This window comes from Misgurnus anguillicaudatus, chromosome 24 (genome assembly GCF_027580225.2).
Source record: "Misgurnus anguillicaudatus chromosome 24, ASM2758022v2, whole genome shotgun sequence".
In the NCBI taxonomy this organism is placed as follows: Eukaryota; Metazoa; Chordata; class Actinopteri; order Cypriniformes; family Cobitidae; genus Misgurnus; species Misgurnus anguillicaudatus.
Genome location: NC_073360.2, coordinates 12,439,699 through 12,508,632, shown reverse-complemented (window position 1 = coordinate 12,508,632; position 68,934 = coordinate 12,439,699). Strand labels below are relative to the sequence as shown.

General features: G+C 37.7%; 3 protein-coding genes across 5 annotated transcripts; 1 reads left to right on the top strand and 2 right to left on the bottom strand.

Moving 5' to 3' along the window:
• Window positions 1–8,501: 8,501 nt before the first annotated feature.
• On the bottom strand, window positions 8,502–40,765 carry strn4 (striatin, calmodulin binding protein 4). 3 transcript variants are annotated; one of them, XR_012367850.1, is made up of 19 exons: window positions 40,290–40,765; window positions 24,227–24,330; window positions 22,387–22,463; window positions 21,931–22,009; window positions 21,661–21,846; window positions 21,238–21,412; window positions 20,963–21,119; window positions 19,992–20,093; window positions 19,756–19,874; window positions 18,690–18,865; window positions 18,474–18,521; window positions 18,120–18,241; window positions 15,558–15,725; window positions 15,337–15,477; window positions 13,674–13,772; window positions 13,113–13,199; window positions 12,811–12,976; window positions 9,646–10,857; window positions 8,502–9,609 (listed from the first exon to the last, which is right to left on the bottom strand). XR_012367850.1 is itself a non-coding variant. In XM_073863301.1 (18 exons), the coding sequence occupies exons 1-18, from the start codon at window positions 40,569–40,571 to the stop codon at window positions 10,854–10,856; spliced, it is 2,292 nt and encodes a 763-aa protein (XP_073719402.1). In that variant the 5' UTR covers window positions 40,572–40,765; the 3' UTR covers window positions 8,502–10,853. The 3 variants fall into 3 exon arrangements, 2 of the variants coding, with proteins under 2 accessions (XP_073719402.1, XP_055051987.2); XM_073863301.1 differs by having other exon boundaries at window positions 8,502–10,857; XM_055196012.2 differs by lacking the exons at window positions 8,502–9,609; window positions 9,646–10,857 and having other exon boundaries at window positions 12,762–12,976.
• Window positions 40,766–41,454: 689 nt separating this feature from the next.
• fkrp (fukutin related protein) lies at window positions 41,455–45,087 on the top strand. The gene is made up of 2 exons (XM_055196011.2): window positions 41,455–41,635; window positions 42,022–45,087. Exon 2 carries the CDS (start codon window positions 42,316–42,318, stop codon window positions 43,936–43,938), a length of 1,623 nt encoding a protein of 540 aa, XP_055051986.2. The 5' UTR covers window positions 41,455–41,635; window positions 42,022–42,315; the 3' UTR covers window positions 43,939–45,087.
• A 2,478-nt stretch (window positions 45,088–47,565) lies between these two features.
• slc1a5 (solute carrier family 1 member 5) lies at window positions 47,566–56,479 on the bottom strand. The gene is made up of 8 exons (XM_055196010.2): window positions 55,621–56,479; window positions 50,865–50,907; window positions 50,717–50,779; window positions 50,459–50,625; window positions 50,122–50,355; window positions 49,744–49,938; window positions 49,523–49,657; window positions 47,566–49,432 (listed from the first exon to the last, which is right to left on the bottom strand). Exons 1-8 carry the CDS (start codon window positions 56,148–56,150, stop codon window positions 49,243–49,245), a joined length of 1,557 nt encoding a protein of 518 aa, XP_055051985.2. The 5' UTR covers window positions 56,151–56,479; the 3' UTR covers window positions 47,566–49,242.
• Window positions 56,480–68,934: the final 12,455 nt, after the last annotated feature.

The following is a 68,934-nucleotide window of genomic DNA, read 5'->3' as shown; positions in this document are numbered from 1 at the left end:
CATTGTTTTCCTTTGAATGGATGGAAGGGAGTGTCAACTCACAAACAGCACAGTACAAGCTTGCAGTAAGGTAGTGAAACTTAAAACAAAAAGATAGATTCAATGAGTTTCTAAGTAAAGGGATCATCATTTTACTAAGCACATTGGGTGCCTTTAAAAACTTGTTACATAGGGCTTAAGAAACAAGTATTGTCAAAATGCCAATCATGTATCCTGCACTCTCAGAACAAAAGGTACAAAAAGGTACAAAAGTTGTCACTGGGGCAACAAAACACATTTGTATCTAAAAGGTTCAAAATTATACATAAAAGGTACACGTTGGAACCTTAGAGGTACATATCTGTACATATTAGGCCCTTTTAAAAGGTAGTGTCCCAGTGACAACTTTCACTTTTAGAACTGATGTGTTAAACACAACCCAATCAGAATATCCACATCTTCGATTTATTATATTAGAACAACACATTTCTAATATAACTTGTGTTTTGTTTTATTTTAACACAAAATCAACACAAAATAAAGATTAATCGGCATTAATCACATACAAAATAAAAGTTTGTGTTTGCGAATAACAAAAGATTTTAATTATATTTTCAAAGATTTCAAGATTACAATTTTTTTAGGGCTTTCAAAAGATTAATTGAGACTAATCGCATCCAAAATATATATATTTTTGCATAATTTATCATGAATTCTGTGAAATTAAACCAAAAAAATATATAAGGCAGCACTACTTTGTATAATTTAATGTTTTGTTTAATTAAAATGTGAAGTTTTAGAACTGTTTTTTTTGTCATAAATTTTCTTTGGGGGGGCGCGAAGGAATGCATCGTACACAAAGGGGGCCGGACGCTGAAAAAGTTTGAGAACCACTGGCATACAATATATATATATATATATATATATATATATATATATATATATATATATATATATATATATATATATATATATATATATATATATATATATATATATATATATATATATATATGTGTGTGTTTAATTTGTGTGTGTGTGCTGTGTGTATATATTATGTATATATAAATACACGCATACACCCTGTAAAAAATATTTTGCTGCCTTAAAATTTTTTGTTAAATCAACTCAGATTTACAAGTCGTGTCAACAGAGATGAGCTGTCACAACTTATAAAATATAGTTGAGAAAAGTCAACTTAATTTTATAAGTTATAACAACTTACCTGTAGTTATAACAACTCATCTCTAGTCAAGATAAATAATAGTAAGTTGGAATGACTTGTAAATCCGAGATGATTCAACCAAAAATTTTAAGTCAGCAAAGTATTTTTTCACAGTGCATGTATGAATTTAAGAAAAATGTTATATGGGTATATTTTTTATTTGTATTTATAATATAAAACATATCAAAATATATATAAATATACATGTAAATGTTTCTTTAATACAAACATTAATCTGTGTGTATTTATATATCTAAAATAATTACACACATACACACACATAAATTAAACACATACAAATATATATATATATTGTATGCGATTAATCGCAATTAATCTTTTGACAGCCCTAAAAAAAATGTAATCTTGAAATCTTTGAAAAAAAATTTGAAATCTTTTGTTAGAGTGTTTGTACTTGAACATGTTACTTAAAATATTTGTTGTACCAACTAGTCATAATTTAGTGTTACATAACATTTTACACTCTCACTTTGACACTTGTCCTGCAACCAAAATGTCTACTTCTATACTATATATACTAAAATATGCTGGATTGATTTTAACCCGTGCTGGGTAAATATTAGACAGAACACACAGCTGGGTTTTTAGTGTACAACCCAGCACTTTTTAGTGTAGTTGGTGAAAAGTGTAAAAAAAAAGTTTGTTCCGGATAAAAACAGTATTTAAGAACCCACGGGGTCAAATTTGGCCAATGTTAATTGCTGCTAGCCAAAGTCTTCTTGGGTTCTCCATTAATACCCGTACAGTTTTTTTGCTTCCCCGAGATTTCTCATGATGCATCAGATCTTACTTTTCAGATCAATACTTTTCTATCCCATAAGGCCCTATGCCTGTAAAAAAATCAAGGTTGCCCTTGATTTTTTATTTTATTTAATCAACTTGAATTTACAATTTATTTCTAATATAGATTATAAAAATAAAATTAAAGTAACTAATTTTATTTTATAATCTATAGCAACTCCTCACTAATCAATAAAGTTGAAATTTAATGTAAATAAAAAAATTAAGTGCAACAATGAATTGTAGTAGCTAAGGAGCCACCAAATAAAAAATAAAAAAATACACAAATACCAGAAAACTGTTCCAGGGTAGGGTTGCACCAGTCGTTCGTAAGTTCTTACTTAAACTTGGACGTAAAGTCCAAACTAAAGGCTTAACTACTAGCTAGTTTATAACTAACTCTGTCCTTTATTCAGTTGCACCATTTGTTCTTAAGGCAGAATGTAGCTAGGTCGTAAGCTCTCCGTAATGTATTGCGTTGGCGCATAGAATGACGTCTATTTTTCTTAACCCAATCACAGCCTAATAGGTAAACAGGAAATAGTCTGAACAGCACGTAATTTCAAACACATTCTTGACTGGCCTAAACTAAAAGTTAAAAAGACATTAAAGCAAACTTTATCAACCTCAAAACATTGCACTTTTAATTGAAAATATCTATCCCACCCATGGAGGAGAAAAAAAAACAGGAAAAAAATTTCAGTCATGAAGAAATTCTTATTTTAATTGATGGATACAAAGAAAACAAAACAGTTCTTGAAAACTCGTTGACGAACTTGTGACTCTTCATAATCAATTACGAGCTCGTCGATGCGATCTAATCTGTCTGTCATCTTATTCTGACCGTTATTCATGGACAGAGGCTTCCGTAAATATTTAGTTACAACGTATTGTGACGTTTAAACTAAGTTTAATGGTGCAACGCAAAAACATTTAGTAGTGCGTAAGTTGTAACTTAGTGCCCATTTACGTCGTAAAGTTGTTACTTACGCACAGTTGGGGCAACCGGTCCCCGGAAAAGAAATTGTGTTTAAAATGTAACAATATCTCAGTAAATAATGTTTGCGCTTGTGATTACATTAAAACCTACCAGTGGCGGCCGGTGACTTCTTTTTCGAGGGCGCACGATGAGAAGCTCGTCACAACATGTATGTAGTCCGTCATGTGTTTGACCCATCATGTCAAAATATGAGCCTCGTAAGGGTTTATGATGGGGTTCATGTTTAATCAGAGTTTTTAATGCGAGCATTTCGTGAACATGATCATAAATCATTTCGACGCGTGTGCCGCAGGCACGTATTTTGACAAGACGCATGATGCACATGGTAAACATGATGCAACAAACACATATTTTAAAATGACGAGCAACACACATGACACTCCCAACACTTATTTTGACTTTGCGGCCTTCGAAAGAGAAGTCACCGGCCGCCACTGGAACCTACATGATAGTAAAAACATGGTGGAAGTGGTATTTCTAAAATATATATCGCACCAACACGTTCAAGCAGTAGGAACTGTCACAGTTCACAATTTCGAATGCAGAGAAAAAGGATTATTTGAGATTTTCTGTAAATCTTTACAGGCCTTTAAAAACGTTATAGTGGTAAAAATATAGAAATAATGCTGGCTCACACGCTGTGGGTCCAGTATACTTGCAACTGCCCCGTTCTTTAAAAACAGCTTTGCAAAGCTTAAATGGTTTTGTCACCGCTTCACGAAACATGTTGAAATGCGATACAAAAACTGTTGGGTGCAGTTTGTACTCTGTGTTGACATTTTTTCTTTAAAAGGATAGTAAAAATGTTGTCATGATTTACTCACCCTTATGACAGGTTTGTCACAAACCTGTACACATTTCTTTGTTTTGCTGAACACAAAAGAAGTATTTGTAATCAAGCAGGAAACAGGAGCACCATTGACTTCAACACTGAAAAAAATGATTCATTGAATTTAATCAATTTTTTTAAGGTAAGTGGTTGCAATCAATTTATTTAAGCTACATTTAAACAAAAGTTTAATATTTTATTTTACGTTACTTATCTTTTTTGTTTAAATGTAGCTTAAATAAATTGATTGCAACCACTTACCTTAAAAAAATTGATTAAATTCAATGAATCATTTTTTTTCAGTGCATAATAAGAAAAAATACCATGGAAGTCAACGGTGTTCAAAAACAGTTTGGTAAGAAACGTTGTTAAAATATATTCATTTGTGTTTGGCAGAACAAAGGTTTGTAATAACTTCTCATCTTCATGTTTCAGTCAGGTTTTTAAACACCAAATAGGCAACAATGATGTCATCATGAGTTTATGTATTCATTCACATGACATCAAAAAGTTGCAGAATTGTGACAATTTTTGCTGCTTCTTTTTAATTTATGTTAGTTTTGGATAATGTAAGAGATTTCTTGTGGCAATGCGTAATTATTTTATGAGGCAGCTGATTCATATGAACTATGTATGATCTGCTTTTGCTCCAGTGATTCTGGATTTAGGGGTTGAACCCTTCTAATAATCCTACAAATTCAAACTAATTATCCACTTAATAAAAAGTAAAAAATTCCAGTAACACTTTACAATAAGGTTATTATGAAAAGTATTAGTAAACATTAGTAAATGTATTAACTAACATGAACAAACATTGAACAGTTCAGTTTTTCAGCAAGTATTGATTCTTGTTCGTGTCAATACAGATATTCATGTTATTCATGGTGCATTTACTAATGTATGTTAACAGTTACAATGCATGATTTAATAAACGTAGTGGTAAATGTCGAATTTAACATGAACAAAGATTAATAAATGCTGTAGAAGTATTGAAGAGTTTGGTTCCAAAAACTATTTATTTTTTGATTGTCCATTCCAATTAAATCAAACTCCAGATGGTTTGTTTTAATTTATTTTATAATAATAAACATGTTTTGAAAATAAAATAAAAACAGAGTTATCTCTCATCGGAACCAAACTCTTCTATTGTTCATTGTTAGTTAATGCATTTACTAATTGTTATCAAATACAACCTTATTGTAAAGTTTTACCAAAATTCCTACTAATTACTTGTTGCACTTAAATGTTTATGTTTATATATCTTTTTTTTAATTAACAAGTTATTTGAACTATCTTGACTAGTGAGGAGTTAGTTTATGTCTTTCTTTGTTCAGTCGAGAAGAAATGTAGTTTTTTAAGAAAAACTTTTCAGGATTGTTCTCACTTTAATAGACTTTAATGGACCCCAACAGCAGTTTCAATGCAGTTTGAAATTGCAGTTTCAATGGGCTCTTAACGATCCCAACCGACGCATAACAGTACATTCACATGGGCCGTAAGCGTTAACGCTTCCCATTCACTTTTAATGGGTGACGTCATGCATTGCCGAACTGCAGTGCCGTTGCTCGAGGAATAAGTTGACGTTTCAAGCGGCAATGTGTGCATCAGCTAATCAGATCGCCTTATGCAAATAACCTAGGCAGAGCCAGCAAATAACATTTATTGAAGACCGGAGCACATGTTGCGGCCACTGTGATTGGCCGTTGGCCACGCCTCAGACAAGCCTTCCGTCAGGCGATAACGCTTTCACCCCGTGTGAATGTACCGTAAGGGTCTTATCTAATGAAATGATTGTCATTTTCAACAAGAAAAATAAAAAATATGTACTTTTAAACCACAATTTCTCCACAAATTTTCCACTTGCCAGCACGACCTCACGTAATGCGTCATCACGTCAAAAGGTCACGCATGACGTATGCGAAACTACCACTCCAGTGTTTATAAGCAGGGAATTAACTTTTTTGACCACCAACCTTTCTAAAGTTACCAGCCAATCAGCATTTCCACTAGCCAAATTTTTTCTGGTGAAAATAAGAGAAATTATAAGAGCCACTGAATGCAACAAAGATTCGTTTTTTTCTTTCGCGTACATGGGACAATCCTGACAAAACATGACAACATTTTCGTGATTAAAGATAAGCTTTCTTCGTTTCTCTGTTGATAAGACATAAAGCTTGATTGGGGCACAGGCCCCCCATTTTTTGCTGACTTTTTTTGAAAGCCTGCTGTGTGCAAGAAGTATGCAAAAATTCTATACAATGTCCTTTACTTAACACACTATTCTACAGTGCAATAGGTACTGCGAAAGATAAACATGTATTTAAAATTATTTAAGTATGATCTTCATCATACCCAACATTATTAACATGTTTGGAGGCATTAATGGCATAAAATATGATTAAACAATTATATTTTAAGAAACCAGTCATTTTATTACTGTATACTAAATAATCTCAGTCACAGTTACTGCTAACTAGTTTATGTGTCCTAGAGTTGAATATTAGTAAACTAAATCTTAATTTCATATCTGAAAATACAGAACAGTAAACACATACATCTGTTGATTTCCTCAGCAACAATGCAATCCTATAGACTTGACAAAAGGTTTTCCTGAGATTTTTCCTCTAATGTTTGAGACCTGACAGGGTGAGGATGTAATTTGTCTTACCTCCCTAAAACTCATCATCTCTCCTTTCTGCCTCCCTTTCCCTGCTTTGCACAAAACATTTCAGATGTCCATCTACAGAAGCCAATAATGATCCAGTCAAAATAAGATTATCGTTATTATTTAGAAACTTATTTCTCGTCATGTTTTCATAATTACTCACTCGCTTGGCGTCACCTTTTGAATGCAGTGGTGCGCGGATGAATGCAAAGACGCGCGGGTTACATGCGTCCACGCGTCAGTGCGACTGCTTCTTCGCTTTTACAAGCGTAAATTGTATAATCTTTGTAAAGTTAACTGCTAGAATTTAAACTTGAGATTTTCACTGGGGCACGTGCCTCAGTAAAGAGGTCTGGCGACACCCCGGTCTTTAGTCTATCCTCCCTGCTCTGCCCGTTCGTTCTTCTTCTTCCTTGTGTTTTCTGGTGGACTCGCTCAGTTCGTTTCCATGGTTTCTCGCGCTGGGTTAGGGTTAACTGCGCGCAGCCAATTGCCGTATCATCACGTAGCATTACAGCACAGTGTTCATGATGGGAAATGTAGGAAGTACTGCCAGAGGGATAAATGCCAGAGAACAGCTTTCTGTATCATGCATGCAATGCCTCATGGCATGCGTCACCGGTCAAACTGGCTAGCAAGTTTTTATTAACACCCGCCAAAATTAATTTTAACCCGCATTTTGTGGGTTGGCGGGTGTTAATTTAGAACCCTGTTTATAAGTGTAGAGAAAGAGGAATGTGAGACGTTGTTGTATGTGGATTGATACTAGTTAATGTCTTTGTGTCAGTTTATTGTTTCAAATATGACGCTTGACCTTTCGATGTGTTTACGCAGTTACGTGGCTGCACTGGCTTTCACACGGCTGGTGTGAAAGTGCACATTTTCTTGCCAAAAATGGCAATCTTTTCGCTATAGATAGGCCTAAGACCCTAATGACTAGTTTGGGATCGTTTAGAGCCCTTTGAAGCTGAGTTGAAACTGCAATTTTAAACTGCATTGAACCTGAACTGTTGAGGTCCAATAAAGTCTATTAAATTGAAAAAAATCCTGAAATGTTTTCCTCATAAAACTTAAAGGAACAGTATGTAAGAAATGTATATCAATTAATCATAAAATGGCCCCGTTATGTCACTAGACATTAAGAAATCATTTTCATTTCAAATACTTATATCACTGACAACAGTGGTCCGGCCAGGATATTGTCATTTAAAAAGTGGAGTTGCAGCCCTCAACTGATGTTTATGTTGTCATGTTATGTATTGGCCACCAGTTGTGTGATTGCAGTACCAGTTTTAGCCACAATCCTACATACTGTTTCTTTAAATGCTTCTCAACTGGACAAAGAAAGACATCGAAATTTTGTATGACATGGGGGTTATATAGATTTTTTTAAGAAAGTGGAGTAATCCTTTAAGCCCATTCCACTTTCATTTTTTATTTATACTAATTCCTCACTAGACTTAACTTGTTTAAACTTAAGCATTTAAGTGCATGTGCAACAAGGAATTTTTACAGTGTCATGCCAAAAATACACAAAGTACAGTTTATTACTATTATGAAATCCCTTAAAATATGGGTTTCATTTTACTTATTCAGCATCAGCCCACCAATATCAGACATGAAGTAGAGATTAGGCCTGTTAACACATGCACTGAAAAAACAACTTGGTTTTGGAAGTCAGTTCAACATACTATTTTAAGTCTTGACAACTTGTAAAAACAAGTTGAAATTGGTAACTTAATTTTTAGATTAACATAACATAAAAATATATGTTTATATGATACTTTTTACAGCGTGCGTGACACTCGCAATCTATGCAAACCCAGCTCAAGTCATTTTTACGGTTTTCTACATAAAATCATCCTAAATATAATGTAAAGAACACCTGTGAAAATATAATATATTAAGGTCACGCCAAAAATGTAAATCAATGATTTTTCCACAGACTGGGTCAAATGGTGACACTTCTTCATCATACAGAAGGATTTACACAAAAACCGAATCTCTGTACAAAATCATGTTTTTATTCAGTTGTTTTTTGATTTCTTTTTTTTACATACAACACAAGACCTGCAAAGTAACCAAAAAAAAGAGAAAGAAAATTGAACAGAAATAATGAAAAAAATGTAATTCGATAGAAGCTAGAAAGCGGTTTAAAAATATGTATAATAAAACAAAATAAATAAAAGGCTGGTCTTTTCATCCCTTGTAGTTAGAGGATATTGTTCGAATACAGCTTAATATGATGTACAAAATATCACACAGTGATAAATTGCTATTAAAAAATTAAAACGCGTAACAAACAGGTCCGTTTACCTTGGCTGTGGACTGAAATTTCCTCATAAATTCATACGATTCTCTCTTTTTTATTTTTTTAGGCTTCTTCACAATCACAAGCAAGTCTTAAGCCTATAGCAAAAAAGTACTACTGTCTTCTTACACCATATTACTAGTTATCATAATAATAATAATAATGTCTAGTAAAGAAAAGCAAGTGAAAAAATTAGAAATTTGCATTGGCAAGATATGAACATTTTCCATTTCTTTCGTTCTTTACACAAATTTACGTCCTCTCTCGGTAAGGAATGCGTGTTGTTGTATTGCATCGAGAGCTGTGGTGTACAGAAGAGACAGCAGGACTCATCTAAACGTTCATGCAATCGGCATTCTTTGGGAAATAAAATGTAAAAATGCATCAATACATAGATGACTGAACCATTTGTTATCCCACACGTAAATAAAGCTAACCGTTAGTGTACGGGACGAAGTTTTGAGCAAAAGAGCAGCAAAGGATTGTGGGATATCACCGGTCTGTGACATTCATGGCCTAAGTTAAGGTTAGGCTCATTTTCTGCATTAGAGCGATGAAGGTGGTCGAGGTAAATCCACGCTACAGTGATCTTTATGGCACTCGACCCATCAGTGTTTCCATCACTTCTGACTTGCCTCCTGGCTATCAGTCCACGGAAAACCAGTTAAAGATAAAAATAAACACCGGAAAACGTGAACAGAAAATCCGATTTAACTCCCAACTCTTCTCACCTCGTTTAGAGCCACAAGATCCATCAAGCCGACATTTATAACTGATGTCTCGGGTTAAGATGCTTCGCCTTGATTCATGTTACTTTACAGATAGCGGGCTTCACTCGTCTTTATATCGCTTCTCCCTAACAGACAAAAAGCGAAGGTTCACATGATCTGAGTTCATGTCAAAAATACAAAAGATACTCATTTTATAACACAGCTGTACTGAGATACTGGAATTTGTAGTTTCTGCAATGTTCACCCGGCAATCGTCGCCTAAAAATACCCTGACGAAATGTTAAAGCCACCGCGGCACACCAGAAACATGCTGAAATTCCCAACACGGTGGCTGCGACTCTGAAATGCCAAACAACATGACATTATCGCTCGCGGCAGGCGTCGGCCGGAGCTTTGATACTTTACGACCCGCGTAGTGAACAGGTCCCTGATTCATAGGAAATCTTAGCACCAAGATATTAAAACGGCGTGCTATGCACAGCGCATTCTGTTTGGAAATCCTTTGCAGATCTTCCCGAAAAATTCATGGACACAAAACTTTATAATACACTAGTCGACAGTCGGATGACTATTATGGATATGCACAATGAAGAGCGATGATATCAAAGGCTTGTGCTGACGATGTCACGAACGCACGTCGGTACTCGGTTTGGTTTTAGTCGATGTGTTTGTCATACACATAAAACGATGATTTTGTGTATTTCGGAGGCTGAAGGCTCGTAGCTTTGAGACTTAAAGCTGTGTTGTACTCAAACTGACAAACAAAATAATAATCTCATCTCGAACGGCCTTTGGAATGAAATGCACGGGCGTTACCAGGCAACGTTTAGGTGAAGACGTTAATTCACATATTAGTATTAATGCAACTGCATTGTGAATTTGTCTAGGCTTGGGTTATGTCTTTCTTACCGAGAGCCTTCGAATCATTAAACCTAAACTAAGCATTAAATTAAAACCCAGGGTGTGTGTGTTTATGTCGTGTGTGTTTGTGTGTGCGTCCATCTGTCAACAGAATGGACGTCTCTGTCTACACACTGTGCAGATAGAGCAAGTAATTTAATTTAGTAGTGTCGTCTAAAACTGAATCAAGACCATTAGTATTAAAAGCAGTACAATTCTTATCACAACATGTGAGGCATCCATAAAAAGATTTCGGGTTATTGAGTTCGGTGCCTTTAACACAGGCAGTGGCGTGTAGTACATTGTTCCCCTCAGTTAGTGTGAGCGTGTTCGTGTGATCGTGTGCGTTGTTGGGATATTCAGCGGTTCATTTGTTTGGCCCAGTAGTGATGGCGTCTCTCCAGAGAGAAAATCAAGCACAGATTAGGTCAGACCATGCAAAACTACACACATATAAACATTTCTGACTGGCATAAATTAAAGATATGTATTTTTCCCTACATTTTTAGCTTAATTTATGTTTTGTAATTTATGTGTTCTGTTGTATGTGTTGGTAAGTGTGTTTGGTTTTTGCTGGTGTGGACAATAAAGGTGTATTGTATTGTATTGTCCAATGTGTAGATTTTTAGTGGCATCTAGTGGTGAGATTGTGAATTGCAACCAACGGCCCAGTCCACAGCTCACCCTCCCTTTCGAAATGCATAGAGAAGTGACAACGTAGTGACAAAACGTGCTCTGTATATTAGTTTGTCCATTTAGGGCTACTGTGGAAACATGACGGCGACTTCCATGTAAGTGGACCCAGTGTATTTAGATAAAAACGGTTGATTCTAAGGTAATAAAAACAATACAGTTCATAATATAAAGTCTTTATACACCACTGATAATATAGTTATGTAAATTATATCGCATTTCTGTCAAGAGGTCCGTCTAAAAGTTACACAATGCACCATTAAAATAGGGCCACCAGATATAGATCTCTTGGAGTGCCGTTAAAGGTGCGGTGTGTAAATTTTAGGAGTACCAAAGCACACTTGTAGCCAATCAGCAGTAAGGGGCATGTCTACTAACCGACATCATTGCCTGAGTTGCATATGTGTGGACGGGTCTATCAAAAGTAGGTTCAGATTCTATTGGGGTAGGGGGGTGTTTGTTAAGGTGATTTCAAATGTCAACATTGGCTATCAGAGATCGTGCACCCCGCCTTTAAGTTTCTGCACGAGAGCACCTTATGGCTTTTGGATGTAGCTGCATTTCACTGCAGTTCATTGAGAAGCATAGCAGAATCACACTATTTGAAGAGTTTGGTTCCAAAACGCGATAAACGCCATTTTTGAAAAAAATGAGTTACTGCCAAAATCAGCATTATATCAGGTCAGTAGTTAAAAGTAAATTCTTAATTTTACGCAAAATCCAATATCCGCCGTGTTATTCTGTCATCTTTTCTCCCTTTTTTCCCAAAATGCGATAAACGCCACTGCTCCTTTTTTACAGAACGCAATAAATCCATTTCTGATATTACAGCCCACCAGTCACGCAATGTAAACAAACAATGGCGGACGCGCTGAGTACACGGAGTCATAGTTTTCCTCATCTACTTTGTACTTCGTGATCAACAAACAAAACAAAATAATACTTTAATTGCATTGATAAAACTGTGATGGTTTTCTGTGACGAGAAAGAAACGTAAGCCATCAACATCTAATAATTTCCGCGAGAGGCACTCGGGAGACGGGTGCTTGTTCTCCCGACAGCAAGCTTCTCATGCTAACACATTGACCCCAGAGGATCTTATGAAAAACTTTCCATAATTTTACTCAAAGTCAACGAAAATCGAGCAGGACCAAAAACATTTTACAGCTGATCTCTGTGAAAGACGTTAAGCGAGGATGTCAAGTAACCGCAATGACAGTGATCTTAATATGACAAAGTAAGTGTTTTGATTAATAACATTAATGTTTATATTTTTAATTAGTGTGTACAACTAGTCAACTAAATGAATATAACATGGCAAAGATGAATGCACATTTATATAGGCTATTGATTCAATAGATTTATAGCATTTTGAATAAAAACTTGTCATGGATTTATTGCATTTTGTGGAAAAAATTATCCGTTTTTATAATAAATCTTTGAAAATCAACTTATGGATTTGAATTTTTTATGTTTTTATAACCTAAAGATGCTGTGTGAAAGTTTGTAACAGAAAATAGTTGTTTTCATCTTGTCACTTTCTTGGTATAGAAAACACGTTTTTACCAAAATTTGTCAAAATGGATTTATTGCGTTTTGGAACCAAACTCTTCATTTATTGTCCCAGCCCTAAATGTAAGTTTAGGATTTTGTTGGTTTACCAGAGAGAAAATCAAACGAAGATCTTGGCGAGCGCGTCTGCCCCTCCGCTGGCGATGAAGGGCTGTGACGGGTGGAAGGCCACGTCATGAATGGCCTCATCGTGTTTCTTTCTGTGCGCCGTGATCTCTTGCACGCACGTGCGATTGTCCAGCATCCACAAGCGCACCGAGCAGTCGTGACCTTAAAAAAGAAACGATAAAAGGGAGAAACAAAAAGGAAATGTGTTTATTTATTGATTTAAAGGCCTCGGGTGGCTTGGGGTTTTTCACTTTGACGTCACACACTGGAGATGGCATGCATCTGTGTATTTACTTACTGCCGGAGATGAGGTAAGTGCCTTTAGGGTCTGTGGCGAGACTGGTTACAGCATCCAGGTGAGCTACCATGGAATGAATCACTTTTCCTGTAGCGAGGAGAGGACAGAGAGAGAAAATACTGAAGATGATGTGTGGGATATTTTACATCTTTAAAGCACCACTATAACATTAAAACTATACAGCATAAACCTTAATGGTAAAGCATGCCGCTTGCAACGCCAAGATAATGGGTTTGATCCCGGACAGCACAGATCCTTAATGCACTGTATGTCGTGTCTGCCAAATGCATAAATTAACAATAAATAGGAATTAGCAAATGTGCATCAAGGTAAAACCCGAATTTTTTTTGCTTTCTTGTGTAGCGAGTAAAGGTTGCGGTGTGTTTTTTCTTCTGTAACTGCTCCGACAGATCCATTGTGACGACGCGGTGGGGGAGAGAAATGGCTTTGGTGGTGTATTTATAGTTTCCACAGAGCACAGCAGGAAAATAAACTGTGTTGTTATCGGCCTCAGATATCCTTTAAAATTGCAACAAGCTATTGACACACACACACACACACCTGTCTTGTTGTCTAGGAAGCGGATGGTGCGGTTCTCATGGGCAGTTATGGAAATTGGTTGAGAGGGATGACTGACCACACGGTTAATCAGCTCGCTGCCTGCAGGGGGCAGTAAAACAAATAAAAAAATTTATATTCACACAACAAACTCAGCATATAACACATATTTTACTTCTGTAATGAGACATGTTTCAGAATGAGAATATGTTTAAATAGAAACATAACTTGGTGAACCCTTAAATCTATTGCTATTACCCTCATTGCATTAACATTAAACTGCATTAAAATCAACTACTGGTATGATTACCTTCACTGCAAAAAATGATTTTCAAGAAAAAATTCTTAGTATTTTTGTCTTGTTTTCAGTAAAAATATTTTAAAAAATCCTAAATTAAGATGCTTTTTCTTGATGAGCAAAACGACCCAAGAAAAAAAGTCTAGTTTTTAGACCAAAAATATCAAATTTAAGAGATTTTGTGCAGAAAACAAGCAAAAAAATCTGCCAATGGGGTAAGCAAAAAAATCTTGACATTTTTCTTAAACATTAAATTCAAGAAAAATTCAGGAAAAAATAGCTTACCCCGTTGGCAGATTTTTTTTCGGGTTTTCTGCACAAAATCACTTAAATTTTATATTTTTGGTCTAAAAACGAGACTTATTTTCTTGGGTCGTTTTGCTCATCAAGAAAAAGCATCTTTATTAATTTTTAGATATTTTTACTGAAAACAAGACAAAAATATTTGAAAATAGTGTTGGTAGTATGGCTTGCATCACCTGCAACAGCGACTTCAAACATTGCAAATGTATTATTATTTTATATATTTTGTAGGGCTATCAGGATTAATTACATACAAAATAAAATTTTGTTATGTTATTGCATAATATGTGTGTGTGTGTGTGCATTGTGCTTAATTATTTTGTATATATAAATACAAACACATGAACATATGCATTTAACATATGCATTTACACACACACACACATATACATGTATATATATATATGCATACACACACACACACACACACACACACACATATATCAAAATCTAGTATATATATATATATATATATATATATATATATATATATATATATATTGGTAGTATGGCTTGCATCACCTGCACACATAAATATATCAAAATCTAGTATATATATATATAACATTTTGATATATTTTATATGATATATATATATATATATATATATATATATATATATATATATATATATATATATATATATATATATATATATATATATATATATATATATATATATATATATATAACATTTTGATATATTTTATATGATATATACATTTAAAAATATACATAAATAATTTACATAATAATTACACCCAATACACACACAAATATATAATGCAAACAAACTTTTATTTTGTATGCGATTAATCCCGATTAAGCCCTAATATTTTTATTAAAATTATGAATTAAACTTGCATTAAAAATATGTAAAGAATTGTGGTTTTGTTTACTTAAACACTCCTAACAACCCTAATAAAAGCTCTTTCTTTTTAGTCTTCCAAGAGAAAATGTTCCAAATATATAAAAAAATAAACCAATCGTAAATTAGATCTTACAGCACCAGCAAATAATTTTATAGTACACAAAACACATTCAACGACATGAACTGGTGCTTACCATCCTTAGTCTGGGTCTCCAAGGCCATAATGCTTTGCTCTGTGTTGAGGTCATAAAGGAGAGTCTCGCCCCCATCGAAAGACACGACGACCTGAGACGGGTCTGAGTTGACAAAGGCAACGGAGGTGGGAGTGCCATGTTCTGAGAATACAAGATAATTATAGAGAGAAGTACATAGAGAAAAACAACATGAATGTGAACATGTGCCCTCCCCTACTCACCTATCTCTTTATTGAAGACAGACACACACGGTGAGGAACTGTGTGGGTCCCATAAGCGAACAGTGCCATCTGCCGAGCACGATGCTAAGCGCTTCAGGCTGGGAGAATAGGCCAGACCCCAGACTGCATCTTCATGACCTGACAAAACGCTGCTCTCCACACCTGGATCTGAATACAAGCATACGTGTTAGTCCATTCACTTCACCTATTGACTGAGCGCCCTCTAGTGGATTGCAATAAAACATGCAGAAGCTCAACACTGTTTGTTAATGACCAAAGATATTCTGAACAGTTTGCTATGCAGTTGCTAAGGGGTTTACCAGGACTTTATTTTGTGTTGCTATTGTATTTCAAATAGTTTTTAGTATGTTGCTATGCAGTTGCTTAGTTGTTCTAGATGGGTAATCAGGATTTATTCTGTTGCTGAGGTATTTTTAATAGTTTATGTTGCTATGCAGTTGCTAGAGTGTTCTAGGTCAGTGTTTCTCATCCCTGGTCCTCAAGGACCCCCTTCCAGAATGTTTTAGATGTCTACTTAATTAACACACCTGATTTAAATTATTAGCTTGTTGGAGAGACATTCTGGAAGGAGGCTGATGAGTTGGTTCAGGTGTTTTAAATTAGGAGACATCTAGAACTTTCTGGAAGGGGGTCCTCGCGGACCAGAGTTGAGAAACACTGTACTAGGTGATTACTGAACTTCATTGTGTGTTGCCAAGGCAGTTTGAATAGTTTTTAGCATGTTGCTGAGCGGTTGCTATGGGGTTTTGATGGGTAACAGGGATTTATTCTGTCGCTAAGGTATTTTGAATAGTTTTAATGTTTTGGTATGGTTTGGTAAGGTGTTCTGAGTCATTATCAGCGCTTTACTTTTAATGTGCTGCTATTTGGTTAATCTGGTTAATCTGATTAATCGTGATTAATCGTTTACAAAATAAAAGTTTGTGTGTGTATATGTGTGTAATTATATATATATATATATATATATATATATATATATATATATATATATATATATATATATATATACACACATTTTTGTATATATTTAAGAAACAATTACATGTAAATATATATTTAGTTATATATTTTATAATACATATAAATAAATAACAATCTATATAACATTTTTCTTAAATGTATACATGTATGTGTGTGTATTTATATAAACATAATAAGTAGACACTGTACACGCACATATATTATGCAATTGCAACTTTTATTTTGTATGCAATTAATCGCGATTAATCGTTTGACAGCTCTAAGTTTTAGTACGTTGCTATGCAGTTGCTAAGGTGTTTTAGGTGGTTATAAGAACTTCATTATGGTGGCTAGGGTATCTTGAACAGTTTTAGTATGTTGCTATGCAGTTGCTAAGGTGGTTACAAGAACTTCATTATGGTGGCTAGGGTATCTTGAATAGTTTTTAGGGCTATCAAACGATTAATCGGAATTAATTGTTTACAAAATAAAAGTTTGTGTGTGTATATGTGTGTGTGTGTTTACTGTGTGTAATTATTATGTATATATAAATACACACATTTTTGTATATATTTAAGAAACAATTACATGTAAATATATATTTTATATATTTTATATTACGTATAAATAAAAAAAATCTATATAATACAATTTTTCTTAAATATATACATGTATGTGTGTGTGTATTTATATACACATAATAAGTAGACACAGTACACGCACATATATTATGCAAATGCAACTTTTATTTTGTATGCAATTAATCGCGATTAATCGTTTGACAGCTCTAAGTTTTAGTATGTTGCTATGCAGTTGCTAAGGTGTTTTAGGTGGTTACAAAAACTTCATTATGGTGGCTAGGGTATCTTGAATAGTTTTAGTTTGTTGATATGCAGTTGCTAAGGTGGTTACAAGAACTTCATTTTGGTGCAGTGGCGGCCGGTGACCTCTTTTTTCGAGGGCGCTGGATGCGAAGTTCGTCACAACATGTATGTAGCCCGTCATGTGTGTGGTTCGTAATTTCAAAAATTGTGTTCTACGCGTCGAGCGATCTTATGTGCATCATGTGTCTTGTCAAAATAAGTGCCAGCTGCAGACGCATCTAAAGGGTTTATGATAAAAGAGACGCCCACGTTTGCCAGATACTCGCATAATCTCATGCGTAATCAGAGGTTAGTGTTAAGGGAGTGTCTTGCGTGTATTTTGTGAACGTGAGCGTCTCTTTTATTATAAACTGTTTTGACGCGTGTGCAGCAGGCACTTATTTTGACAAAACATGTGATGCACATAGGATCGCTCGACGCGCAGAACACATATTCTGAATTTGCGCCCCTCGGATGAGCAGTCACGAGCCGCCACTGTTATGGTGGCTAGGGTATCTTGAATAGTTTTAGTATGTTGCTATGCAGAAGCTAAGGTGTTTTAGGTTGTTACCAGGGTCACTTTAAATAGTTTAGGTATGTCTCTCTCTGGGGAGTTGCTAAAATGTTGTAGGTAGTTAAAGGGGCTTTATTATATGTTGCAAAGGTGTGGAAGGTATAAAGTGAACCAAACTTTCTGTTGTTTATATGTGCATCTTACCGTAGTTGTCATAAGGATCCACGTTAAGGTCTGGAATCTTCCATCCGCGCAAAGTCCCATCCAGACCTCCACTATAACAGGACTCCCCTTCTTCTCCCATGGCCAGAGAAAGAACGGCACCACTACATCAACACACAAATATTAAAACCTTTATATAAAGACATTTACTGTTGCCGCACCATGATAATTTGACAGAATTATTATCATCCATATAAAATAGCATTAGCATTAATATTGTAATTCAAGGTACTTCCTAGAATATAGAAACATAGGCAAAAAAAACATGGTAATAACATTACTTTTGCTACATTTGTTAGTAATGCTCTGCTCGATTATAAACCTGGTCGCACTTACCTGTGTGCCCTGAATGTGTAAATGGGCTCAACGTCCAGCGCTGCATTTCTAAAAGAGCAGAAATGGGATGTTTAGTACCCCATGAGACTCATGGATTGATATTTCTAAGGCACATTTCTCGCACAAACACAATTATAGTAAGATGCTCGGACTAATAAAGTCCAGTATGTTTCTGTATCATTGGGTCTTTGTCTCGGTTATGGATGTGGATCTTACTTTTTGGAGTGCATGGCCTTGTTAAGGTTCCACAGTTTGAGCGTTCCGTCCTCTGAGGCGCTCAGCAGGACGGCCTGGCTGGGGTGAAAGGTCAACGCTCGGATGGCATCGAAATGGCTTCGCAGTGTAAAGCGGGGATTCCACGTTTTCTTGAACTCTTCTCGATTATCTTGCAACTTCAGAGACGAAAACAACAAAAAATTATGTATTGCACATTAACTGTCTATAAAACGTAAACAACACTGGTCCAGAAGCACTTCCTGTTTCAGTTTTTTAACACTAGATAAACATTGGGATGAAATACGTCCAACAGAACATATAGAACTGAATCAAAAAGTTAAACAAACATCTTAAAGATAATGATATATGTGAAAAGAATAAAAAACAGTTAGAAACAGGAAGTGTTTCTGGACCAGTGTTGTTTACATCTTTTGAAATGGTCTATAGTGCTTTATAACAATGTGTTTTGGCAAATGTGAAAAAATAAATAATAAATACATGCATGAATACTTACATAACATATTGTTTGTACATGTTAAAAGAAAAGTTCACCGGAAAGTTGTCATAAAACTTTTTATTCTTGTTTTAAATTACAATATCTACAAATTCGTAAAACAACCCTGCTGAAAAAAACAGCATCAAACCAGCATGGGAATTATGCTGGTCTATGCTGGTTTAGCTAGTGGTCACCAGCATACCAGCACCAAAACACAACATATGCTGGTATGACCAGCATGGGAAGCTGGTGCTGGTTTAGCTGGTGTTAATGCTGGTTTGATGCTGGTTTAGCTGGTGCTAATGCTGGTGCTGATGCTGGTTTAGCTGATGTTCACTAGCAAACCAGCACCAAAACACAACATATGCTGGTCTTGATGGTATGCTGGTATGCTGGTTTTTTCAGCAGGGAAGATTTAGTTTTAAAAAAAATTCTTGTTTTAAGCATAAACTATTTTGTACTATCTTTGATTTAATTGGGCAAATTTTCTTTTTCGGGTGAACAATTTCTTTAAATGCTGCAGCAAAAAACGATCCTTAACAACAAGGAAAATTTACGCAAAAAACTAACATCAATAGTGAGGTCATTGTCGTTGGCAACTGTAAGGTCAGCCAGCTCTCCAAGGTTCATATCTCCTCCTCCAACTGCATCCAGTATAAAAACATCGGACGAGAATCCCAGAGCGCCCCCTACAGTATAAACAGACACAGCAATTTCTTTTAACAATTTTCTTACATCAAATAAAATGGTTGTCTACCACCGGCTATCCGTGTCAAGCACACAGTTTAGGATACAGCTGATCTCACCCTCACTGGACCGCGCCTGGCCTGGGATAGAGGGGGGTGGAGCGGATTTTTGGGGGAAATCTGACATAATGCCTTGCAACTTGTTTCGCCGGTTCTCTGAACCTGCAGACAAAAGAGGGAGGAGTAAACAAATCAGCAGCCAAAACTTTACCGTATTTTCCGGACTATAAGTCGCTCCGGAGTATAAGTCGCATCAGTCAAAAAATGCATTGGACTGGACTATAAGTCGCATTTATTTAGAAAATTATTATTCTTTTGGGGGCATTTTGTTTGTTAAGTCTTTCTCCGTTGTCTTTAAGTTAATGTTTCAGTTAACAGTTTATTCAGGGGTAGGCTACAGGAGCGCCCTCTCGTGGTTGTAGACGGTAATGTTTTCTTTGGATTCATGTTAGTCAGTATAAATTAATTTTGACATATAAGTCGCACCTGACTATAAGTCGCAGGACCAGCCAAACTATGAACAAAAGTGCGACTTATAGTCCGGAAAATACGGTAAATCTGCCGTCACTAGTTATTTACTTTCACAGTTTGATTACATGTTCAGAAGAGGTCAAGAAAATATCAGGGAAGCAGACAAACATACAGTGACATCATATGAAAGCAGCGGCCCAGATTTTTTCAACAGGAAGTAACAAACAAAAGCAACTTAAATGAAAACAATGAGTGGTCACAGCATGAAGATAAAGGGGAACCCTTACATCATTGTCATAAAAACAACGCCAAATACACAAGCTGTATTGTAATACATTTAACAAGCAAACCTCATTGACACTGTGCAGGGATAGATTTTTATTAAAACAAGCATATTTCAACATATTTGTTGTTTTTCCTAAAACCTGAACTTAAAACATGTCAAGACTATAGGTATGTAATATTGATATTATTAACAGTTAAATTAGATGAACTTGCATGAAATGTGAAGTTTCTTTTCGAAAAAAAAAAATATATTTTGCCCTATCAGCTCTCCGTACCTAATTCACGGCCGTCTCCAGAGATGCGAGCCTCCCCTGCACCCTCCGGTTCCTCTCCTGAGGCCAAAAAATCAAACTCGCCCAGGGCGTCCTCAGAGTCATCTTCATCATCGTCATCCTCAGGATCAAGATCTGTGGTCATAGGCTCTTCGCCCATCTGCATGCGAACAGAACACAAGATCGTTGCCAGGATTTATTGCAGCAATTATGTTGTTTACTACCATACCAAACAGGATCTCTGCGAATGGGCCTTATCAGCGAACAAACACATTGACCTTGCTTCTGGACTTCTTGTTTTTTCGTGGTCCGTCGATGCAGTCTGTAGTCATGCCCTGGAAGTCTTCCTCTTCGTCACTGTCATCCTCATCGTCCTCACAGCCACGGAGGAAAGGAATTTTATCCAGAACGGAACCACCCATCCGTTCTTTAGAGCTCTCTTTCCCAGCACGCCTGAAACACGTGTTTAAACATGAGAGATAAGCTCAAAAGTATTTTTAAAGGCACAATATGTCATTTTTGCAACTATAATAAGAACGGCCATGATGCTGTGATGGAGTGATGTGGAATGATGGGAGTTGTAGTTTTTACCTCCATTGTCGATGGAAATAAATTTGGAGGATTCATATCATATCACGTTCATGCAAAACCCTTAAACATTTTGCCCATCATTAAATCCTATCAGTGTTTATTGCTCTAACCTTTTGATCTGCTCTTCTATTTGGCGCACCAGCAGCGATTCTCCCCCGCTGCGAGCTTCTGGTTCTGTAGACGGTTCGCTGGGCGGTGGTCCGTTGGCTTCCGGGCTGTTGCGACCCAGCAGGGAACGAACGCGTTTTGAGCGCATGTCCAAGATGGTGTCGGAGTATCCAACCTCCTCCAGGTACCTGCAAACGCATTCACAGGGTCAACGAAACATGTTGATGAATACGTTTGGGTTTTTAGGCAGGAAGAAAGCAAAGTACACCGACTTGCGCAATAACTGGCGCCCTTCTTTCCATGGCATCTGATTGGTTGGCTCGGAGTCTGAATCTGCAGGCCCATTGGGTACTGTGAAAGACGTAAAAATGATACCACTCAACATAAAGGAGTTGTATGTATAATCAACTTACAGAAGATAATTTTATAAATCTGGGCTATGTATAAAGCCCTGGGTATCGTCTTTTTTTACACATACGCGAGCAAACATCCACAGACATTTACAAGCCCAGCATTTTCCCAAAGATTATTTCAAACCCACATTTCAAGCTCAATGCTCAGTGCAGAATAAACGCTTAGCGCCTCTCCGTTTTTTAAAAACATGGCATTTCCATAGCAAACAATTGAAATAATATGCTGGACTGTAAAAAATGCTAATAAGGCTAATAAGTATTGGTAAATATAAATATGATTTGACATATCTGACTGAAATATTCGTAGGTTGTTACCTGTTTCTGCCTCAGTTTCTGGTTTCTTCTCTCCAGGACTCTGGTCAGTGCCGCTTTTAAGCTTCTGGTGTTTGGCCCTGAGATCAGAATTAAATGTTTAACATAACAGCAATGATAGTGGATCTAGTTTTCTTTGACATAAAAGTAAAATAAAAAAAATAATATATACTATAAATAATATATACTAAAATACTACACATTTTTGTTTAAAATGATTATTTTGTTTGTTTGTTTTTTATATTGAATACATTTAGGATTTATACGTTGCATATATACTATTTAAATACCTGTGGAAACACTTTTGGTATCGAAGTTATTATATTTTTGACTTGTTCTGTTGACAAAAATGAATATAATCTGATCATTTGGACTAGGCAAAACAAGTTTTGCATGCTAAAATCATTTTATTTATTTTAATATTTCTGGAATAATCAATTCAATTCTAAACAGTTAAAGAAATAGTTCACCTAAAATGAAAAACAAAATTATATAAAACAAATGTATTATTTCCTTTCCATCGTGCCATCTCAAATATATCTCTAAACTGTAGTTTATAGTTCTAAACTGTAAAAAATTATGTCAAAACAACATACTTAACAAATTAAGTTTTTTTTAACAATTTCAACTTTTTTGTAAGTTATGTCAACTTATCACAAGTCAAAACAAAAAATTGTATGTTAAATTGACTTGCAAAATAAAGTTGTAATTTCAAAATGCATTTTTTTTTATAGTGTAGTTGTCATATATGTCTGCCATGATAAGACAGCACTTTGTAGTTCGGGCGGCCCGCCTAAGCTGGGAAACCCTAGCGCTTTAACTAGGTCCTCCAAATAGCGCGGACACTGTTTACACCGCGAGCGGGCACGCGCACCACACAGCCGAAATTAGATAAAGAAATGTTCCGTCACTGTCTGGAGGATAGCCAGGTGATAAAACACATGTCCGTGAGAAATGTAAGTGGACTTATGTTTTGGGTTTATTTAAGCCTGTTATTGTATTAGTCTATAGTTCTTGCACATTTAAAGTAAGATGGCTGGTGATTTTTGTTGTTTGAGCAACCTGCTAGCTAGGTTTCACCTTCCTATTGATTCGATATAATTGTTGAGCGCTTTTGCTCACGTTATTTATGTGCATTATTTACATGCTACAGTAGTTGCACTCCTTTAAGATAATGTAATTAAACGTGGGAAATAATCAGTTTTTACCATTTTTGCGCTATCTATCATCGTTCGCCAGACATTCTACAACATCTGCTTCAGTTTGTGTTTATTAACCCTTTGGTTTCACGTCATCATGCAGCTATTCCCATTAGAGATAAAACATTTAATTCATTAATAATCTAGTATGTGTTCATTTTCTGTCATAGTTTCTTCAAAATTAAGTTTTATTTGAGTGTTTTAAATAAAAATATTTAAATTTTTACCATGACGCGTACGCCCCGCCCCTTTGATTGCCACGCCCCGGCACGTTTTTTTTTCAGTTCGCTAGACTCAATGGAGTCTAGGTTACTTTTATGATTGATATGCATGCTTTTTTGGTAGATGCATGGATGAATAAAACAATTAAAAAATAACATATAAGATAAAATGATGACATTTTAAATTGTTGTATATCCTGGCAATAGAGGAGTAAATTATAAGAGAATTATCATGTTTGGGTGAACTATTCCTTTAAGTGGAATCAGAATTGTTAAACTCTCTTCCCTAATTTTTTAGAAAGCAAGGAAATGACAAAAATGTGCTTCAGGGTAACATCTGGGTAGCCTCTCCACCAAAACACCCGTTTCACATTACACCGAATGATTGTGTGTATCTGTGTTTGAGCGTCTGTGTGTGCTCACCGTTCCTGCTTCAGTGCGTATTCCAGCATCTTGATCCGCCGCACCAGATCCTGCTTCATGTTCTCCTGACCTTTCCTCTCACCCTGCAGAAAAGCCACCTGAGCCTGATGCAAAGACAAAGACAGAAGAAAAAATATATGGTAAAGATTCAAACAACATTCCTTCAAAAGCAAATGAAAGGTTTTCTCTTAAATCTGTGTGATTCAACCACAGAGGATGAGGTTCTGAGGGCAGGAGTTAACTAAAGGCCTTTCATTTCACAAGCTTTATTTTAGCCCGCTCCTGACCGAGGTCTGACCAGAACCATGAAATTCAAGTATGTTGGAGGCAGAGCGATCAAAAAGGGGTAGAAACCCACAAACTGATCATTTCCCAGTCATTCGCGGTTTGACAGAGAAAAAGGGAGACCAATAACAACCACTGCCCTCTAGCACCCCCTGTAGGCCAAAGTAGAACCCATAATAATCTAATGTTTACTAAACTGCGTCCTTGCATTGTTTTGACCATTTTATTTGTTTTCTATTCCTAAAAACTTTACACGAAGTACTGTGGTAGTGCCATGGCTCAGTGATTAGGGCTGCATGATAATTTGCATGGGATGTCATGCCCATCATGCAGTAAAGCCAGTTCCTTGATTAGAAATAGTCATCACCTGCTTTCAGATGGAGCGGCATTTACTACACAAAGCCTTCAGGTATAAAATAATATCAGAATGCATCTTGTTGGTCAGCACATGCAGTCATGGCCTTTATTTTACTTCTGTCTCCTACAAACACCCCCACACCATCAGTGAAAACACAAATGCAGTCACACCACAGGACTGTACAGGCACCGACTTGATATACAATAAAAACATAATAACCCACTAGTAAAAATGCTTCAATAATAGCTGTGAAATAGTATTTTTACCAGTACAAATTACTATCACAAATATACAATTATGCAAATCATTAGCATCGCAATTTGCGCAATGTGTCCATAAGCGTGCCCAAAACTAATAATCCATGCCATGCCAATTTTTTAGTTAGTCCTTAAAAATATGTGAAAAGAATACATCCCAAAATATTCAATTATCTTCTCACACATGCATTGTTAACCCAATGGAGTCATTTAGATTATTTAAATGATGGATGTTTGTGCATTTTTGAGCATAGCCATGTTGAAGACGCCTCATAAAAAAGTAAAAAATTATGCAATTTTTAATATAAAAAATATTGTTTGTGTTCGGCTAAAGAAAGGAACCCATATTTATCTGATATGGCATGAGGATAAACTATAGGGGTGTCATTAGGGATGCACAGAAATGAAAATTCTTGGCCGAAACCGAAAAAAGCAAACCAAGGCCGAAAAACCGAAACCGAAACACCGAAATAAATTATTAATTTCGGTGAAAAAAAAAATCTAATAAACAATAAAGAAATTGCAAACATTTATAAAAAAGAACAAAGTTGTACATTAAATATAGCTGCAAGCAGCAATTGCGGGGTCAAGCACCTTCAGCGCAATGAGCACCCAAAGCACAGCAAAAACCACACAACGCAGCAAATGCGCAAAGCACAGAAAGCGTGCAATACAGAGCTCGAACCCGAAGCAAAGCAAATGCAGAGCAGAACCACTGCAGTGCGGAGCAACAACAGAAAAGATTTCAAAAATATAACACGTGTGGAAAACCAGACAGGTCGAGAAGAACGTGTTAAAGGGAACACAAAAGGAAATCTCAATAAGTGAAAGTAAGAGCTGGGATTTGAACCCATGACCTCATGTTCCCAAAGCACAGCACTAACCGCATGCGCCACTGAGTAAACGATTAAACCACTGAGTTGGTGTGTCCAAGCTATAGAATAGAGATTTAGAGCTGTAAACATTGATATCCAGCAATTACCAAAAGTGTAGAAATGACAACAGAGAGCACAAATAACTGAAATACAATGTATAGTATGAAAATCACAAAACTTAAGTGAGAAAAAAAGTTAAGACAAAAAACCACTGCACATGGGATTTGAACCCATGAACCCAGGTTCTCAAAGCACAGCACTAACCGCATGCGCCACTGAGGAATCATGGGTTGAAAGGCTGTGGAAAAGAGGCTTCAAAACTGCAAACATTGACATGCCAATCACTGAAAGGGCAGAAATAACACAACAAAGCAAAAATAAACAGAAATACAAAGTGTAGGGCAATCAGATAACTTAAATGGCACTGAATTCGTGAAGAACATTTTGTACAATAATGAACAACATGGGAAAATTTTGTCAGATTCTTTTTAATATGACAAAGGGACAGCATGACAGGCACGGTCCGCTTTACAGAGGTATTTCTCAAAAATTTGACACTCAGCAGAAAAATCTGTTCAGTCACGTCTGTGCGGATTGCTCCAAACATTATACAAGCAGAACCTGGCATAAAATAAACAAAATTTGTAAAAGGAGTAGTGAAAAAATCATTTACCATATGCCTTACAATAACACATGAACAGAATGATGGAAAATGACAAACAAGGTATTGTTGCGATCGGCAAAAAACAGTAAATAAAATTTCACAAAGAAAATGTATATCAGACAAAGTATTCTGAAGATATAAGCAGTTCTATAAGAACTGTTATAGTTTATAACCCCTAGGTGGCGCTGTACTCTGACTTCCCAGGTACCTTCAGGACATCATGCCGAAGCTCCCTAACTATTTTTGCACAAATATGTCCAATAGTTCAAAAGATATAACAATTTATGACCAATTTCAAAATGACGGACAGGTGGTGTGGTTAAACCCGACATAATACATATCGACAGATTCGGCATGAGCCAAGGAATCCGTAAACACCAAGATCATAATTTTCTGACAAACATTTCAGTAGTTATGGGCAAAAAAAGCCATTTTCCATATCTCATGACCCATAGGTGGCGCTGTCACCAAATTTGGCATGGACCCCCAGTTTATGGTCGACATGACGTGTACGAAATTTCATTTCAATTGATGAAAGAATGACAGAGATACAGCCTCAGAACTATTTTTGTGTCAACCTTGTTAAGTTTGCGCATTTATTACTTTTGAACAAAGATAAATATCCAAATTCGGTTTGGTCATTTCTGTGCGGCTCACTCCAAAGTTCACCTCTGCCAAATTTCATAACAATTGAACCAAATTTGAAAGAGGAGTAGCGAATAAATGGAATACTGTACATTTCAAAATGGCCACTACTGTAATGGGTGGAGTTTTACTGTAAGGTATTAAAAACAACAAGCATGAGGAGAGCAATCACGTGTACTAAGTAGAATTTTCATAGATCAAGCGGATCAGCAGTTATAACCATTTGAACATTGAATTTTTGCACTGCTGGTGGCGCTATAGAGTTAGTACTAGAGACCCCATTTTTGGTCACATGACTTTTTAAGACCACCACTACAACTGTGCCAAATTTCATCATTTTCCTATGTACGGTTTGTAGGGCTGCCATAGACGCCTATGGCTAAGAAGAGGAAGCAGAATAATAATAATAAATATAGCTGCAAGCAGCAATTGCGGGGCCAAGCACCTTCAGCGCAATGAGCACCCAAAGCACAGCAAAAACCACACGACGCAGCAAATGCGCAAAGCGCAGAAAGCGCGCAATACAGAGGTCGAACCCGAAGCAAAGCAAATGCAGAGCAGAACCACTGCAGTGCGGAGCAACAACAGTTAAGATGGCAAAAATATAACACGTGTGGAAAACCAGACAGGTCGAGAAGAACGTGTTAAAGTGAACACAAAAGGAAATCTCAATAAGTGAAAGTAAGAGCTGGGATTTGAACCCATGACCTCAGGTTCCCAAAGCACAGCAGTTACCGCATGTGCCACTGAGTAAACGATTAAACCACTGAGTTGGTGTGTCCAAGCAATAGAATAGAGATTTAGAGCTGTAAACATTGATATCCAGCAATTACCAAACGTGCAGAAATGACAACAGAGAGCACAAATAACTGAAATACAATGTATTGTATGAAAATCACAAAACTTAAGTGAGAAAAAAAAGTGAAGACAAAAAGCACCGCACATGGGATTCGAACCCATGAACTCAAGTTCCCAAAGCACAGCAGTTACCGCATGCGCCACTGAGGAAACGATTAAACCACTCAGTTGGTGTGTCCAACCTATAGAATAGAGATTTAGAGCTGTAAACATTGATATCCAGCAATTACCAAAAGTGCAGAAATGACAACAGAGAGCACAAATAACTGAAATACAATGTATAGTATGAAAATCACAAAACTTAAGTGAGAAAAAAGTTAAGACAAAAAAACACTGCACATGGGATTTGAACCCATGAACTCAGGTTCCCAAAGCACAGCACTAACCGCATACGCCACTGTGGAATCATGGGTTGAAAAGCTGTGGAAAAGAGGCTTCAAAGCTGCAAACATTGACATGCCAATCACTGAAAGTGCAGAAATAACACAACAAAGCAAAAATAAACAGAAATACAAATAGTAGGGCAATCAGATAACTTAAATGGCAGTGAATTCGTGAAGAACATTTTGTGCAATAATGAACAACATTTTGTCAGATTCTTTTTAATATGACAAAGGGACAGCATGACAGGCACGGTCCGCTTTACAGAGGTATTTCTCAAAAATTTGACACGCAGCAGAAAAATCTGTTCAGTCACGTCTGTGCGGATTGCTCCAAACATTATACGAGCAGAACCTGGCATAAAATAAACAAAATTTGTAAAAGGAGTAGCACTATTAAGGGCACTTAAACGCACGCACACACAGAGAAGGAGGGTGAATCTCAAACAGCGCAACAGTCGCTCCACATAAAAACGTTACGTTGTGTTTCATTGCTTTATTCGCCAAATGTATGTTAATGGATTACAGTATGAGACACATTAGCGCGACTCTCTCTAAAGTTTACACATCAAGACATGATTAATCTTTGCAGAACAAAACAGCTCGACCGTGAGTGAAACCTGCTTGAGCACGAAGGGGAGGGGTGGGTGACGACTGATCACCGTGAGTGAAACTCAAGTGCTAGCGCACAGATGGGAGGGCGCGATTGATATTCATTTTCGGTTGACATTTTCGGCTGGATTTTTTATTTCGGCCCGAAACCGATAATACCATTTTGCACCGAAATTTTCGGCGACCGAAATTTCGGTGCACCCCTAGGTGTCATGATTCTCCAAATCCTCGATTCGATTACATTTTCAATTCCAAGGACACGATTCGATTCTCGATTTATACTTTTTTTGAAGGCACAAAAAAATGCCATTTTTAGACTAGATTTTTATGAAATATAATATCTGACTTTAAACCCTGCCATATTAGTCGTGCTGCCAGTGGAAAAATATGGTACACGCACATACCTGATAAAACGAAACTTCCTGTCAGATGAACATTCCCATCAGTACTTTGCACCTTAAAATGCGCTTTTATTACCACCAGACGAGATTTTGAGACTATACCCCAATAAGTCATGTTTAAATGATGTTTTCTTAACTTTTAAGCAACTGAAATAAGTTGTTGTGAAACTTAAACAGATCTCAGTTCGACCGGTTTTGTCACAGACGCCGCTCTCCTGTGCACGCCTGCTCTGATTGAGTTCAGCTGAAGGTGGTAGGCGCTTCCTTTATTTGTTTCCCATGTAAAGAGCAGCTCACGTGGTGTCTCCTGCATCTGCCATGCTATCTTTTTACTGGCTGTAGCTAGCTACGGTTGACTCGCAGCACTCAACGCGTGTTTTTTTTCCCGCTTGGCAAGCCGACCGGACGTGACATGGGGTCGTGGCAGCATCGATGATTCCATGTTTTAATTCGAAGTTCGAGGTTGTGACTTAATTTCAATTTAAAATCAAAATCGTGATACCCTTAATAAACTATAAGAGCAGTTTTATATTTGGATAAACCATTCCTTTAAACATGCACTGTGTAGATTTAAGCGACATCTAGCTGTGTGGTTGCAAATTGCAACCAACGGCTCAGTCCACCACTTACAGAGAAGCTACAGTAGCCGCCACAGGACAAACGTCTGAGACAACATAGTGACAAAATGCACTCTGTTATGTTTATACTCGACGTGCCTGCATGAGCGCGTTGGTGCATGCAGCAAAAATGGCGTCAACGCAGAGTGGCAGGTCGTGCGCGAGACCCCATTTCATGTGGAGGTGTGCACAGCAATTTTTGTAACGGCACGCGTGGCTCCACATCCGAAAATGACGGACCTCTAGGCGATTCGTCCAAACAGGCAAGCCTGTGACGTATCTCTTTGAACAATCCATGAATTGATATCATGAAATGATAATGTTTAATAAAGACACATTTAAGAGAGTGTTGTTTTATTCATGTTCTCATATTTATATATCAAGTTCTGATGTTAGAAGCACCAGGGTTGTTCCAGCGGACGACGACTTCTATCCTCTTCTTTGTATCTGTATATGATTTAATTGCTTGCGTCAGCCCCTGGCGGTTCAAATAATAGTGCAACAGTGAGTGCATCAACTATAAACGCTTTGAGACGCGCGCGCAATCAGCAGAAGCTCGCGTTGCGGACCAAAGCGCAACTATAAACAAATCTTAAAGCAGTTTGTCCATTTAGGGCTACCGTAGAAACATGACAGCGACAGGATCATTCTAAGGTGATAAAAAACATAACAGTTCATTATGTAAGGTCTTTATACACCACTGATAAAATAGTTATGTACACTATATTACTTTTTTTTTGTCAAAATTGACACAATGCACCTTTAAGCATAAAGTACTTCACTTTATATTCATGAGATAAGTTGTGCCCAACTAACCAAAAATTACCCCACTAACAAAACAATTTGGGTTACTTTGTCATTTTTCGATCTTTATGTAGGATGCAGCATTTGTTTCAAAATCTCTCCGTTTCCATGGCTAACTTGCAGGAAAAGTGAAGCATGACAAGTTGGCACAGGTCTTCATGGAGACCGGCTCAACTGCGGTTGCCACAGTGTAGGCAGAAAACCTGTTATGGCAGGACTCTGAAAGACTCTGATGACATTATTACAAAAGAAAGTAATTGCCTGTGTTTCATCCTTTGAAGTCACACAAAGGCTGTGGATCTGCAATCATTGTCAATCAGGAAATTAGACTGTTCGGAAAATGTTACTAGAAACAAGATTACCAAGCTACCTATTAAATTAAGATTAATTATATTTTGTTATACTTTCGTTTTCTTAGAGTTGGCAAACATTTTTCATTTTGAGTTGCCCCTCAATTATTTGTGGGCGGTGCATTCAAGGGGGCGGTGTGTACGCATCAAAGAAAAAATAATAATATTTTATGAAAAACAATTAAATAAAAATGAATGCTGCAGAAACTACGACAAATAAAACCTTTAACAGGAATAGCAGCGTGAAGTGAAACTAAAGGGTTAAAGGAATAGTCTACTCATTTTCAATATTAAAATATGTTATTACCTTAACTAAGAACTGTTGAATCATCCCTCTATCATCTGTGTGTGTGCACGTGGGCGCTGGGGCGCGCTGCGACGCTACGATAGCATTTAGCTTAGCCCCATTCGTTCAATGGTACCATTTGGAGATGGATTTGGAGGTGACCAAACACATCAGCGTTTTTCCTATTTGGGACGAGTGGTTGTACGAGCAGGTTTGGTGGTACAGGGTGAAACGTAGCGCTTTTCTAAGCGGATTTGGGAGAGTGGCTATGTTTTATGGCGTGATAGCACTTTTGGGAGTACTTCGACTCGGCGCAGTAACACCCTCCCTCTCCCATTATGAGAGTGAGAAGGGGAGCGGACTTTTCAGGCGAGTCAAAGTACTCCCAAAAGTGCTATTACGCCATAAAATATAGTTCCTCTTTTAAATCCGCTTAGAAAAGCGCTACGTTTTATTTTGTACCACCAAACTTGCTCGTATAACTACTCGTCTTAAATAGAAAAAACGTTGATGTGTTTGGTCACTTCTAACTTTATCTCTAAATGGCAGCATTGAATGAATGGGGCTAAGCTAAATGCTATCGTAGCGTCGCAGCGCGGTCCAGCGCCCACGTGCACACACACAGAAGACAGAGGGACGATTCAACAGTTCCCAGTTAAGGCAAAACACACTTCAATATTGAAAATGAGTAGACTATTCCTTTAATAAACACAGCAAACTAAAGCACTTTCTTTTATGACGCACTCTACATGAAATAATTAGCCTTGTTACAACATACAAATATTATACAACGTGCATCTATCTGCACAAAATGCAAGACTTAAAGTTATGTATGTAAAGAAAGAAAGAAAGAAAGAAAGAAAGGCAAGAAATTTTAGCTCCCATTGTGGATGCATTGCGCACCATAACCATAACAGTAGGGCTGTCACAATGATTAAATACTCGTCTCCATCACGATGAGGTCAAACAATCGCGATATTTCAGATCACCGCAATGATTGCATATTTCTCTAAAAAACACAAGGGGGAGCTGCAGCACCTGTATAAACGAAACTGTATCAAATGGCACTTCTTGAGTGAGAGTGTAACGCGATACATTGCAAAGCCATTTAATACAGTGGAAAAACAGCATTTAAAGAACTGCTGCAAAACTTTGATAAGCAGTATGAATTGCCAGGTAAAACATACCAAAATTCCAAAACAGCAATTCCAAATTAAGTTTTTTTTCAGTTTTTGAAATATATATTAATTATATAATTACTTTTAAATGTGTGTTGTGTGTATTAACATTTACTGCCAGGTAAACCTTGCAAAAAATGTCATTTAAATAATCACAACAATGTGTGAAAATGATTTCATGAATAAACAAAAAATCTATGAGAATTAAATGTCAAAGAAAACAGGAAATTAATCGTCATAATCATCACAATTTATTTTCTATTAATAAGCAGAAACTATAATAATACAAGACTGTCCGTCAGCAGCCATGGGCGAGGCTTTAGCAGTGTGACATCACATTGCTAACAGAATCAAAAAAGCATGTCTAATGAGAGTGGGTGCGCTTTATCAGCGGACTTCTATTTGCTTTTGAATCGCGGTACCGATTGCATACGGCATTTGGTCTGCGCAGCACAACACGACGTCAAAACATTCCCAGTCTTTACTATGGCCCTACTCTACTATGGTAAAACTAACCAAAATCACACCTCCAAATGCCACCATAACCACAAAAATGAAATAAATAAACCCACACAATTATGGTTTTCGTGATCAATCGTTGATGCCAGTCATGCCACATCCAATTACTCAAGTTCTTGTGCCCATCCCTAATTGATAAGTGGTTGTTACTATATGTTGCCCCCAGATTAAAGTCAAAACAGACACAAATCTCTACAATGTAGTCTTTAGATATAGATTGAATCGATCACCCAAATCCATCACCTACTTTACCATTCAGGTAAAAACTGTACATGTATCATCACATCTTTTTTTGAAATGAATAGCACACCTTTTCAAGAAGTCACACACCGTCTGTGTTGGATGAGCAGAACAAACTACTTACCAAAGTTTAACACTTAGGGTTCAATAATTGTATCCTTATAACTTAAATAAGGGCATCCTTTTAACTCTATACAGACAAAATAAGCATACCGAAGTTGCTTACAGAAATGTAGCCTTTGTTAAAACAAAATGGGAGTTCTGGTATCACAAAAAGCAGAGGAAGTTCTGTGCTGAGGTAAACAGGTGTTAATGGCTTAGAAAGTACCGCCCCTATCACATTAACACAGTTATTCGGTAAAGCATCCCTCTTGTGACTTCCTGCGGGTGAAAGCATGGGTCAAGGGCAGATACAATTTCGTTCTCTCTCCATTACTACCCCTTAGAGACTCATGCCAACAAGTTCAGCACCATACTTTTTCTGGGACGAGCCTTTTTAAGAGCATACATAACTCTTCTTTTAAAAGTACTTTTATATCATATTAATATGCAAATGTTAAATATCATATTCACAAATTGCTATTTTCATGACAATAAGGTACCCCCCCCCCCCACAAAAAAATACTCAAGGCTGTAAAGTGATTTTATTACTACCAATTATGATTTAAAATTAGCTAAATTATTCAAAATGCAACATAAAATGAAATGTGCTGATTATAATGTAATAATTACATGGTAATATTCTGTGTGACATTCACACAGATGCTTTTTAAAGCACCAACAGGATGACACGCTGTATGTCTATATTGATATTGAGGGAGTTGGCAGAGGCGAGCTGGCATGTTATTTAACCAATGCCTTTCTCATATAAAGAAAAGCACTTAAACATATTTATGAGCTTTTCTGAATGCAAACGCCATAAGAATCTTCAATGTGACAATATTACTAAAGACAGCCAGTTAAAACGGAGTTGCAGTTATGGATGCTGATTGGTCAGTCCTGCATTCAAGTACGGTAATAAACACACTATTAAGTTAAGGCTATGGCCCAACACCTGTTCAGTTCACTACAATGTTTTACAACAGCACCATATAATCCAAGAATATACTTTATGTGACCCCGCCTGTGCAAATCAAATCAAACTTTGATGCTCCTCCTATCTCATCAGATATAAGAATTTAGCCTGGATTTTACAGGCAGGGTACCATATTTTCAAGTACTTAACACATTTGTTAACGCAAGTTTTAGTTTTATGAAGGTGTCCATGATATTTTCAGTTATCTGTTGTGCATTGTAAATGGACTGCATTTATATAGCACTTTTAACAGACCTATGGCCATCCAAAGAGCTTTACAAGTTGCCTCGCATTCAATCACACATTCATACCCCGACGGCGGTGTCAGCCATGCTGAACAACATCTCTGAGCAATGACTATATTAACAATACAGCACAACTGTCACTCACACATTTTAATTTAAAACCACACTAAAAGACCAACATAAAGATCAGGCCAGCTTGGCCAACAGGGGCTGTTTACACTACAACGTTTAAACTGCAAACATGACAACGGCATTTCGGGGTCCTGAAAACGCAAACTTTTGATGAAGAGGTTTCAAAAGTTATAACAAAGCCTTGTCGTCTCCATATAAACTACACAACCATGAATATGTAATAATGGTGACATCATTCGCATGTATTAACTCAGTCTATACGCCTTATTCAGCCAGCCGCCATGTTGATTCAAAAACGAGGCTGTGAGGGATAGATGTCCAGAGCGTGCGCTGCATTTTGCTGCTCTAATCTCAAAATTAGGTCATATGTCCCTTCTTATTTTAAAGGACAAGTTCGGTATTTTACACTTAAAGCCCTGTTTTCAGATTGTTTATGATGAAATAGAACGGTTTTGACTGAAATTTGGACATATGATGCAGGCCCGAGAATTTTCGGGTGTTTGTTGTATCACCTCCCACCTCTATAATGGCTGTATAGGTGCACTGGAACAATCCTTCCTAAAATGCATTAAACTTTCGTTTACAAAGACGTGAAACTCCAACCCATCCTCACCCCATGGCGTCAATATTTGACGCACCTGACCGTGCGTCAATATGTTACGCGGAGGGTATACCTTTCGCGTCATTTTTTGACGAACTGGGGACTTCAATACTATTACGTCCGTTGCATTCTCTTTCCTATTTTCTTACCATTTTCACGTCGGTTTAGGGTTAGATTTACATAATGACATCCCTACCCAAACCTAACTCTAACCCCAACGCCAGGTGACAACTGTTTAATTTCGCATACACTGTTTAATTTTGCGTAATCTAACCCTAAACCGACGCGAAAAGCAACAGCTGGGAATGGAACGGCTACGGCGACCGGAAGTATGCTGTCACACCACCGTAGCCAGGAACGTAAAAATCACTAAGCAACCGTAAACATGACAGCGCAACGCTGCATTAATTCGTTTATTGAGAAACTAAAAAATGTCATTTAAAAAAGCAAGAGAAGGGTTGGTTTTGGCATTAAATGACAATCCTTTGTCAGAAGAGGAGTTTTTACTATTGTATGATGTAAATAAGTCTAAAAACCTAGATTTAAGCAATACTTGAAAACAATGAATACTTAAAAATCTTTAAAATTAGCTTAAATTTAAAACATTTTAACACATATTATATAAAAGACTTGTGGTACACTCATAAACTGATGCAATTACAATGTCATATGCCATAAAACATAACATTTATTTACACAATCTCTCACGTTGTAGCGACTACGGCAAATCAGCTGTTCTCCCGTAGTAGACCGTTACAGTAGAACGTCGCAAAGTAGCAGATAAATTTGCGCATGCGCAAAACAACGCCAGAATGCCGTTGCTGTTCCAGCAGAGGCTGTTGCTTAAAGTCCCTATTACTCCACACCGGGAACTTTGTTTCTATTCTTGCAATTGGCAAAGGCGGATTATCGCCACCAACTGGGCTGGAGTGTCTATTATTCAAGCTATCAACGGAAGAATATACGGGTGTGAGGCGTTTGGAAAAATAGGTCCACAAGTTTACAACGAATGCTAAAACACCTGTTGGAAAGCATCTTTTGCAGCGATTTTTGTGAGAGCATATCAGTGAACACCCCTGGCCGCTCGGTGGGTTTCGCGTCTTTGTAAACGAAAGTTTAATGCATTTTGGGAAGGATTGTTCCAGTGCACCTGTGCACCGGTTGTGGAGGTGGGAGGTGATAGAACAAACACCCGAAAATTCTCGGGACATCATCATATGTCCAAATTTCAGTCAAAACCATTCCAAAACCATTTCATCATAAACAATCTGAAAACAGGGCTTTAAGTGTAAAATACCCAACTTGTCCTTTAACAATCCATGATTTCCGAGGTTCCTTGTCCTGTGGAAATTTATAAAATAATGTATTTTCTGTGTTTTGTTGGCTGAATGACCAACATCCCAGTACAAAAAAATAGGTTTAATTTGTGTCCCGTGGACGTCTATCCCTCGTTTTGGAATCAACATGTCGACAGGCTGAATAAGGCGTATAGGCATACATCAGTCTATAGGCATTCACGACTATAGCCAAACAACAACGGCAACCTACATGAATGTTTTTGTTATACTTAACATTAGTGATGCACCGATGTATCGGCCACCGATATTTATCGGCCGATTTTTGATGAATTTGAAACCATCGGCATATCGGCAGTAGCACGCCCAAATGTTGCGACGTTCGTCTGTTATAGGACAACTGACAAACGTGCAGACACTGGATAGCTAGTTGCTCTACGTTTATTTAAAATTAACAGCAAGACAACTTGCAGTGAATGTGCTTTCACCACTATCACCCAACGGCCCGCTTCTTTAGACTAGGAAGCATCTCCCTCTAACCCGTCGTTTGAAACAATTGAGCCTTCGCAGGGAGCTTGATTGACAGATGATCTGACCAATCATACTTCTTCGCCATCCAAAGCAGTCAGGGGAGTTAGTAGATTAACATTGAAGGATTTGAACTTGAAAAGCGGAGTGTACGAACGCCTTTCCGCTGTTAAAACAACATTCCTTATGATCATTTATGTTTATTTGATGCTATAAATTAACTAGAAGGAAGAGATGATTTGAAAGGTGAGACTTTGTTTAATATGTTTAATATCAAAAGTAACCAAAAAGTAATCTGGTCTGTCCGGTGTGTCAGCGCGTTGTCAGTGTCCTCTCTGCTCCGCGATGTATTTTTAACTGCGTGAGAACATGATGGGGCTTGAGAGCGGCATAGCTTGTCGGACATAGCGACAGTAAATAAGGCGGTCGGGTCTTTGCGAACGGTCAATTGACCTGATATATTCTCTATGTTCATGAGTCATCTGCACATCTCACTTATGCTGTTTTCCAAAAAATCAAATACAGTTGGAAACGACGTAGACCATTAATAACACAGACTGTTAACAATTGTTTTTAATCAGTATTTAAACATTCTCTATGATAATAAATGTTTTAAAATATATATTTTAATAACAAGGTTTTGGTGGTTATAGTTCTAATGACGGCGTTCAACTACAACAGTCGGTCTCACAGTTATATAATAACCATCACACCCCTAATGTAGCCTGAAACGGATAAGAAAAAAACGGATTCGTGTGGGTTTTGGCCAATCATATGTTCTACATGTGATTGGATTTCAATCAGATATGCATCAAAATCGGATTGGGACTGACAGTGTAAACAAGGTATATGTTGTCTTCGTGGATCCCTGTAATTGCTTTCTTCTTGAGGCTGTTTACACTTGGCATTAACATGCGTTTTCATCGATCGGATCACAAGTGGACGACGTTAATGCCAGGTGTAAACAGTGTTCAAAATGTTTTGAGCTCGTCCACTTTCGATCCACTTTCAACCCTTTCGATCGGATTGCTTTTGTAGTGTAAACGCACATGTGGTTGAATGTGTTCAAACAGCCACACGCAAACGCCTTCTCTCCGCCCATTTATCTAATCTGAGGTACTAAACACAATGTTTTACGTCTTTTCTGACTTCTGGCGCAAACACACGGTGAACAGCGCTATTTTTAGCCCCTTCACTGATAAAACTAAAGCGGCTGATCTCCACAGTTTCATTTTGCAAGCGTGTGAAAGTTGCGCGATCCTATTTCATCAACTACACTGAAAATTCAGAGAAAGCTCTAACATACATGTACAAAACACTGTGCAGCATGTTTACTTAAACACAAGCAGCGGACTCCGACATAATAATAGTTTGCATCCATATAAACTCATCATTACTCCCGCTTGCGTTTAAATGACAGCGGAGAGACTTGGCCACCGTCTCGACAAAAAAAGAGACGCTTTTAAATACCAGGTGTAAACGTGATGGGTCTCTCTCGTCCACTTGTGATCCGATCGATGAAAACACATCTTAATACCAAGTGTAAGCCCCCTTGACTGCATTGTCATGTGTACATGATTTTTTTTTTCAAAAATGTTTCCGTTTTTCACTACATTGTTGTCATGTAAACATAGCCTGTGTTTCTCTGTAAACCAGATTCACACCCGCACAACACCGCAGACGTCCTAAATAAAAACATCCCAATAATGGGGAAAGAAGCAAGATACTGACAACTGACCCATATCATCTTTATAACAGGCCAAGACAAAAACAATGTTTAAATGTGTGTGTGCCACATGGAAACATAGCAGTTGGTCCCTTGAAGCCTGTGTACATTTCCACAAGCATGTCCAGAAGAGACCTGGCAGAAGTTCAGACACAAGTCGTCTATGACAGCCACAGGGCCGATCCTTTTATAGAGCACACTGGCAATTTCTTATGTAATACACAGGGGCTATGTGAATGGGGTCACTTCATTGAATAGCTTTTCCCAGACCATGATCTGATGTTAACTGTGGGATTGGAGTCCAGACTCAAAAAGACATAAGCAAATGTATTGAGGGCAAATCCCTAATCCTGGGTTGAAACTGTTTTGCCTCTTTAACTTGTTCTTGATGTAGAAGCTTTCCTACTTGATTTAATATGTCCATGCTTCATATAAAATGACGTGTATGTAATTCAGATTAAATTAAATGTCTACGTAGGACTAGTATGACTCCAGTAGTAACCAAAAATGAGGTAAAATGTGCCACAGACACACAAATCCTTAGGTTTAAAAAACACAATTGGTTTCCTACCCCAGTGGTAGCGTCATTTCGTCATTACTTTGACAGAGGCGCCCGCTTTACAAACGCAGTAGTGGTGACGTCACAGTGTCAATTTAAAGCGATATTTCGTAAAAAAGAAATAAATACATAAGTAAATTGCCTACGTAATTCTGCCTTAAATGCGAGGGAATGAAAAAAATCACTGTACAAATGTAAAAGACAATTGAGTTACTGGTTACATTTAAACATATTCTGTGGTCATAATATATATTTAATGTTTCAGTCAATATTGAAACGTACCTATTTCTCACTCCCATTTAAATCACTGTTTGCTCTTGGTGTGGGCAGGGAGTGGGACATTCAACAAAAGGACACACTATTTCAGACTGTTATGAGCACTGCTATTTCAATGAGCAATATCTAAAAAGATGTTTATACCCAATAAAACTCACAAACACCTTTCCTAGAGCAACAAAAACACGCTATCGAGAGATCTTGACGTATCTTGCGTCTAATCTCTCAAATGTGATCTTCCTTAAGGAATTCGTCTGGAAGAGACCAAAACAAGAGCCATTAAAGAAAGCAAGTTACCCTCAGCTCGTCTCTTTCGGCCTCCCAGCGATATTTCTCGGACTGGAAGCGGCTCCATTCGAATTGGATGAAATGTAAGATCCCGGGTAGCGAGAGGCCCGCGTCCCCGTCCTGCGGGTCTCGCGGCTGGGACGATCCAGCCATCGCCCCGACCGCGGATGCAGATGCGGTGGGAGCGGGACCTAGCAGAGTCTTCGGCCCGTTCGGATTGCGCCCCGCTCCGCTTCCTGCGGGGCTTTGATTCGTTCCGCTCGCCACCCCGCCGGATCTTTCCGCCTCCATCAGAGCGTTGGAGCTGTCGCCGGAGGTGGAAAAAACAGCGATAATCTAAAAAAAAATAACAACCACCCCGTTACTCGGTCACCACAGAAGCTCTCTCCCGTTTTCCTTCTTGATAGGCGAGTACTCTCTCTCACACACAGAGGGGTGCCAAAAATGGCCCAGTCCAACACGAATGGCCGTAAACGCTAATTCCTCATTCTGTTTCCTGTAGGATACAACGTCTTCTTCCGCAAGGTGGCGCAGTGCGGCTCAGAAAAACTAATTTCGTATAAAGTCTCATTCAAATCTCAAGACGGGTCTGTCACATTTAAATAATTTGTATTACACATTCTATAATTATTTTATTGTTTTTCCGTTTCAAATATTATTTTACTAAAGTAAGGATGGCCATAAACCTCGAGTGACCCTAAAGGAAATTAATTTCAATAATCGCGTATCGAGAAACAATAAACGTTGTTATTGGGCTATCTTCATCAGCGATGAGGAAAGTAACATGTAACACATGACACGTGTGGCCAAATATTGCACACAAATATACTCGATATAACAAATATACTAGGTTTTTGCTTGTTTTTTTGTCTTTGAATTTAAATATCTTTTTATATATTTTTTTTTTAACGTAAATCTGCTTATTTCACTTTTTGTGTTGTATTGCACAGTTATTGAGTAATGTTTTGTTAAGTAACCACTTTTTGTGTGTACTTATTTTTTTATTTGTACTTATTTTTTTATTTGCAATAAAATAATATAATAAAATATAATATATTATATTCTGCAAATATCAAAAAAAAAAAATGTTTTAAACAATTGTACCTTACGTTCAAAAACAGCGTTGCCCGCGCTAAGCCCCGCCCACTTTAAGATAGCAGTACTACGGTGTTTGCCATTCTACCTTACGATTTTATGGGATTGATACAGGCGAGCCAGTAGCTGGAGCTTCCTGCAAGATTGTGATCTGTTCTCAAGCTTCCTGTGCTCATATCCGAATTTAAGCATGGGGAAGAACAGCAGGAATAATGTGTAACAATCCGCTGATGAGGAAAACGTTGAATCAATCGTAAAATGTTAGTTTCACATTGGTTATTTATGTCGATTTGCGTAGTGAATATGCGTAAGAGCCGCAGGCAGCGGATCAATGTAAATATGTGTATGGTTTGCAAGGCTTATTATTATAAATTGCTCTCTCACTACTCGCATGATCCTTGACGGATATTTTTGGCTTTGCCTGCATGCTCTATATTTAGAGGAAATGACTAAACTGGTCTGATGAGAGTTTTTAAATAAATGAATGTAGGTTATCAGGAGCTCATCTCAAATTGGGACAGATGCAGTGAAAGTCTCCATGCGTTTCTAGGTCATTTTTGGCCTCACTTTTAAATAGGCATTTAAATGCAAACATGACCTGAGTTATGCAAACTGATTTTTGACTTTTTGTTTTCTCTTGTTTCAGTATTTTCATTGACTATGGTGAACAAGACCAAGAAACCGGATCAGATATGAAATCTGTCTCTCATGCTTTTATCCTGGATGGAATCAGTTGATGCGCAGAAAGGCAACTGATCTGGTTCGAGATGATGCCACATCCTCACAGTATCCACTTCCCATCCGATATCCACCTTTATTTATTCCTGGCCTGACCAGAATGGTAACATTTTGGATTTTTGGGAAACTCTGATGTTCAGTGTTCCCCTCTCTCTCTCTTTGAGGTCCTGTCTATCACTTTTGGTATCTTAATACTTTACACATGAGAGCCATAATGCGCATCACCTTTTGTCAGGCTCTAATAACTGGAGCGATAGTTCTGAACTTGTTCATTTTATATTATGTGTCACGAACCCAGCAGCAGATAATGGAGAAACGTCGAGAGCAGGGGAAGGGCTTGAAGAAAGCTTCATTGCCTGTGTCAGGTCTGGGAGCAATGAGTAGCCTGGTGGGTGGAGGTTTGGTTGGAGGCGTTAAAGTGGGAAGCATCGAGGGCAACATGCGAGCTCCCCGTGTGACAGTCCTTGTTCGGGAGTTTGAAGACTTTGAGAACTACGTTCCCGATGTGGCCCGTTCCTTTCTGCGACAGAGACCAGAGTTGCCCTTCTTGGCTGTGGCTGATACTGCACCGTACCCTCCTTTGGCACTTCCAGAGGGAGCACGCCTCCTGGTGTTGTCCCCGAGTCCTGACCAGCCTCCGCAAACTCACCGGCCTGAGTTTAACGTTCAGACTGAGTTCGCTTTGTTGGTTCCAGATGGTGTTGAGCTCGATCATGGCCGACAAGTGGAACGGCTCATCAGGGAGCTCGAAGGTGAGGGTGGCGGGCCGGTGCGACTGGTCGCCGCCCCCGTGCTGACCCGCTCGGCGGTGCAGTGCCTGCACCTGCGGGTTAATCTGCGGGAATGGACCGCAACCTACACTCCTGCAGCTTCGGGGAGCAGCGGTAGCGTTTGCACAGCCCTGCAGGGAGACGCTGTGGTGCTTATTCGTACAGAGGACCTCTTTAATCTTTCGGTTCCTTTGGGGCGCCCCCTGATGTTTTCCTTGTTTGTACAGACGTCTCTGCGAGGCTGGAAAGTCAAGCTGTTAGAAGGACCTTCGTTCTCTGCTGGTCACCGTCCGCTGTTCAGCTCAGCACATAACCAGTGGAAAGCTGACAGTCGGCTGAAAGATGCCACCAGTCACCTCATGCGCAGCTTTGGTATTAAACGCGTGGTGTTGCCAGATGGACGAGATCAGTGGTTTGGTTGCAGCAAGGAGACACCACGATGCTTTGGTACTGTGCGAGACGACACGCCAGAGTATCTTTATTTGGAGCGCTGGACTCCACCTTGTTGCTTGCGCGCCCTCAGAGAGACCACTAAATATGTGATCAACATCCTGGAGAGCTCTGGTGTGCGTTATTGGCTGGAAGGTGGCTCTTTGCTCGGTGCCGCCCGGCACCAAGACATAATCCCCTGGGACTACGACGTGGACTTGGGCATCTACCTGGAAGATATTCCGAATTGCGACTACCTGAAAAATTTGGACTCCGGATCGCTGGTGGATGCCAACGGGTACGTATGGGAGCGAGCGGTGGAGGGCGACTTCTACCGTGTGCAGTACAGTGAAGCTAACCACCTGCATGTGGATTTGTGGCCGTTCTACCCTCGCAACGGAGTTATGACCAAGGACACCTGGACTGAGCACAAACAAGATGTTGAGTTTCCAGAGCATTTCTTGCAACCGCTGGTGCCGATGCAGTTCGCCGGCATCAGCGCTTATGGTCCTAACAACCACCGTGCCTTTTTGGAGCTCAAGTTTGGGGAGGGGGTTATTGAGAACCCTCAGTATCCCAACCCTGGCAAGAAAAAGCTAGACAGGAGTCGCACAACAGGATCGTAGCAGGCAATAATGTTTGGTTTTTGGACTTGAATGAAATCCTTCCATAGACTATCACTGTTAGATTTAACACATACTTGAATGTCAGTATTTTATGCCAGGTTTATTTATTGTGTGTGTTTGTAAAGAAAGTTGTTACTAAATGTATGTAAAATATTAATAAAATCTGATGTTCTTTAAATAACAAATATTTAACACACTGCAGTTTTTTTAAATAAAGATTGACATTATACCATATTAAAGTTGTTAGAGACATAAAAGGTTACACTGGCATTAACGTGTCATCAAAAAATGGTGCTGTTTGCCAAATATTTGGCATGCTATCCGAGAGGAGCACTCCGAGCTTGGAATTTTAGCTTCCCTTCCATAACTTGAATGGGTACCAGCCGAGAGTGAAGCAATGAGGTGGAGGACAGATGCTGCAAAACTGTTGGGACATAAGTGAGGGACGGCTATATATAGAGACCTCTTTGCACTGATTGGTTGGATAACATGACCATTCTCTACCTAACTTTATTTAAATAAACTTTATTATTTGTTTATGTCTGTTAATGTAGATTTAATGTGATGTTGAAAGAGGTAGAAATGTTTGTTTTTTCTGAAATTATATGCTTAGGAACCGCTACTTTTAAAAATAAGCTACCTTTTATGCACTTATTCACTTTATTAATAATACTTGCACAAAATAGTTTTGTATTGGTTATTTTGACTGAATACTTTAAGCACTGTTTTGTAAATATACTTTGTCTGTCTTTATAATATCCTTGTATATTCGGTATGTTTTGGGGACTGGAATCAGTCTTGAGTAGGCCTATCTACTTCAGTTTGTGGCAACTTTTGAAAGTTTATTGTTTTGTTTGAATGTTTATTTGTTTCACATCAATTGTGTTTATGCATGATACAGTTCATTAGGAATATAAATAGAGAGTCGGGCTTGAGTCATTTGGTCAGCAAACATTCAAAAATAACAATCCAGCAGCATAAACAAACACAAAAAATTATTTCTGTATTCACTTGCTGTTTTGTCTTTAAATATTTCTGTGTATTTCGAGTATGTGAAAATAAACCACCACACAGTGTCACTGCTGAGGTTTATATTTGCTGTTCGTGTAAAAAGATGGAAGGAGAAGCATAAATGTAAAATCTGACATAGACCACGAGATGGCGCATTCAGGCTTGTTAGGTTTCAGACAAAAGCTGATATTAAAACATGCTGGTTTCTGAGGTGCAAACCTTTACAGACATTAATTCGTGATTATAAGATTATACAAAATTAAATATATATATATATATAGTCTTATTATACCACTTCAGATTTCAGTACTTTTTCAATGCTTTGTGAAAAATTAATGCATTAAAAGTACAGATATTACCTGAATGCACAATACATGAAAAGTGCTGTTTGACTTAGTTTCAGATGGCATACGGTATGTAGCTTTAAGCGATAATAGTTAGAATTTGACATTCCTTAAAGGCACACTCCACTTTTTTTTTTGAAAATATGCTAATTTTCCAGTTCCCCTAGAGTTAAACATTTGATTTTTACTGTTTTGGAATCCATTCAGCTGATCTCCGTGGCTGGCGGTACCACTTTTAGCATAGCTTAGCATAATCCATTGAATCTGATCAGACCGTTAGCATCGCGCTAAAAAACAACCAAAGTTTTGATATTTTTCCTATTTAAAACTTGACTCTTCTGTAGTTACATCGTGTACTAAACCAATAAAAAATTAAAAGTTGCGATTTTCTAGGCCTATATGGCTAGGAACTATACTCTCATTCTAATGTAAAAATCAAGGACTTTCCTATTGTAACATGACTGCAGGAGGCGCAATGATATTACACAGCAGCCGATAATAGTCCCCTTAGTAACTTTTAATAGCAGTGGACTATTTTCGGGCACTGCGTGGTATCACAACGCCTGCTGCAGCCATGTTGCGGTAGCAAAGTCCTTGACTATTGTGCCAGAATGAGAGTAGGGTTCCTGGCCATATCTGCCTAGAAAGTCGCAACTTCTGATTTTCCGTCGGTCTTAGTACACGATGTAACTACTGAAGAGTCAAGTTTTAAATAGGAAAAATATCAAAACTTTGGTTATTTTTTAGCGCGATGCTTATGGTCTAATCAGATTCAATGGATTATGCTAAGCTGTGCTAAAAGTGCTAGCGCCAGACCCAGAAACTATGATATGCAGGACTGTCAGTCAGTTGCCGTGGGCGGAGCTTTATCAGTGTGATGTCACATTGAGTGCGTTTACATTATGGTTAATAAAATGATAACATGAGGTCATGTAAACTTGTAAAATGGTTTTCTTTTATCGGGGAAAGCCCATAAACGTCATAAGCAAAAACCGATCGGCACAGGTAGTTTTTTGCTCATTACCCCAAATTCGCATTGCACACCTTAACCGGCTTTCTCGCAGTTTTGTGCGCATGAATCCTAATGTGTGAAAGACAAATGTCACACACGGAAGCAAGTGCAAAGTAACGCATAGTCTCGGCTCGACTAAGGCAGTTGGCAGAGAAACTGAAAAAATTAAAGTTCATGTTACATTTATAGGTTCTGCAGGCATGAGAAGAGATACAACAGTATAGCTTAAGACAAATTTCCCATCTGCTTTTTGAATGACTATATGTAATATAGGCGTTGACCAGTGTTGGGGGTAACGCATTACTAATAACGCGCATTACGTAATAATAATATTACTTTTTTGAAGTAATGAGTAAAGTAACACATTAGTTATAAATGTACACATTAATATTTGAGTTTCTTTTTTAAAAAAGTAACGTGAGTTACTTTTCAGTTTAATTAATTCAATTTAAAAATATAATAATGTACTGAATTAAACTGAACATATTAACAGAATTATGCACTCTGTGCGCCTGAGTGGTAACAGTTTGAGTCAGACACGGAGATGGCAGGCCAGAGCTTGACATTTTTCGATCATAAAAACACATGCAATGCCTGAAAGAGATCAAGCCTCAGCCAAGTAACGCAAAAGTAACTTAAAAGTAATGCAAGCATTACTTTAAATGAAAAGTAACTAAGTAACGCAATTAGTTCCTTTTTTGGGAGTAACTTAATATTGTAATGCATTACTTTTAAAAGTAACTTTCCCCAACACTGGCGTTGACATCACTGCCTGTGAGAAACCTGACAAATCTCCAAATCCAACGTAAACGCAGTTTTCTGCATAGCCGGTTTATTGATTTGCATGTAAACGCCCGAAACAGTTTTCTATAATAAGCAGATTTTAGATAGTTATCCACTTATTATGTGCATGTAAACATGCTCACTAATGAGACTGCATTGGTTTAATGAGGATTATAAAAGAAAAGGTGGTTGTGTTCACACACCTCCAACACACATTTATGTCAAAACACCTTGTAAAAGTGGATTTTGCATTATAGGTGCCATTTAACTAACTAAACCTCAGGACGGTGGAAAACTTTTACAAGACAACTACTTTAATGATCAAGTTCAAACAAGCTTTTTTTAACAGTGTATGGCATACATAATTTTACATATCTCACCTTAGGTCCCAAGTGAAATCCAGGTGTGCCTGAAAAACGTATATAAACTTTGAACAAACTCCGTTTCATCATAAGAATAAGTCCAAACCAAACTTGATTTACCGTACTCAAATTTTATTCGCAGTCAGTGTGGAGTACATTCAATGGTTCTCTTATAAGTTCTTTGGCTCCATTGATGACATCATTACACAACTACTTATGACACAATCACCCCAAAAACTTTCACACATATACGCATCACTGGGGCGGCTACACATGAGCCACCTGGAATGATAAACCTTACTTTACATACTTCAGGCTTATTATACACATTTAAAAGACATGTTACTTAAGGAGTGATTTGATACCATACATCTTGAGAACTAACTTAATAAAATGGAAATGTGAGGAGACTTCTGATTAGTGCACCAAACTTCGTACAAGTATGTCAGGAAATCATCAAGAAAAAAATTATTTTCAGCTTTGGTCTGTTTTAACCACTCACTGTTCGATCGCATGACAATCTGTTATGAACGAATAAAACCGGGCTTCTCCTCAGTGTTTTTTTAAAAGTGACAAACATTTGGTCAACATACACAGTAAAAACACTGGCAACTTAACCCCGGTGGCCCACACTTTGCTTTAGCTGGTGTTTATAGATTACACTTTTACAAAGCATTTCTGTACAAAAAGTAGAATAAGTAATCCAGTCCGGTTAAACAGTCACCCAGTAAAAGTTGTTCACAGAACATATTCTACAAGTTTTCTCCTTATAAAATGAACTATCCTCAAAAGACATATTTGTGCTCCTCTTACTATAAAACACACACACAAAAAGTCAAGAACCAAAAGAAAAATGCTGTATACTTCATTGAAACAAAAGATAAGTTGATTTTTCATTAAAACAAACTTTGCAACAGTATGATTTTATCACATGAATTCATTAAGCCAACATTAAACACACATTTTAAAACCTTAAACGCTTAAGACAAACTTAAACTCGGTGTATGCAAAACCAGTCAGTTATGGGGGAAAAAATTCTGCCAAATCATACTTTATATACAACATGACTCTCCGACTCCCGATACCAGCCAGACTTCATGCACTAATCTCTCTTAAAATGGATCATTTGGGATTTTTGTTTGCATTGCAGTCAGTTGCTTATCACCACGCAGACCAGTGCACGGTGTACTCGTTCACCTTTCCACAAGCTTATCCATCAGCCTTGAAACTTTGCACATGACCCATATATTATTATTATTCCACTTGCTTTATGCATGTGACCTTCGAGTGCAACACAAATCTGCTATCTGTATGCAAATACACAGGAGGAGCGAATGATCTGAAGGTATGGTTGTGAGTTTTAAAGGGAGTCAGAGGTTTAAGTGAACGAGGTATTTATTATACATCACGCTACCCGGAAACGTTTTTGGTTTGTTTAAGGAGCTCTTTGGGCATTAGCTTATAAAATCTATAACTTCAATCATAAATATAAGGGCTTTTAAATAAAAAGGAGTTTATGCAGTCCTGGAGATAATAAAAAAAAGATTTAAAACGGCTTAGGAGTGACAAGAAGGAACAAAACAGCATCTAATAAATAATCGTTCAAGCATTTTTCCAAGATCCAACTCTTTGCACATTTTGGCAAACTCCTTTTAAAAAGAATTGGACATAGAGGAGGGTCAAAAGGTTTTAGTCTTGTCCTAATCTAGTCCTGCATCAGTCTCATGGCCTCTTCTGTAGATGCGGGAGATCGAGCAGACAAGGAAAGTTTGTGTGTAAATACTGTGCAAGTTTACATGACCGATTCCTTTTCACCGTTTTCCCTTCTCCCCATCAGCGGAAAACTTTCTGGCTTTTCTTCCTCCACTTGCACATTTTTAAGCTCCGCCTCGTTTTTACTGGCCGTGCGATCCACGAAATGCTGCAGGAGACCTGCTCCGAACGCATCCCCTTCAACGTTGAGCACAGTACAGGTGCGGTCACTAGATGATAAGAAAAATGTGTGTCAAAAGCGTTTAATTTCTTAGTTATTAACAAGAAACTCATGTAAACCATCCGAATCAGTTACTCACACAAGCCAGTCTACAGCCAGGATGAGGGACAGATCGTTGGTGGGAAGTCCCACTGCTTCCAAAATGATAGCGAGTGTCAGCACTCCTCCGGCTGGGATACCAGCAGCTCCCACACTGGACGCTGTGGCGGTCACTCTGCAAAAAGTTGAAGATGTTGAAAAACAAATGGGGAACAAATTCATTTCAACCAGTCACAGCAGTGTAATGGCCAATGAACTTACAGGATGGTGATGACCTGGACGAAGTTCAGCGAGACTGAATTAAGCTGAGCGATGAAGACCGCAGCTACGCACTGGAAGCAGGCGGCTCCGTCCATGTTAACGGTGGCTCCGATGGGCAGGATGAAGCGGCTGATGTGTTTGGAGACGCCATTGTTCTCCTCCACACATTTCATCATGAGGGGTAGCGTGGCAGAACTAAACAGAAAAGCGTACGGTCCATGACATGAGATAAAATAAGATGATCAAACTATTTTAAACATGTAAAGAAATCAAATCTACTGGACCAGTCTTTGACAGTAACAGAATTGACACTTTGAATCGTCATATTTTGGTAAACGATTCTTGATCAGAACCGACTAACAAACTGCTTATATTTACCTAGAGGAGGTTCCGAATGCAGTGGCCAGAGCCGTAAGCAATCCCAGCAGGAAAGTGTAAGGATTCTTTCGTGTGATCACGAAATAAATCAACGGAAGAACAAGCAACCCGTGGATGGCGTGGCCGATCACACAGCAGGCGATGTACTTGCCCAGGCTGGCAAACAGCAAGCCGACATCCTCCATTTCCACAATCTTTCCTGCAACCAGGAACATGATACCCAGTGGTGCATACCTTCATGATGAGAATGAAGAATGAGGAGATGAGAATGGCTTGTGAGGTATGGAAACGCAAAAAAACTAAAATGACAGCATGTGATGCATATGAATTTCCATACCACATGATCCAGGACACCAACACCATGGTTGCCTCATTAAAAGAGTTGAAGAACTTAATCAGGATCTCTCCTTCCTCTCCGAGTTTCCGCAGGGCCACTCCGAACACCATGGCAAACACGATGAGTCCCAAAATGTTCATCCCGTCCACATCTGTGCCAATTGGAACCTATAAACAGAGACAACTGATTAATCATCTGCATTTATAGACTGCTAGAATAAAAAAAATAAGTAAACTAAAGTAAATTTGGGATTTGAACCTTTTCCAAAGAGAAGTTGGTTGAGTTTGTGTCGTTCTTCACTAATTTGTACCCAGTGGTATACTGTGATGGAGAAGAAATGTCATGAGCGATCACGTCTGACATACACCACACTCAGTCAAATCTTAAAATATCAAACAACACTTACTGACTGAAAGGCAGCAGCGACCAAGTTAGATGGGAAGATGTTTCTAAAAAATAAACAAAAGGGAAAAGGATGAATGCACCTACTATACTCTAAAACATGTGACATGGTAACAATAAAATAACTCATTTAGCCTTATATTCCTTCATTAATGCAAGTATGGTGAGATTAAGCACACTTTTGATATGATATCTGCCATGATAAACTATTTGCTGTTTGCATTATTTTTGCCACAATTTGCACAATGAGAGTATAAATAAATTACATTTTTGCAATTGCAGGGCTCAAAATTGCAACCATTTTGGTCACATATGCTCCTGAAATTAAATTGGTGCAACCTCAGTATATATTTCGAAGCATTTGTGCGAGTCCAAATGATTGTTGTGGTGCGACCTGTTTTAATTTCTTTACAGAAAAATTAAACAAACAATTTAACTTTACACGAATGACTCAGTTTTGTGTTTTTAGCACACAAATACATGAAGTTCATATTCAGAGGCTGAGCTGCTGTCAGTTCACGCAGATTTCATTGTTTCACTGAGAAATGCGACCGTCAAATACACACCGACAACCCATAAAAATAAACGTCTGTTAAACGTAATGAAATTGACATAAATATTTTAACTATTCTATAGCAAAATCTTCTTTTAAAATAATTAAAATAATGGTTTTAAATGACTTTTATTTCTTAAATAATAATAATAAATAAATAACCTCAAAATATTTGTACGTTAGTTTTTAATTTAAACAAAGCTTGGTTATGCAGCGCTGTGACAAAAATAAAAATAATGTTTTGATGAAAATTAATCGATTTTTTTTGTATTTTAGTTTGATTGCTCAAGTTGTGATGCTCCTAAATTTTTGCTGGTGCTCCTAATTTTTTAATATGAAAGCACCAGTGCAACCTAGAACCTACTAAAAAAGTTAATTTCGAGCCCTGCATTTGGCACTTTTATGCAAAGCGATTTAAGCCAGGAGTAGTCGAACATACGCAGACAGTCGAACGCACAACCCTGCAAAGCATAGTTTATTCGACTTGTACGTGTACATAGACATTCGGCGCATGCGCATTGCCACAAAAAACAACGAACCTTCTGGGCTACTACATTCTCCTATATGTGCATACACGACCTACTACGCATACAAATTACATGCGTTTACAAAAATACAGCAGTGCGCGTTCAGTGTACGAACCCTTGCATATGCGTAAAAACGGCACTATACATCTAGCTTTAGGGGGGTTCACATTTTGCATCTAAAACCGTGCAGAAAACGTGACCAGACCGCTTTCCTCCTTTTTTCCAATGCAGCATTATAAAAATTTAAGTATTTTAACTTACTGTGGCACCTTAAAAAAAGGAGCGTGCGTTTGAGATAAATGCGCTTGCGCTTGTCTACATTCAAAAAATAACGTTTTTGAGCACGCAAAAAAAAGTGAAATGTGAACCGCCCCTTACAGTGCATTACAAGGTTTTATTTTTATCAGTATGTGTGTTCCCTGGGTTTGAACCCATGATCTTTTGCGCTGCCACCAAGCTATACGGGAGCACAATACTACATTAACGTTGTTATTGAGGTGATTATGTATCAAAATTGTTATACAGTTTTAAGGCCGCGCCACCCATCTCTTCGCCCTGCCCTATATCCCCTGCAAGGAACGGTCGGGCACTAGGACCTGTCTGGTGAATGGATTAATGAAAAGCACAGATGTGTATATAGGAATATTCCAGCATCCCTGACCTTTATATCCTTTTAATAAAACAGAGGAAATCTCCAATCTAATGGAATGATAATCCTGATGTGCTCCCTTCTACCAAGGACATCAGAGCTTGACATTTCCAAAAAAATAAGCTACCAATCAAATCAAATCTGGAATTTGTTGCTCGCAAGAACCTTTCAAATGCTTTCATCTACTGAAAGCAAAGCCTAGAAAGTCTATGGAGATGACGGTTATTACAAGATTATACCGGCAAAGCAAGACGAGACTGGATCTTCTGACAGGTCAGATCTCTCCTTTGCAACAGGCAGTGTCCCAGCAGGTTGCTGCCAAGAACTTGTCTAGATGCCAAGGGCATACATTTCCCTCCTCAAATTTTCCTTCGTCTGAACATTTAGAAAGGAAATAGCTGCACCCAAGATCATTCCAAAATGCTTTAAACAATGTTAACACCACACCAAAAGGGTGTCTGGGGTACATGCTTATTAAAAAGCACTGGAAAAACCAGTTCATCACAATTGGTTAAAGGACGCATACGGTGATGTCACAACTGCATTGAAATTGCAGTGCACTGGATCATCTTGGTCCAGCAGTTGTTATTTGGTTAGTATTTATAAACTCTGTGACTCATTACATTCCATGTAAGTTTGAGAGGCGTACTGGAAGTTCCTGTTCTCCATGACCGTGGCATTTAAAGAAATAGTTCACCAAAACATATACATTTCTCTTATATTTTACGCATCCTCATATTATCCCAGATATACATGACTTCCGTTTGTAAGCTAAACATAAATAATTGCATATTAAAATACCATGTTAACTTTCACGGGAGTAAACATGTCAAAGCTCCTAAAAGCACATCCATCAATAGAGTAATAAAAACGACACCCCGCCATTTTTACATTTGTCACACAGATGTGTTTGTTTACATTTCAGTTTTACTACATAAGCTCAAAATATGAAGTTCTCTCACAAACGTAACATTTCAAATTTTTAAACATCATTAGCTACTTGTTGGAGTTAGATCTCCTATTTAGAAGAAAACATGACAGAATTTTAATATAAAATTATTTGTTTGTGCTTATCTGAAGGAGGAAGTCATATGCATAAGGGATAGCATGAGGAAAACTAAGTAAATGGCGAGGGAATTTTCATTTTCCGGAAAACTTATGCCTTAACAGCGAGACACGTCTAACCAGGAATGCAGGTATTTCATTGGAGTTTAGACAGACGTGGCACATCACACACCCGGAAAAGCATTCTTTAAAGTCTTATCTTACATATGGTTTGTGGACATACAATAATGGTTACGGTAAAAGTTCCTCCAAAAGACTTAATCCCATCTCAAACAAAAACACACTGTATCTACAAAAAGGTAATGTGTCCTGTAGTAACATATGGTTAACCCAAACTGATTTTTTACACATAAAAAGTTCATTATAGCAGAATGTCCAAGCAATTGTCCATCAGAAGAGCATGCACAAACAAACAACTCCGCTAAAATAAGAAGGCTCCACAACAGTCTTTGTGGTTTTAATGGTAACGAAGATAAAGAATGACCCATTGAGATGACCCTTTGACGGGTGACAAAACAACATTAGCTGCCTAATGAACCCTAGATCTATTGTGCAGCATGCACGCAGGCATGTCAGCATGAGTGTGCACGTGTGCTCCGCCCTCATAACATACAGCCTCATAAACTTCCCATGGAGACGTAACAAAAAAAGTGTCTACGTTTGCCTTTCAAGTAAAGGTGCGCTAATGACGTTTTATTGCCTTTGAATAGTGATCTGTATCCTGGAGAACTAGTCATAAATTACATCAAAAACATTAAAGGGATAGTTGACCCAAAAATAAAAATTCATCATTTACTTACTCTCATTTTGTTACAAACCTGTATAAATGTCTTTGTTCTCATGAACACAGAGGAAGATAATTTGGTGAATTTTTGTAACCAAACCGTATTCTTTTATCCTATTATAATATATATATATGTGAATGGGGTTCAACATGAACGATTTGGTTACAAACATTCCTGAAAATATCTTCATTTGTGTTCATCAGAACAAAACGTAATAAAATATACAGGTTTGTAACGTAATGAGAGTGAGAAAATGATGACAGAATATACATTTTTTTGGGTGAACTACATGCAAATTATTTTAAGCTTTGTGTTTTATGCCATGAGATTTCTATACATTTACGTTCGCAAGCTCACAATGACTAGAATAGTTGATGTGATGTTTGCTATCTGTCTGTCATAGTTTTTGTTCATGGTTTTTTGTTTTGAGGGTATTTGAGGACACAATGTTCTTTTGGTGGAATTTAATGGCTTTTAATGGGATAAATTCCAAAGCCCATCCCATGAAACTTTCTTCCTGACTAGAAGAGATACTCTTTTTGTTTAAATGAACTGAATCAATCACATTTCCATCCATCGGTAAAGCGGACGCACTGCATCCTCTTCCGAGCGGATTATCTACGTCAACACGCCACGCGCATCTGATGCAACAGAAGTCTCAGTTTACAGCAAGCGCGGGTCAACGTCACATCGGCTTTCGTGTCGTCATTTTCCGCGTGCGTTTTCCCAGAACCCGGTGTTTAAACAACTACCAACCATAAAGTTAACAGGACAAAAACACAATGCTGCTAAATAAATGTACTTTTATTACTATGGTACGAGTTTAAAATATAAAAAAAATACATATTTTCATTAAATATGGGACCATATGGCAATTTCACTCCTGACTATTTTGTCTCTAGCGCATATATTTTTAGATAGATTACAGACACCTTTTAACTACTTTAACGGAAAAAATAACAAACGTATCTACCCATTGTTGATAATCTTAATATTCCTGTTTGGCTACAAAGTTAAGACTATCAATTTTACACCATTCCCAAAGCATTATGTTATAAATACTCGTTGGTTTAAACGAAACTTGATACATTAAAGGGTTTGCGAGCGTATGAATAAGTAATTGTGAACACGTGTTCAATGGATAGTTTTGCGCGCCCAATGACATCACGTTGGCGACTTACCTTATCAAGTCTAAAAATGAGTCGATGACTTCTTTGGCCTCAGGGACACCGCTATCGTCCAGTGTGTTTAGTTTAGATATGCTCTTCCCATCACTGGTTGCCCCGGGTTGGATGATTAAAGCCATAATAACGCCGATGGCAGAGGCGAGCAGCGTGGTGACCAGGAAGAAAAGCATTGCCCAGCCGCCCAGCTTACCCAGGGCTTTAGGGTCAATGCTGGCAGCCCCTGACACCAGACTGCAGACCACCAGAGGAATGATGATCATTTTGAGCATACGGATCAACAATTCACCCGGGAATCCGAAGTAGATGACCTGCGTCCGGCTCAGCCCGGCGCTCCGTACGCCCAGTCCGATGAACACCCCCACAATGACAGCTGCCACTGTCAGGATAACCAGCAGATTGGCCATAGCGATACGTTTGAGCCTCTGCCCGGTGGTCTCCGGATCTTTCTGCTTCCTGGTCGGGTTGTCCAGGTGCGCTTCACCGTTGGGAGTCTTTCCATCCATGGAGATCACTGCTTCTGCCATTACGCGATCAGATGAGTGTTTTCCGTCCGTAAGGACTCCTGAGGTTACAGTGTTGTAAAGTTTTATAAATCTTTGGTTTGTGCTGGGTATCCGTGTTCTCTTTTGTGCCGGCAGCGTGGAAATGGCTGTGTGTAAAAACGCGCTGTTAAGTAGCCTTGTGGAAGGAGTTGCCGACGTAAAAAGAGTGGGCGGAGTTTTTAATGCAAACGAGGGTGACTGGCACTGAATTTAAGCCTGTTTGACTTGAAGCCTCCCCTGATTATCCACCCACTCACAATTTTTGCCCAATTAAATATTTAAGAGCTTGTCATAACTGGAAATAATTGTTATAAAAATAACCACACACTAAGAAATAGCTTGTTTTGTCTTATTATAAATAGTTTTAAGTCATCTTGTGCCCCCCTTGAAAGTCTATTGAACCCCCTTAGGCTCCATCCCCCTGGGTCAGAAATACTGATATAGGACATAAATTTTTTTATTAATTAATTAATGAGTTAATTAATTACGTGCTGGGATATTTTCAATTAGTGTTGTGTCAAAAAGATGGGAAAACATGTGCTGGGTTGAATAAACCCAAAATGTTGTGTTTTTAATCCATTGTTAGATCAAATGTTCTGGGTTAATTTAACCCAACGGCTGGGTTTGTCACTTTTTGACCTAACGTTGGGATTGAAAATAACCCAGTATTTGTTATTAGTTCGAATTGTAATTAAAAAAAAAAAAAAATGGCACAGTTGTCAACCTAAGAACCTTTTGAATGGCAACATAGCATAATAAAGCTCCACTTTTATTTTTTAATAATTGTTTAGTTTGTTTAATGGATTGTTTAGTGTGAAGTGTTTATCCTTATATTAGGGTGTGAGTTTTTGACACATACGGAAACAACATGTTTGAAATAAGCTTCCTTTGAACTGGAATGCTGAAGCAGCTTACATCTGGATTCTGGTAAGCTAGTCATATCTGACAACAAATCACATTTCTTTTGGATTGAATTCGCAACTGTTTTATTTAAAGGATTGGTCCATTTTCTTAAAAAAAATCCAGATCATTTACGCACCACCCTGTCATCCAAAATGTTGATGTCTATCTTTGTTCAGTCAAGAAGAAATAATGTTTTTTGAGGAAAACATTCCAGGATTTTTTCCAGCGTGACCTCACGTATTACGTCATCACGTCAAGAGGTCACAGATGAAGTATCAAAACTACGCCCCAGTGTTTACAACTGTGGAGAAAGAGGACCGTTCCGACGTTGTTGTATGTGGAATGATACTAATTAATGTCTTTGTGTCAGTTTCTTGTTTAAAATGGTCCACAAATGTGTGTTTTATATATGTAACACATGACCTTTCCACGTCATTACACAATTACGTGAGGTTGCGCTGGCGCGTCTTACAGCCGGAGGAAGAAGAGAAGTTGTAGTTTAAAAGTGCATATTTTTTATTTTTCCTGCCATAAATGACAATCGTTTTGCTGGATAAGACCCTTATGCCTCATTTTAGAGTCCTTTGAAACTGCTATTTTAAACTGCATTAAAACTGATAACTTTTTTTTAGAAAAGGGACTAATCCTATAAAGGGTTTCAATGGGTCATTGAAATTTGGCGCCCCCTGTGATGTCAAAAGTGGATAATACCGCCCCTTAATCTGCACTATCCAACCACAGCACTGCCATTTAGTGGAGAGATTAACTCATTTGCATTTGAAAAGACACATCCAAAAACGGCACATTTTTGCTCACACCTACAAAGTGGCAATTTTAACATGCTGTAATAAATTATGTATATGCTATTTTGGGCTAGAACTTCACATATGACTCTGGAGACACCAAAGATTTATTTGACATCTTAAAAAAGTATTTTTGTCCAATTTTAAAGCTTTTGGTCCCCTTTTAAAGATTGTAAACATTTTACAAAAATAAGTGTGTGTGTAGCATAAACTGTTCAACAGCGAGACAAAAACAGTATTTGGACAGTTCACCTGTGGTTACTCTGATAGGATCTAAGGCTGGCCACACACGTGAAGATTTAAAGCCCCATTTGCACCCTGGGTGATCAAAAGGGGGTGTGACCCAATTAGTGTTTTACTGCAGCCAAAAATAAACTCAGGTGTGAGGTGTCATTGCAACTATTTGCTGCTCCCAATCACGTTGGAGCCTCCCTCGTCCCAAATTGTAAATATCAAACATACCTCTGACATGACAGCTTCAATAGCCAATGAGAGCGTATTCAACTGGATGTTACATGCTTCTATTGCTGAATCATTGAGTATTGAGAAAGAATATTATTATATCTAGCTTTCTGTTAATGTTTTTTACAGTTTGTTCACCAAGCCCAGAATCCCCCAACATGAACAATACAGTAAGTGAAAAAATAAAATAAGTGGGTCAGAACAGTGAGGTTAGTTTTGAGAAATGTCAAACATCATTATATGCAATGCATTTCTTAGGTGTGTCTTGTGTTCACCTAAATACTTTTTGGCAATCTTCAGTTTAGTGACAGGATGTTTCCCCATTTCACTGTGATGGAATCTTGCTTGTGTTTAAGTTCATTATCTTGTACACATTTCTTGTGTATTCAACCATGACATCATTTAGCCTAAAACAAACCGAGGTTCAAGAAAAATGAATTAAAGTAACAAACAAACACATTCACTTGTTTTTGCACTCTGTTGGGTTATTTCCAACCTCATATGGTCAAAAAGGGACAAACCAAACCTGTTTGGCTATAATTTAACCAACGCAGGGTTGTTGCAGGTCAAACCTAAACATTTTCTGGGTTAATTTAGCCCAACGGCTGGGTTCGTCCCACTTTGACCCTAACTTAAATATTAATAACCATTTTCTGAGTACTTGTTTAGCTGGTCTTACTTGTTTGTGGCTGGAATACATTGGATTGTTTTACCTCATGAGACTGTATCTGGCGCTAAGATATTTTTTTTAATAATATGATAGGCCACCATTCAGAGCAAAGTCTGTGCAAAGATGAAGTCAATGCAAGAGGTGAATAAACATAAATTGTATGCCTATTTATTTAAGCAAAATCAATAAACCACTACCACACGTTTAAAAAAATCCCAATATCATTGTGACCCAAATATCATATCTCTATTCAAAGGTCATAAAAACGACACCTGACCCGACCCCTACTCACAGATTTGTTGCGAAATATGTTTGCAGAGCAGAAAAGGTGTCAATATCTCATGGTGGTCTTCTAACTGCGAGAGTAATAAAATATTTTAAAGACTGAAGCATCTGCATGTACCCGGCATGATTTCGGTCAGCTTATCCTTAATAAACAAACCTCCTCATTTTCTTCAAACAGGTTTTTTTTTGGTTCGGTCCATTATGGAAAATGCTTTTATGTTAATAGAAGCAGTCCTCACTTCATAAACATTGTTAGTGCCCCCATCAGGGGTCCTCTTTTGAAACCTAAGGGTCTGCTTTCATAAGGTTCATCTTTTCTGTACTGAACCGTGTGAACTGCAAAAGGACGACATTCCAGAGTGTCTCGGATTTGAAGGCCAGAAATCCATACGGCCAGAGAGGATGATGCGAGGATCAATCGAAGCAGGGGACCTTCGCTCTCAAAACAAAACACTCGCTCCCTCTCCCCTGTATGATTCACAGATGGCACCACCTTGATGCTCTTAAATAAACACAGCAGTCCTGCCCGACTCCATACAGTGACCTCCTAAAGTAAACTTACTCCGCCTGGGGATTATTACATTCAGTTGGGAAAAATCCCAGGTGCTTAACAGTATATTGCATCCATGAAGAATGTCAGAAAAAAAATTGTACAAAATCTTAGCAGCATTATTAAACACAAGCGACATATTTTGGTGCATGTCAGTTCTCCTCCTGCCTACAGTACAGGTACAGCACTGGTGAAACAAAGTGACCGGGATAAAATGATCCGACTGTCACATGACCTTTTACAACAAGGAAAGAAACGAAGCACCACACAATGCAGCAGTTTTCTGTGTCATGTGAAAGCAAGGCCAGGCACAGCTTGTCCTTTTAAAGCACCACAATGGCTGAAGAAACCAAATACTGTATGTTTATCTCTAAATCCTGGCAGCTTTCTTTTGGCTCTTCCGAGCCTGTGTTTAAAGTTAAAATAGAGACTGTACTGTTAGAAGAAAACTGAGACTACCACAGTGCAGTGTAAGCCAATAAGAAAAGGATATTGAAGGTATAACAGGTTATATAAGCAGATATGTTATTTGGACAGGGTGTCAAGTCCGTGTGTGTTTAAGAATGCTGTACAGTAGAGTCAAGTGATCTTTATACAACAGATGCTTTCTGTTTTGAATATGATTGGACGAAAGGTTTCCAAGAGTTTTGAAAAAACTTGTTACCTGAAACCGTTATCCAAACCCTCTTTTGTTGCTTGTTTGACATTTTCAATTTTGTACTGGAAGCTTGGAGGCATCTTTCGAACAAGCTATGACAAATCCTAAATCCTAAATAAGTGGACTTAATCTCAGAAGATTTCTGTGAATTTCCAAAAATTGCCCCATAATTTATTCACCCTAATGCCTTTTAACACGCGAAACCCAATGATCATCTTGTACCAACATGGAGCTGGCATGCCTTATATTTGGCAACCAATGACGTCACCAATTCAGGGTAAATGAGAAGCGTTAACGCTGGCGCATCGTGTGAATGTACACTGCAAAAAAAATGTATCTTAGTATTTTTGTCTTGTTTTCAGTAAAAATATCTAAAAATTCTTAAATTAAGATACTTTATCTTGATGAGCAAAACGACCCAAGAAAATAAGTCTAGTTTTTAGACCAAACACATCAAATTTAAGTGATTTTGTGCATAAAACAAGCAAAAACTGCCAATGGGGTAAGCACATTTTTCTTGAATTTTTCTTAAATTTAGTGTTTAAAAAAAAATAAAGATTTTTTTGCTTGTTTTATGCACAAAATCACTTAAAAGTGATATTTTTGGTCTTTAAACTAGACATATTTTCTTGGGCTGTTTTGCTCATCAAGAAAAAGCATCTTAATTTAAGAATTTTTAGATATTTTTACTTTAAACAAGACAAAAATACTAAGTTTTTATTGAAAATAATTTTTTGCAGTGTACCTGTGAATTCATATCACATGATGATGTATGACCAGGAGATTGACACTAGTGATGTAGTACTCAAGTCCGGCTTCGAGACCGATTTCTGCTTTCTTGGACTCGTCTCGGACTTGTTCCTTCAAAGACTCGGCCTTGACTCGGTCTCGGACCACAGTGAGAGGAGACGGACTCATAACACATAACAATAATAATAATAAAATACAATGTTGACGGGCATTATTTGAAAATGACATCCCATGGTCATGCAATGCAAAGATACTGCCATCAGAGCCGTTATCTCTGAAAAATAGGCAGAAGATGATGCATGTGGTAGGGATTTTTTTAATGATAGTAAAAACATAGGCCATATTAAGACGTTAAGAGTGATCCTCTTAACAATTCCCAATCTAGTTTAGTCTGTAGGCCTAACCGTTGATTATTAATTGGGTGATGATAAATTATGAATATGAAAACTGACATGTTTTTATGGTCTTGGTCTCGACTCCTAAAGGACTCGGTCTTGACTGGACTCGGCATAGGCGGTCTCGTCCCCATCACTAATTGACACGTTGCATAGAGACTCCAGATGGAGGAAGCACTAATAGTAGCAGTGTCACACAATCCTCTCTTGTTCAACACTGCTTTGATAGATAATAAAAATACATTAAAAAAATTATCTTATTGGATGACAGATGACAGTGTAGTGGCATATATTTTAACATTTTTTTTTATTAGTTTGTAAAGACAATATGGCCGCTCTGATGACAAGTCCCGCCTTCCAATGAAAAAAAACAATCATCAGTCGATAAAGAATGACAATTGTCTGGGTGAGTGGCGTGAGGCTTGCCAACGTGTGCACATGCGCAGTAGCTGAAACGACTTGGCTAACAGTTGTTTTGTAGCGCAATTGAGCCTAAGAAAAAAAGTGTCAAGTTTAATTGCTAATCAGAAATATGCTGTTTAATTGTGATTTAAGCATGTCATTGCAGAGATATCTGTCTTTCCTCATTCAAGTAGACAGGACTTTATTCTTGTACGACTGAAATAACTGCCAATGTTGCAAGCGACTTCCCGAAGGTACTATTGCATGCTAAAAATCCACTGCATTAACCTTTTGTTTCTATTTTTTGTGTTATTTTTTGTACTTTATTATTCTTAACCTATATAATTGCTTATTGTAAAGTGTGAGAAGTACCAATCATTTTACTACATGTCATACTGTGTACCATTGTGTATGTGACCAAAAAACTTGAAACTTGACTGTTGTATAAAAGCAATAACATTAGCATGACTCTTGCTTGTGTCATATTACTTTAGTACCACTACTTTTTTATTATTTTCTCTCTTTCATTGATTGTTTTTTCTTGTATTGTTCGCATTTGCACTTGGAGTAAAAGCATCCGCTAAAGGAACGAATGCAAATCTACATCCACCCATGAGATTGGGAACTAAGATAAACAATGTAAACTGCTGAGTCATACTAACTTAGTTGAATTTGTGGCCATCTGGTTCGTGCTTTTTATCTTTGGCTTTAATGCAATTTACAAATGCATGCTTTAACAGAATAAACTTTTTATTTTACATTCAGCTCCGATGCCCTTTATCACAGTTCATCAGTTTCTTGTCTGGTCATGCTCCAAAATCCAACCAGTCATGCTAGACAATGCATTCTTACTGTACATGAAGTCAGCCAAAACTGCAGAAACACACGGCCAAACCACTTTATTCCACCAAGGAGGAAGGAGGCTTAATATATTGGCACAAACACGAGTAAAACTGCCGAGTTGTGGCATGTTAGAAAGGCTGTGATCACTGTGAGAAAATTTTGCATTTGTCAAAATTATTTCAAAATTATCGAAGTTCACCCAAAAAGATTTGTGAGTTCTGTATGTGTGAGATTAAAAGGCATATTATATGAAAATCAGAGTTCAGGATTTGCAAAAATTCAACTGTTGTGTTTTACAGAAAAAAAAAGAAATTTATGTGTAAACCATTTTCATTTTTTGGGGGCGGTCCTTTATATGCTTTTCTCATTTTAATAATTCATTGTAAAATCGATTCATTCAGACACATGCTGTTTGATTTTTGAAATATGCCTAAAGGTGTTTGCAGCTTATCTTTAGACATTACCCACATGAGCGCTGCTCCAGTCCCCTAAATCCAGTTTAATCTCGCCTGAGCTGGGCTTGAACAGCATGTCTACTTAAACGACCAACAAATTTACACGTTGTAACTCGACTCCCTCCCTTTCCAGAATGAGTGACTGTGCTATACTTCTCCATAACACCAGCTGAACGTGTGTCTAAAATTAAACCTGTACGTGCCTACGTGGGTGCAATGATGTTATTTTATAATGCTAAGGGTAAACTTAATTACCAGGACCTCTGACTCGGCACACGAGGCAAAACCATCTGATACTAGAAAACAATCTTTTACACATGCATTGAAACTTTCAACACAGAAAACACCCTTATGGTTTACAATTACAAAAGGCATTTAGTATTAAAATGAAAAAGGAAAATGTATACTGTTAAAAGTAAAGGGGCTTCATGATGCCATAGAAGAACCATTTTGGGCTAAATGGTTTCACAAAAAAAAAAAAAACATTAACATTTGTAGAAACTTACTGTTTTACAAAATGTCTTTAGATTTTAAAAGGCATGAAAGGAACCAAAATGGTTCTTCTATTGCATCACTGTGAAGAACCTTTTGTGTAAGGAGCCTTTGTTTCTGTAGTGGTTTAATGTCTGACACGTGTTTCCGGATCAGTAAAGACCATATGCTTATGTACAGATTGGTGGTCTGTTTTTCGTAAAGGTTATAGCAGACCTGTTTGTTTGTGTGTGTGTCTGTTTTCATGGTTCCTGGTTTAGTGGGACTGGGACGGTACCTTTTAAAAAGGTACATAAATGTGAGGAACCAGAATGTATCTATACCCTACTGAAAAATGCTAAGACCAGCATAAGCTGGTGAGCTGGTTTTAGCTGGTTTCCCAGCTTGGTTTTAGCTGGTTTTGCAAGATGTCTAGCTGTTTTTGGTCACTTTTTAAGCTGGTCTAGCTAAACTTTGCTTGTCAGGCTGGAAGACCAGCTGGCCCACCAGCATGACCAGCTTTGTCAGGCTGGGAGGACCAACCCAGTCTCACGGAGTTGCGTATAAGTAGCACGAAGTGTGAAAATTGTGCAAATTCCACTTTGGCATGCATATGATACGCCAGTCCTTCCTATTCACTTAAATGGTGCATCTTTTTTGTCGTTTTATTTATTGGTTTCTCGATTTTTTTGCTTTTTTTAACATTTTCGCTTGGATTTAAAGTTAGAACAACTTTTTGTTATATAAAAATTACATCCTAACCCAAACCCCATCTCTAACCCCAACTCCAAGTGACCATGGCTTAAAAATAGACAAAAACATGGAGAAACCTGTATATTAAATAGCGTTCCTACAGCAAATCTCAAATCTAACCCTAAACCAAAGTGAAAATGGTTTAAAAAAACAGAAAAAAATGGAGAAACCAATAAATAAAACAACAAAAAAAGATTCGCCATTTAAGTGAATGGGAAGGACTGGCGTATCATATCCACGCCAAAGTGGAATTTGGCGTATGTATTGCACGATTTTCGCACTTTGTGCTATTTATACGCATCTACATGAGACTGGGTGGGGAGGACCAGCGTAAACCACCTTAAACCATCTAAAACCAGCCACCAGCTTTTTCAGTAGGGTAAGGTACCAATGTTTACCTTTGAGGTACCAATATGCACTTTAGTGTACTTTTTGAAAAGTTACGGCCCCCAGTGACAACTTTTGTACTTTCTTGCCTTTTTTTCTGACAGCGTACTTAATAAAATGCTGACATACTCGAATAAGTAACTGCAAAGTCTTGCAAAACAGTTTGTTTATTGATAATGATAGAGTATTCATTTATAAATGTTGTTATTCATTTATCTACCATAGTTTTTTGCACACACACAGTACTGCTGAGCTGACAGAAATAGCCTTCGGCTATACATCCATATTTCACTGGTGTCTGTCTTGAACCTTTCTCCACTTGTTTTAGTGTTACTGCAAGCTGTCAGGATGAAATATCTGTTGAACGTCACTCTGTTTCTCACTTTAAGATCCAACAATAGCTCATGTCAGTGGTTATCGTCAGGTGGATCACAGTCCCAAAAAGGATGAAATATGGGGAAAAACAAAGCTATAGATAGAAATAATAGAAAGCAATTACAGTGATACAGTACGATATGATAGTGATCCGATAAACAATTTTGGTACTGTGCCATTTACAACCCGACGTATATGTGCTTAAACCCATGACCTCCATCTGAATAGGCTCAATCAATAACAGGGACTGGAAATAACGCACCATTTTCATAGCGAGATCAATACACACTTACACAGTCATAATTAAAGGTTGCTCAGGTCATGTGATGTAGTCTGAAACTCTCTGCATGAGACTCAACACGCATGAAGGAATGTCATTGATCTCGCCTCTCTTATCTCAAAGCAGTGCCCTCCATCCCCCCGTGTGACATCTGCAGCGTGTCTATAGCTCACGCTTGAAAGAACAGGTGCATCTACTATATATACTATACTGTATATAGACACACAGTGTTTGGAAAATGTGTGGGTTTAATTGCATTATATATTATCCCGGGTGACTTTTTTTAAAGAAAGTATGCATTCCTTTGTCAGAACTAAATTTTGCTGTCTAATGTCTCTGTAAAAGTGCTCCCAGATTCTTTCAAAATTCAAAGGACTTCTCTGTTACTCTCACAATCTCTTTCCTTCAGTATTTCACATGCACAAGGATATCCTGACATCTCTCATCCCCCTAGCATTAGCACAGGGATGTATGCCAAACCGGTGTACTGAGAGAGTTCTCATAACAACTGGCAGAACATTTTCTTGCGGGAATGTTGTGGTAGAGGAAAACCTGTGTGTGCCTCATGGTTCGGGGGAACACGATCTTCTGAGAGGATGTCATGGAAAGCGCAGTTGCTGCTCTGTGGTAAAAAGAAGCCACGTGATTGGCTGAAGAAAGTACACCCACCCTTTCATACCTCAGTTCTTGGAGTCATACGATATATATTATTATATCTCACCAGACTTGAGTGCACATTTTTATGTATTTTCAAAAAGGTAGAAGAGAAATGTTCTGCAAGTCTGTTTTCTCACAGCTGTGCAGGAAATGTAGGGCCTGAAACCGGTCTTGAAAACGAAATGATTAAAACCACAAGTGAATGTAAAACATCCATTGCCAGTAACAGATGACGTGGAAAAACATGTTGCAATACTTTGGCTATATTACAGTAATGTGACTTGTATTGAAACACTATTAATATGAAATGGGTTCTTTGTTGTTTATGGAAGATCTAGCTAACATTATTTATAGCCTTTTATCAACAGTGAGATTTATGGAAAGGAATAGTTTTACCAAAACACAAGAGCAACAAAGAAGTATCATAAAAGTAGTCCATACAACTATTATTTTAGTCATGCAATTCATGAATATCAGCTGACGTCACTCACATCTCAAACTTGTTTTCCGCCATTTTGAGTACCTGAAGTGGTCGCAAAAGAACTAGAAGCTATGCCTTCAATATGTTGTGAGCATCAAAATCGATACTTTGCTCGAAATATCACCTGTGTCTCTACACGTGAACTCGAGCATTGAGAACATTGTTTGTGTACACAGATTATAATAAAAAGAAGGTTTTGAACAACTGACTTTGGTTGTTTTGAGGTCCGCTCGCTGCCATCTTGCCAGTCAAGATGTATCGATCTCCGAATGCAACATAAGGAGGGAGGAGATTAAAGATGGATAGCTCCTAAAGCATAGTTTCATATAAATGCACGGATGATTTATTGTCGCAAGTGAAAAACAATATTGAGCCTCATGTCAGATTCATTCAGGTGCCATTTAGCAACTTTTGCTTCTGAGCACTTCATTGGTTATTCAGTTAAAATAATGTCCTCATCTGCAGCTTTTAAAACTCATTTGCAATTCAAATTTAGATCATGTCACAATTTATTTATGATGTTGGTTGTTAAGTGACCTCAAGCATGTGCAAAACATTTCGGTAACACTTTATTTTACGGTGTCTTTGTTACACATGTTACATGTAATTATTATATAATAACAGGTAATTATGCATAATTACATGCAACTAATCCTAAACCAAACCCTAATTCTAACCCCAACCCTATACTACATGTTGTTGATGATTATTACTTAGTACTTAAATATATAATTGTATATATAAATATATAAGTATATAAATTATGTAACGCATCATTTACACAGATAAAAAAACACATGAGGTTGAGAAAATAATCACAAAAGTAAAATGTTTGGGTAAATTATTTCAAAAATATACAGTGTTAATTGTAAGTAATCTCAGTAATCAATTATAGCTTTGATGAATAAAAAATAATATTAAAATAATAGTGAAACTCTTATTCTAGGGCTCTATGGTGTTTTTGTGATCATAACATGTATTGCATGCTGCGAGATTTAGGAGATATATCATCATGTTGTAAACCAGTGGCTCTTAAACTTTTTTGGTGTGTACAGTGTGCATCCCTTTATGCCCCCCATAGAAGATTTATGACATAAAACATTTTACAATTTATGACATAAAGTGTAAAATTTTAATTAAACAAAACCGATAATTTAATGATTCAATGTAGTGCTGTTAGCCTTATTTTTCTGAGGTTTAATTTATTATAAATTAATGTATTTTATAAAATGTTATAAACTTTTGGCACCATCTCACGGCCCTCACTGTTGTAAACCATACAGCATTGACCCTCTCAGCTGACTGTAGACCAGATATAAACAGATCAGAACAGAAAACATATTCATGTCAGCGCCTGTAAACACATATAAGCATGCTAAAAGAAACACATAGCATGCTTTGTTTCTGTCATGTGGAGGAGTCACTCGCCATCAATCAAAACCTCACAAGACCGGACCATAAAATTGGAGGGGTCCAGCTTCCTTTAGGTCACCTTATGTTGGTATGTGCAACCTATTGTCAGGAGACTGAACCAAAATAACCTGTCAGGTGTAATGCGACATAATCTTCATGTCTATTGCTTCTGTTTGACTTTGTTATTGTGACTCTTTGACACTCTTGGGTTGTGCAATGAATTTTCCAAGTAGTTGGAATATAGAAGGTACACAAACATATTGCGAAACAAATACATTTACTGAAAATGCAGTACAGTATATTAGGACTGTAATCAGATTTGGTTAAGATGCATCTAAACAGTCAAGGCATCATACTATCTTGTGTAGTTACACTGCATCAATTGCTAGCCTTAGTTTACAGGTTGCTATAACCATATCCTGTCACCACAGGTCCCCCTAGACCTGGAGTTGTGCACTCTTTCTCAATTTACCTCGTTTATTAGAAGACGAATAGCTATATGTTATTTGCACAATATACTGTGCAAAGTATGAACATTTTCTGCATAGATAAAATACCAAATGTGCACAGACCATTTACAACAGTACTACAAACCACAATAAAAGCTACCTGCTGAATGCAAATAATAAAGTCATGTGACACCAGTGTTGCTTCCTCTTGCTTAACATATCATTGCATACTGTTATGCATACTTTCATTATTATGAAGTGCCTATACTGTATGTGTTAATATTTAGAGGTTATTGCTTTATTATTACTGTCACTTATGAGTAG

Excerpts from the sequence above, each read along its gene's own strand:
- strn4 (XM_073863301.1), bottom strand. The coding sequence starts at position 40,571 with ATGGAGGCGGAAAGATCCGGCGGGGTGGCGAGCGGAACGAATCAAAGC. Across the intron at positions 21,413-21,660 it reads ATAGAAGAGCAGATCAAAAG|GCGTGCTGGGAAAGAGAGCT; the intron begins GTTAGAGCAATA and ends CACGTGTTTCAG. Across the intron at positions 21,120-21,237 it reads ACAAGAAGTCCAGAAGCAAG|ATGGGCGAAGAGCCTATGAC; the intron begins GTCAATGTGTTT and ends GTTCGCATGCAG.
- fkrp (XM_055196011.2), top strand. The coding sequence starts at position 42,316 with ATGAGAGCCATAATGCGCATCACCTTTTGTCAGGCTCTAATAACTGGA.
- slc1a5 (XM_055196010.2), bottom strand. The coding sequence starts at position 56,150 with ATGGCAGAAGCAGTGATCTCCATGGATGGAAAGACTCCCAACGGTGAA. Across the intron at positions 50,626-50,716 it reads CCAACTTCTCTTTGGAAAAG|GTTCCAATTGGCACAGATGT; the intron begins GTTCAAATCCCA and ends CTCTGTTTATAG. Across the intron at positions 49,939-50,121 it reads GCATTCGGAACCTCCTCTAG|TTCTGCCACGCTACCCCTCA; the intron begins GTAAATATAAGC and ends TTTTCTGTTTAG.